This window comes from Uloborus diversus, chromosome 1, assembly GCF_026930045.1.
Source record: "Uloborus diversus isolate 005 chromosome 1, Udiv.v.3.1, whole genome shotgun sequence".
Classification (NCBI taxonomy): domain Eukaryota; kingdom Metazoa; phylum Arthropoda; class Arachnida; order Araneae; family Uloboridae; genus Uloborus; species Uloborus diversus.
Genome location: NC_072731.1, coordinates 115,616,331 through 115,688,419, shown reverse-complemented (window position 1 = coordinate 115,688,419; position 72,089 = coordinate 115,616,331). Strand labels below are relative to the sequence as shown.

General features: G+C 32.5%; 2 protein-coding genes across 2 annotated transcripts in view; one reads left to right on the top strand and one right to left on the bottom strand.

The window, feature by feature from the left end:
• Window positions 1–23,131, bottom strand: part of LOC129231632 (cysteine protease ATG4B-like) — a 62,459-nt gene extending 39,328 nt beyond the window's left edge. The window contains exons 1-4 of the mRNA XM_054865999.1: window positions 22,976–23,131; window positions 18,845–18,922; window positions 15,323–15,415; window positions 8,655–8,726 (exon numbers count right to left, since the gene is read on the bottom strand). Of these exons, the coding sequence (XP_054721974.1) occupies window positions 8,655–8,726; window positions 15,323–15,415; window positions 18,845–18,878 (199 nt within the window). The 5' untranslated portion in view covers window positions 18,879–18,922; window positions 22,976–23,131. The remainder of the gene's footprint in view (window positions 1–8,654; window positions 8,727–15,322; window positions 15,416–18,844; window positions 18,923–22,975) is intronic.
• Window positions 23,132–36,594: 13,463 nt separating this feature from the next.
• LOC129218006 (protein phosphatase 1L-like) lies at window positions 36,595–49,478 on the top strand. The gene is made up of 4 exons (XM_054852191.1): window positions 36,595–37,057; window positions 40,488–40,674; window positions 45,296–45,426; window positions 48,630–49,478. Exons 1-4 carry the CDS (start codon window positions 36,620–36,622, stop codon window positions 48,999–49,001), a joined length of 1,128 nt encoding a protein of 375 aa, XP_054708166.1. The 5' UTR covers window positions 36,595–36,619; the 3' UTR covers window positions 49,002–49,478.
• The last annotated feature ends 22,611 nt before the right edge of the window (window positions 49,479–72,089 follow it).

Here is a 72,089-nt window from a genome sequence, read left to right as displayed (position 1 = left end):
GGGGGGGGGCGATCGCCCCAATCGCCCCCCTGTGGATCAGCCACTGAGATGGCTTGTTTAAGTAAAACAATTGATTTACTAATATCTAAACAGTGAACATAAACTAAAAATTACTGCTTGTGCTAAATAATGTTTCATAAACAAATATACAAAGTAAAAGAAAAATTTATATTTTGAAAATTTCGACACATTTGCTTTTTTTATAATTTTTAGATTTGATACCTAAATTAGAAAATGAAATAAATAAGTTAACCATAAAGGAAGGGGGGAGTCGCCCCCTCCCCGAATTGCCACCACTATGTGGTTCAAGCACAATGGAGCACCAGTCCATTTCTGAACGAGACATCCGCAACTATCTGGGCATCATACAGTCAGCCCCGCTTACTCAAGTAACGGATAAACCAGAGGTTCCCAACCGGTGGTTCGCGAACCGCCCAGGGGTTCGCGAGGTGCAGGAAGGGGGTTCGCGAAAATTTCGGTGCAATGGCGGATTTTTCCTAGTTTGGTAAAAAATTATAAAATATTCAATTTGCACACATAGTTACTAATTTTTTTTTTTAATTTGAAAACGCGCCAGACTCTTGTATTAAGCTCAAAAAAAAAAAAAAATCTTTCAGCGGTTTTATAATCTTGGTTAAAAAGAAATTTTCTCATTTTTTTTTCGATAGACAACAAAAAGAGATATCCTTCCTTCTTTATTGCGAGGCGCCATGCAGAAACGTTGTATTAAGCTGTGGCGGGGATCACGATGACCTTAAAAAGGCGCCATCGCGTGGAGTCAATCAAACAATATATATAATATATATATGTCGAAAAAAATAAAGAATTCTCAAACAATGCATCATAGGGGTATTATTTCTAATCTGGTTGAAATATAACTCGGAAATTTCGGTCGAATTCAGTCATCGAATAGCAGACATGACAGCAAAAGGCTCCAAACTTAAAATTTATTACTGGATTTTACCCATCTGTTCGTTTTCAAAAATATATAACATCAGCATGCTCATAGTTCTGGGGAAATAGTTGTTAACAGACGTATTTAGAGATACTTTAGAGATGCTTGAAAACAAGTGATTTTGTTTGCAATTGGTTTTGCTACGTGAACTTGCTACTCTGTTTGTGAAGTTATAATCGTGTTGGTAATTTTTATGATTTAATAACTTTCTGCTGTTATGGATCGATGGTTGAAAACTGGTAGTTTGGTTGAGCGACAAATGGACAAGCAGTCAATCGATCAACCCTCAACATCAGCAGTAACTTTCGAATCAACACAGGATATTGAAATAGATAGCTGTAATGAACTGCCGCCTCCCCCGACTAAACAAAAAAGTGAACTAGGGGAGAAAAAAGGAAAAAAGCGAAAATATGACAGTGACTATTTAAAATGGGCTTTTATTTTACTGGAGAAGAGTCTGAACCTAGACCGCTTTGTCTTCTCTGCAACGAAGTTCTAGCTAACAGCAGTTTGAAACCGTCACTTCTGAGAAGACACCTCGAAACAAAGCATCCGACACACAAGGACAAACCTATCGAATATTTTAAAAGAAAATTGGAATTTAATAAAAAGTGTAGCGTCTCTACGTTCCTGTTAGAATCCAACGAAGATAGTAAAATGGCCCTTGAAGCTTCATATCGAGTCAGTTATAGAATTGCAAGATCTGGACAGCCACATACAATTGCAGAAAATTTATTTGGACCGTGTGCTAAAGATATTGCTAAATGTATGCTGGGAGAAAAGTCAGCAAAAAAAATTGACCTGGTTCCGCTATCAAACAACACAGTATCACGCAGAATTACTGATTTGGCAAGTAATGTGGAGAAAGAACTTGTGAATCGAATAAAAGAGAATAATTTTGCGATCCAGCTTGATGAGTCGACTGATGTAGCAAACGCTGCAATATTACTTGTCTATGTTAGGTATATTTTTAACGATACAATTAAAGAAGATGTACTATTTGCAAAACCTTTGAAAACCAACACAACTGGAAAAGCAATTTTCGAACTGGTCAACAGTTACTTTGAAGAAAATGGAATAGATTGGTCTTTGTGTGTGGGTGTGTGCACGGATGGTGCAAAATCAACGACAGGAAAATTTGTTGGCTTTGTGGTGCGAGTAAAGAAGATTAACGAGAAAATTGAATGGACTCATTGCTGCATTCATAGACAAGCATTAGCATGTAAGCGTATTCCCGCAGAATTATCCGCTACTTTGAATGATGCGGTAAAAATTGTAAATTTCATAAAATCACGTGCCACAAACTGCTGTCTATTTCACGCGCTTTGTGAGGAATTGAGAAGCCTTCATGTTACTTTACTTCTTCACACAGAAGTTAGATGGCTTTCCCGTGGCAAAATTTTGACACGCTTATTTGAATTGAAGTCAGAAGTCCAAGCATTTTTTGTTGATCATCCATTTCACTTGTCTACTTGCATATTCGATCCTCTTTGGATGCAAAGGCTTGCATATTTAGCTGACATCTTTTCAAAATTAAATGAATTAAATCTATCCTTGCAAGGTGCAGTTGTTAATATTTTCGTTGTATATGATAAAATTGAAGCTATGGTAAAAAAATTGAATTTCTGGATCCAATGCCTGGAAATGGGTGAGTTTTCTTGTTTCACTTCTCTTAGTAGTTTTTTATCAGAAAACTCAATGAAACTTGATGAAAGCGTTAAAAGAAATGTATGTGAACATCTGCAACGTCTTGAACTAACTTTTGACGAGTATTTTCCTAATAGGCGTAACGTCCCTCTCTCAAACAACTGGATACGCAATCCTTTTGAAGGAAATCCATGCTTAGAGAACACCCTGACATTACCTGAAAAGGAAATGCTCATCGAGTTATCCTGTGATAATTCATTGAAAACTACCTTTAAAGAAGTCTCGTTAATTGACTTCTGGCTCAGTGTAAGAAATGACTATACCGTTTTGTCCAAAAAAGCAATTCGAATTTTATTACCATTTTGTACAACATATCTGTGGGAGAAAGGATTTTCCTCCTATACTTATCTCAAAGATAAATACCGAAGCAGATTGAATGCAGAGCCTGATTTAAGACTCAAACTGTCAGACATTGAACCAAACTTTCAGTTTCTTTGTTCCGTCAAACAGCCACAAATATCGCATTAAGGATTTTTTCCCCAATTTAAAGTATGCTTAAAAAAATAGTTGGTTTATAAAACTTCTTGTTTATAATTTTTCTTGTAGATGTAGTTTTAACTTTTTATTAATGTTTGCACTTAATGATATTTTACAATTATATTTTTGTTTATTGCAATCAAATGCTGCAAAAAATGGAAAGCAAACATGCTGTTTTTTTTATTGTTTCTTACATGTTACTAATTTCAACATCAGGGGGTTCGCGAACTTTTTTGCCTGTTCCAAGGGGTTCGCAAAGAGAAAAAGGTTGGGAACCGCTGGGATAAACGAATACCCTGCTTATACGAATAAAACCTCCTGGAACCGAATATTTCTCTATAGGTGCAATGTTAGAAATCCCCGCTAAATCTAATAATTTCCCATGATAATCGAATAAAAGTAATCAGCTTTCGCACATATTTTTGCGGAGAAAAAATTTGAATAAGTTTAAAATAAATTAAATCAGAACAATCATCAACGTAAAAAATATAAAATAGGATTTTTCGGCAACAATGGGAGGGAAGAACAACATACACATTTCTATCAAAGCATTGCCACTATTCCACCTATAATTTCTTTTGTTTATTGTCATTAAAAAAAAACTAGATAGTGCAGAAGATAATTAAATTAAATAACAGAAATTTATATAAACGTCGCAAACAATAATAAATTTTTAAAAAATAAATGTAAAACATGGCAGGCGAGGAAAGAAAAAAAGAAAATTAGAAAAGTGTTCCCAAAAGACCTAGAGCAAGTAATCCACAATTAGGGACTCTTTCAAAAAATAATGTATACTGATGAAAGGTGCCAAAGCAGATTTTATAACTCAAGTTGTAAGTTATATTTTAACAATAATCATACGCCTTTCATATACTTATATATTATACTATTTTGTTGTCTACTATTTAGTTCATTACAAAAACTTTTTACCAAAATGTTAATTACTTCTATTATATAGTTAATTTATTCTTATTCAGTTTTTAAATACACAGTATTTCTTGGAACCGACTGTATTCGATTAAGCGGGACCGACAGTATTTCCAAACCTATTAGGATTTGTGGTACTGGTGCTTAGTTTGCTCATTTGCCAGATCTTTCATGCCTCAATTTCTTTTTGTGGCGGCAGCTGAAGGCTCTTATGTATGATACAACCGAGAGGAAACCCCGAAGAACTTGTAGCCAGACTTTTGGTCGCTGCAGGGGAATTGAGTGAAATGCCTGGTGTTTTCCTGAATGTTTGCCTCTCCTTTCTTCACCACTGTCTCGCAGTCATAACTTTTAGAGGTCACTGCTTGCCACTTGAGCAGCAGGGTTTGAAATAGAGTGCGGGATTGCGCGAAACGTGCACAAAATCGGTAAATCCCGCGCAATCCAAAGGTCTGTGCAGGATTTCCCCCCTCATAAATTCTTAAATTCGATAACGAACCCCATACCGGGAAAGCGGATAAAAAACATTTCAAAATCCATTTTCATTTTGGAAAGATGAAAAAAATTTAAAAAGCTTCCATCAATTCAAAGCAATTCAAGTTACATCGACTAATTCCGATTAGCTGGCATCAACGAATTCCGATCCGCCGACATCAACGGATTCCGATCCGCCGCCATCAACCGATTTCGATCCGCCGACATCAACCAATTCCGATCCTCCGACATCAACTGATTCCGATCCGCCGACATCAACTGATTCCGATCCGCCGGTCGAAATGCGATCCAAAAGCTACTGGAAACGACAGTCCGTTTTCGAAAGGTATAGGCAATTTTTTACTTTAACTTTTTGATCGTCAGAAAAAAAGACTTTGTGCAGTAGAAATGTTATTTTAAACAATAGGAACCGAACCCCATTCGGATAATTAGATCCAGAAAATGGTCTATTTAAAAAAATAATTGAGTGATGTGTATGTTACTTAATTGTAAAATATTTTATTAAAAATGAAATAATAAAATAAAATTGCAAAATTACTGAATAATGATTTGAAAATGGGGTTGATATATGACACTAAAAAATTCTAATTTTAAAATGAATAAATAGAAAAATGAAATAAAAATGAGTTATAAAAAATTTCTAAACAAATTTTTAGAATTTATAAAAATTCTCCCCCAAATTCAAAAAATCCCCCCTGGAATCTGAAGTAAAGGGGGACATTCTCCCCTAGAAATTGAACCCTATTTCAAACCCTGGAGCAGTTATTGGAATATTAGGTAATCAAATTTGCTTTATTAACCTAATAATTCAGTGTCTTTTTTGCCTTATAGAACAGCATCACATTCGGCATTGTCTAGTCCCTCTGCAAGTTACTTTTGACCCTTTAGATGAAAGCTATTTGTGTGGATTGAACTAAAATCTCTTAAAGTTCTGCAAAATTTTTTATGAATCAACCTGCACAGAGACAAATGATAAGATAAGCAAACATATTACACACACATATAAAGGCAGGGGTCTGTCCAGGATTTTTCACAGGGTCCGTTTTTTGTGAAAAATCAAATAATTTTGTGAAAAATGAATTAATTTTGTGAAAAATCAAATAATTTCGCAAAAAAAAAAAAAAAAAAAAAAAAAAAATTTTGTTCAAACGAAATTTTTTAGAATTTAGAGATGACACAATGGCACAAACTGCGTCAATTAAAATTAAAGTTGAGTGTTTTCATCTTCTATGTTGAGAATATCATTCTGGAGTGTTTTTTTTTTATATTTGGCAGGGGGGGGGGGGAATCGCTCTCTCAACTATCAATATTTATCTGCCATCCTACATTATGTTAAATCATACTAGAAATATTTCTGTACAGTATTTAAAATAATTGTAACAAAAAAATAAATAAATAGCATTTAACTTTTTGACCCAAGACACTCTTAAAAAGCACAGAATTTCGTTTAAAACTTATAAATTCCGTGATTTTAACAAAAATAAAAAGATATTTTAATTGTTTACCTCTTAACAAAGCGTAATAAACATCAAAAATTCGAAAAATCGGACTCCCATAGCGGATGCAAAGAGATCGCAATTCTCAAAGTGAAGGCATCAAAAGTATAAAAACGACTTGTAAAAGAAATAGTTTTGATAAAATTATTTTAAAATTGCATTTTAGAGTCCTATGATAAGACAATTTCATTAATATCTGCAGACACAGTTGAAGCAAAACAAATAAATAAAATAAACCATCTATTCAGCATTTTAATTTTTGACTCATAACAGAAAATGGAAATTTGCTTTAAAAACTTGAAATGAGAGTTCTAACAGAAATAAAGAGACTTTTCATTTCTTTGCATCCTAATAAAGCGAAGTTAGCTTGAAACAAGAATAGTGATGTAAAATACCCGGGTATTTATTTTAAAAATTTATATTAAACTAAAATACTTTTCCGTATGTATATTTATGCAAACCATATGCAAAACAATAAATTTTTACCCAAAAATTGTATTTTGACCACGTATTTAAAGAATTATTGTGTGAAACACAACTTAGCAATCTAATATGGTATTCACATTTAATGTGTTGGATATGCCTAATCAATGTTGATAGCGAAATTTCAGATATAAAAAGCCATTCTACAAAAAGTAAAAAGTTTAACTGGTTACAAAAAAAAAGCAAGCATCAATTGAGGCAGTGAGAAGCAAAGGGATGTAAGTGAACATTTTAAAGTTTTGAGTAAAACACGTTTAGAGACAACATCCTAGGTAGGCTTTCATTGAATTTTTTTTTTCTAAATCATTCCTTTAATTAAAAAAATTATAATGATAAATTAAATTTTTATATTTGTAATGTTTCTTTTTACGGTTTATGTTTTAAAAAGAAAATCATCACCTTTTTATACCACCTTTTTTTTTTTTTTTGCAAAATGCGCAAAAACAATATTTACCTTCCCATCCTACATCACTAACTTCGTGTATTAAAAATAGTTTGAATAAATTTTCATCATGAAGCACTGGGGAGCAAATACAAATGAGCAAGACAACAGAAAACAATATTTTGACTTTTTTTTTGCTTATTAATGTGAAAATTGTTTCTATATTTGCCACGTTATCACTTAAACAGCAATAAAATAAATAACATCATAGTCTTAATAACTTCTCAGTTTATTTTTCCAAACATCCTTCATGCTCCTTTTTTTTTCTTTTTTCGTTTTGGATATGAGTAACCTAGATTGTGATTTTGAAATCCTGAAGTTCATCACTGAATTGCTTATACTTCTCCAATTATGACATTTTAAAGAAAGATTCTTTGGTTCACGATATGTTTCTTTCATAATTGCATCAAGTCTTTCAATAAAAAATACTATACGCCGTATAAATACCGTAAAAACGCAAATATTGACAAGCTAGTAAAATGATGAGAATATTTTCTAATCAAGTCTTTATAAAGGTTCAACGCTAGACGCTAAGTGGTGATAATTTTGAAGTTGGTAACCCTATTTGAAGCGATCATATTTTTTCCCCACCCTTACTATCCCTTTGCAGTTCTAAGTTCATTTCACAGATTATATATTATTATTGTTCATTAAATCATGAGCAGGGAGAAAAGTGCTTACCTTTTCTCCCTACCTTTCAGAAAAGTTTACAACAACACCGCTGCTAATTAGCTGTGATAAAACAAAAAACCATTATATTTATTTGTCAGTAGCAATTATTTATCGCTTGCAGGAACATCACAAGAGTGCCTTTTTTTTCAAAATTAGCGGATTTCGTTTAAGCTGATCCCTTTAATTTGACTTCAAAAAATGTTCCAAAAATTATCGGTTTATACACAGAAATATGCGTTATTTTGCTTTCAGATTTGCTCTTTCAATAAACAATTTGTGAAAGATCCGATCTTGTTTATCAAAATTTTGTGAAGGGTCCGATTTGTTTGATTGGGATTTTGTGAAAGGTCCGTTTTGGTTGATCGGATTTTTGTGAAGGGTCCGTTAACGGACCCAAATATCCTCTGGCCAGACCCCTGAAAGGTCAGCATAAGATCAAAAAATATACTCGACTTTCCTTGCAATTTTAACTCTCAAAGAATTCATATTAATACAAACACAAAAGTGGCAATCAGCAACAGGCACTGGGTCCAGATAGTCTGAGGATAGCTGATTTTTTAATCCTGAATGAAGGCCAAGAGTCTTTTTAAAACTATTCCTCCTTTGTAAATAACAGCAGTTTCCTCTAAGCTACTCCAAATGTCTACCCCCTACTGAAGTAGTCATTTTTCCAAATTTCAAGATAAGCTTGGGATTTGAAAAGCTGAGACTAATGATTGTTGTTTCTGCTATCAGTGCAGAATTTTAGTCCACTAACATCTTTCAATTGTTTGATAATTTAACCCTGAACACAGTGGAGCCCACATGATGGAACAGCCAATTTACCACAAAAACTTACTCTAATAATAGACATCAACGGTTTGGTTGGTGCATTGAAAAATGTATTACATTAAGCGGGATATTCTTTTAATCGATTTTCGAATAAGCTGGCTTGACTGTATTATAATCATTGAGTTTACTTTCAAAGAGTGCATGAAAGTTCTATACAAAAACCACTTACCAATGGCAGGAAAACCTGATCTGTATGAAAACCATATTTTGCTGCGAATCAATTTTCTTATATCTTCTATGTCTAAATGGGGAAAAGACAACCATGAAAAACCAAAAACCTTATGTCAAAGGCAGAAAGACAGATTATGCAATATCAAAATTAATAAGATACAAGATGGAAGATATTTTATTCAAAATACAAATGCCGCATTTAAAAAGAAGGTATAGCAAAAATATGAGTTGGGAATTATTCCATGCTACTGAAACATGCCACGAGTATGGGACAGTATCCTTTGTGGCGAAATAAAATGTGAAAAGCTATTTCTAGCTTGGGCAGTTGATCAGCATTGATGTAACATATAACACATATGTAGCTGATTAGAATCAAATCTGATTCTAATCTCTATCTCTCACACCTACTAGAAAAGCTAGAAATAACTTTTCACATCTTATTTTGGCATAAAAATCCGGGCTGGAAAATTATACTGGCCGACATGCCCGGGGCATGTAAAAATTCCGATCGGGCATGAATCTTTTACCAGGGGTAGAAGTGACCAACTTGTCACATATAGGACATTTTCCACAAAAAATATAGGACAAATATAGGACACATTATATGAATATTTTTGCTATGAAAAAAGAAATAATACATATCATATATTATTCAGTTATTCTTATCAATGATTTTGTTTAAAAAAAACTTCAAACAAAATACCTTACATCTATAATGACTTTCCTGTAGTTGAAAGAATAATTTTTGAAAAAGTGTACTTTACAGACTAAATAACTAACCAAAATTTGAACAAAGATAATTTTTATTTTTTCTTCCTCACTCATGACCCAAGTACTAATTCCACTGCTCTTAGATTTTATATTGTGAAGAATTAATGTCCTCCTGGTTCAACAACTCCACACGAAATGTGGTTGAGCGATGCGATTTTGCCATTATAATTCCACTTATTACAACAAACTACGTTTTAACATCATAAGGAACTAACCATTCCACGATCCCAAAATTCCACAAAAAGAAAAGATTGCAAAAAGAAAATTAGAACATTCCGATCAGAAAATGTACCGAACACAAAAATATACCAACGAAAACCATGATGGAAAACAAAACAAACGGCTGTTGCCCCCCCCCCCCCAATGCAAAATTCTAAAACCAACTTTACCATACTATACTAAAACCAGCACTAGTTCTCGAAACTCCACCCACTATAGAGTGACGTCACATTGCTGTAGCTAATGAGAGAAGATGCCTGTTGCAGAATTTAGTCATTTGAGTTTTTTAATTTGAAATTCGTTTGGGCACGTACTTTCAGCGAAAAATCCGATGTCAGAAAGTTTATTTACAGTTCTTTTTAAAAGATATATATGGTATAAAACGGGAATATAGGAAATATAGGACATTTTTGAAAAATATAGGAAATATAGGACGATTTTGATGCTTTTTTTGAAAATATAGGATATATAGGATTACTTCGACCCCTGTTTTACCCTTACATGCTTGGTTCCTAAAACTTTATTATTTTGTATTTTATTGAAAAATTACCGTATCCTTACTTGAAGCTCAAAATTTATTTCAAGCCCTACTGCTAAGATGGTTTGCTGTTTCTGGTTTTCGTGGAAGTGATCCTTCCCACTATATAATTTAAATTTTGTTAAATTTAATGACGGCTTAATATGTACTCGATTTATTAAAATTATTTTTTTTATGATTTATATAAAAATAATTTGTCTGATTAATGCTGTATGACAAATTCAAATGCTTTTATTGATATACATTAAGGAAAACTGGGCATGTATCTTTTAGACAAATATCAGGGCATGTAAAATTCTAAAGATTTTTCTAGCCCTGATAAAAATGCAGCTGTCCAATTCCTTTCGACTCTACTCTAGATGAAACTATTAGGTGAAAGTCTGAACTCTTTTAAAGCTAAGCAGAAACAAGAACTAAAACCACATTTCCAACTGAAAGTCAGTTTTATTAATTATAATAAAGGTATTAGAATACTTTGGAATTTACAAGAGAATGTATAATTTTTGATTTAAAGTTTATTTTGGTCCCAGAACAGTTCTCCTCTCTTCACAAACACACATATGTTTGAAAGATTATCAATAATAAATTTAGCTAATAGCCCCCGTGACAGGTTGACTTAAAACTTTTATTAGCCCTTTTAACTGTTAGCATGTTGTGTATATATAATTTATCACTCCTAGAGATGAAAACAATCGGAAAAAAAAACGTAAAATTTTCGAAAAAAACAAAAAAACCTTTTTTTTTCCCAAAAGGGTTTATTCATTTCGGAAAAAATGAAAAAATGATTTTTTTTCAATTTTTCAGGGAAGTTTTGATTGAAATGTTCAGCAAAAAGTGATTAGAAATTTCTCATACTTAAATTCTAATGCAATTCCCCCACCCCCTCCTTGTATGTTAAAATAACGTCTAACTAGTGTTCCCGCTAGACCATTTTTGAAGAGCGCAGCGCCCGGCCCTTTTCCACATCAGCAGAATGCGCCCTGCTCTTTTTTTAGATCGCAAAATGCGCCCCCCCCCCTTTAAGAAAAAAGGAAATGGCACCCTATGTTTTTAAAAAGATGCCTCAAGCATTGTTTTTACTCACACGATATCTGGGCAATTTTACTTGTCCAGCCTCTGCAAAAACGATCATTTCTTATCATTATTCCCAGAATTTCACCCTGAAAACAGCCCCATAAATAAAAGGGGAAGCAAACACCAAGGCAAAGAGGGGAAGGGGATGAGATTCTAGGAATTCTAACAGGCTTATCAGTAGGAAACAAAGGCATGCTCTTCCTTCAACTGAAGGTGGGTTTTTGACAGGGTGTGGGAAGGGGTATGGTGCTTTTTGGGAAGGAAGAGATCGTTTCATTCATTCCCATCCTTGATCTTCTGAGAATCAACAATGAGAGAGAGAAAAGGACATTTTCCTAGCATTTCAGCCCTTTGTGTTGTTTTTCGTTTGCACGTGGAAATTAGGCTTAGCAATTTTAGTGCATTGCTAGTTATTGTGTAGCAATCTTTTCACATCTGTTTCTGGAAAGTTAACTTTCTGATTGTTTCCTAGGTAGAAAATAGTACAAAGCTCACAGAGCTAAAATACAAGGGTGTTTTTTAGTCCCTTGGATTTTTAACTCCCTTTCCCAGTTCAAAAAAAAAAAAAGCGTTTGAAATTGAAACATATCGCTTTTCCAAGGAAATTTTCTGCTGCAAAATAATAATTTGTTTCGTGCGAAGTATTTTTATTATCTGTGAATATGATTCGTAAAACAGATTATTTAAAAAACTTATTGACCTAATTTCCACAAAAATTGTTTGAGATAAAAATTTTGGATTGACCAGAGCTGCTTATTTTTGTTTTGCACCTTGCTACGACTGCATTTTTGAAGCACTACACAGTATTTTAATTTAATTATTCTGTTTGAAGTGTAATATATTTAAAAAGGAGAATTAACATTAATCATGATTTTGATGTCTACTAAAATACGTAATGGCACAATGCACATCACTAGGCAGTTTTTTTAGGTTGGAAGGGGAGATCAGTAATTAAATACTGTTCTTCTTAAATTGAAATTCATAGGATTTTGAAATGCCTAGAATTTATAGGATAGGTAGTCAAAATTAAGGCTTGAAAAGTGTTGAAAAACACACAAAGCCAAGTTTAAGCATTATCTAAATGTTCCTATGCAGTGTGGAAAACATTTGTTTGGGGGGGGAGGATTAATCCTTTTCTAAAGACAAATACATTTTTCGTATGAAATAATGATATTTAATACTGAAGTCAGTGATGGCGGCGATCAGGGGGAGGGGGGGGGGCTCATAGTGCAGACTACACTAGTTGAATTTTTACAAGGTGTTTTAAGATGTTATTTCTCCTGTTTATTTTTTTGGAGTAGGGGGGGGATCAGTACTTTTTGAGGGGTGCATCATTGATCTTGGCTGGGGGGACACCGCGCTGAAAAAGTGCCCTTTTGATAACAAATAGTGCCTCTTTCAAAGACCAGCACCCTGCCCTTTTTTTTCCTAGAGTGAACACTAGTTTAACTTTGATAATGCAAGTTGTTGTATGATAATATAATTTGCATATAGATCAAAAAACATTTAATACTTTTCGCAAAAAAAAAATAAATAAATAAATAAATAAACCAATATCCTTAGTGAAGAAATCAATTTCTTTCTTCATAAAACGAACAAGCATAACTTTAATCACAGAACTATGTTTCTGCTAACTGTGCGAACCAAATGCTGTGGCAAAAAAAAGGGGGGGCAAGAAATTTTCTATATATTAAAAATAAATAAATTAACAAACACAAAAAATAATAATGTGAGAAGATCTTTAGCGATTAATAAATTAATTGGCTTCAAACTAGCCGCCTTTTGAAGTAAAACAAAGGTGCAACTGATTGAAAATTTTCATTCAAGGGCTGCAAGTCCTTTAATCAATCCTATTCCCTATAAAGCTATTGATTTAGAGAGTCCAAACTTATGTGTAGTTTAGGGTAGACCTTTGACTCCAAAACAGGCCATAGAGTGTAATAAATGTGATTGAGGTCTATCGAGTAGAGCGTCCATTCTAAAGATGATATCAAGTCAAAAACAATGCGCCTTGCACCACTCTTATCTTTTTGGCCGTATGAACTGGTGTAGAGTCACACTGAAATGTCCAATCTACATTGCTATGCTGAAGTGCTCTTAGGTCCACAGAAGTACAACAGCTTCTAAAATGTCCTTCCGGTACAGCCCTCATCCACAAAAAACCAGAGATTTTTTGTCGCTTGTGCTGATTCCATTAGAGACAAAGCCTGATTTCATATTTTGTAGATGCTTAACATTCTAAGGTGCTTGGAGTGTCGGACATTGACTATAATTTCTAAGCCATTTGAACCGATATAACGCATCAAATACTGTTTGTCAAGGTACAACAAGCAAACGAATTGTCATTCTGCTTGGTTAAACAACTTTTAAATAGCAGATCTTTTCCTTAAAATTGTAAGAAAACTGATAAACAATACATAAACTAAGATATATATTGTAAATTATTTTCTAAGAAAGTGAGAGGCAAAAATAAATAAAGCCAACCATTAAAATGAAATTACTTTACTTCCATTCGATGATGCGAATGTAGCCCGAGTTTTTTATACTGCCGTGCTAAACACAAAAGGAATCTGCAGTTGAGCTCAAGCAGGGAGATTGTGTTTTAAATTTTTTGACTCTTCCATATAGTTGATTCAGATGTCTTTTTCTTTTTTTTTCCCCAGAATTTATTCAAAAATAGCTCCTGACGCAATGACCCAAAAACATTTTATTTATTAAGTAAAATATGAAATAGAGAAAAACTTGGTTACTATAACTCAGTTTTGATCAAAAGTGTAGGTATGACTTCTTTTACTACTGTGCTTAGCACGACCATATGAATGAACTGAAACTCCAGTTTTAAGTTCTGGTTCAGCTTTAGAAATCATTATGCAGTTTTGGTTTGGGGTTTCTGTTGGAAAGGAAAAGAAAAACCAATTTAGTTTTGATTTAGACTTAGCTGGATTGGAAAAAATCAAGCTTTCATTTTCAGACATCAAAGTTACAATGTAAGAAAGGGAAATAATACTTATTTTTCTTTCAAACAATATCAACCATGGATTGCACATATTTTTTAATGCTTAACCCTTTACATGTTCCAAGAAACACAGAGCTATTAAGAAACCCTATTTTCATTCATAAAAAAATCTATTTTTCCATTTTTTCCAATTTATCCCGAAAAAAAACCGTTTTTTTTTTCCACCACTTCAAAATTTCAGAAAATTTTACATCTCTAATCACTCCACATATTTTATTTTTCGTAATAGTTGTTTTCAATGTTGTGTTGCAACTCAACTCCAGCTCGAAATGATTCGATTTCAGTGTGGCATGTTCCGGAATGGCGATGGTGTTTCGTCTTGTAAATAAAATAGTTATTGTGTTTCTAAATTGTGCCTCCTCGTACAATTATTCTACCTAAAATTCATAATATAGCACTCAACAGGCGGAGTAAACTGACAAAGTAGGTAATGGCAATGGACTCGTATATCAAGTGCTGCCAGTGTGACGAAAACTTAAACGCTCTCTAACTTGCATGGAGGCTCTCACAGTTGTATTTTTTGCACAGAATTACTGTCAGAATAGGTGATGTCCTTCAATATCAGTCTGCAAGACATAAGGTGAACAAAAGTTTCATAGCGTTGAAGATAAAATTATTTTTTTGATGAAAGTAAACTTTTTTTAAGAAAAAATGTATATGTTTTAATGTTTTTAATTTTTGATTATAATTTGCAAAATAAATTTTTTTTTAACATTTTACATTAAAAACATAATTAATATGCATGAAAATTTTCCCAATATTTAACATAATTGTCAACAGTCAGTCTCAGTGAGTATAAGAGAATACAGTCATTTTCTTGTAAATGAATACAAAAGAATTTTAAACTTCTAACATGCTTTAAATCAGTGGAAGTCAGCCAGAATTTTTTCTTTTTGGATGGGAATTTGGTTTGTCTTAGTCTTTTTCTATGGTCAAAAAGGAAACATTTCCGAGATTTGGAGGGGGAATTATTCCCAAATCGCTATATATCTCACTTCATTTTTTTTACAAAACTCTTGCAGGCATAATTTTTTTTAAAATAACTTACCATGAACAACGTTATAACGCTTTCCCAACAACCAAAGATCATTTAAAGTAAATGAGAAGTCTTTCAGTTCATTCTTCGGGAGATCTGCTTTGCCTAAAGGGTGAAATATGACATCAAAAAATTGTATAATGGGGATCCATTTAAATTCAAATCCTTATAAAATTTATTTATTGTGCATTTTACACTCATTTAGCATCTTTTGAATAATCAAGAAGCATTAATTTACCAGGAATGATACGGGAGGGAGGATATTGATTCTAAGCATTCAAGACTCTAAGAACAAATAATAGCTTTTACAAGAGCATTTCTCTTGTTTTCCAAAGGGGCAATTCCATGGTGTCGGACGTAAAAAATGAAGAAAAATTTCTCGGTTTTAATTCCATTTACCAAATATAAACTGTTCCAAATTGATCAAATTTATTTAGAAGATACTTACTACATCCCACTGAATAAAAAATCATGTTAGTTTTTCAAAATAGATCTCTAAAGTATAAATTTAAAAAATTTAAAGAGTTGGTGTCGGACGTAAACACACAAATAGTAAAATTGATGGTTCACTTAAAAATTATTAAAAGTCTGTGAATTGGCTTACATTTTAATTTTAAAAACAGCATAATTCTAAAGTATACTTATGATTGAAGCATATTATACAGTTTTCAAATGATATTATAAGGAATAAAATTATTTAAAAAAATATTTTTAGCTTGGTGTCGGACGTAAATTTTCGGTGTCGGACGTAAATTGTTCATATTGGACGTAAACTATTGCTCTTTAATGTAAATACATAACAATGATTACAGTTATAAATGTGTAAATTATATAGGTTACATATACTGAAACAAAATTTAACAAGTAAATTCAAAAGTAGGGTTGATTGGGGGAAGTGGGACACTGGGGTAAGTGGGTCACACCCAAAAACTGAAATAACCTTATGGTTTTTATAATTTTTTACATTGATCATGTCATGGTTCATCACAGTGATTAGTTTTGCATATATTTGAGTTCCGTGGATTTTTTTTTCTGGGTCAGAAAACTTAGTCAAAAAAAAAAAAAAAATCTGAAAATTATTTTTTTGGCGAGTTTAAGCAGCAGTTTTCAAAAAGTGTTTCACGGTTAGCATTTATTTTTTTATGATCATGAAACATTCATGAACAGTTTAACTTCAAGTGCATAATGCAATCAGAATTTTTGAATAAAATATTATTAAAAACTTTTAGACGAGGGGCTCCACTTACCCCATAAAATTTCGCTATAACAGGTCCCCACACTATGGGGTTAGTAGTTCACCAATAACAGTGAGGATTTGAAAATCAAAAGCAACTCTGATGAAATATTTATATTAGTGAAATACAAGACAACTATGATGACTTAGTAGGTAGCTGATAGTTCAGCTACAAAAGATGGTGATTAGTTATTTGTGAAACTTACCTGAAAGAAAACCATCAAGATTTATATGGATTGAACGTTAATAATTGTTCTTCCTTAGCCAACTTTACACAGACGCAGTCATTTAGTTTTTCCAATTTTTTTCTCACTTATAGTTTTGGCAAATTTGCCAAAAGTGATATTAATCAACTGTATTACGTTCATTCAACACACCTTTTCTCAAAAGGGGTATTATTTACCCCTATCAGCCCTAAATGTATATATACAGTAAATTCACTTAGTTGTTTTTTTATGCATGTTTCACTTTAACTTTGGCAAAAAAAGGAGAAACACAGTCCAAAACATATTTTGTTTAAAGGAATGTAATAGTGTCGGACGTAAATGGTGTCGGACGTAAAAAAATTTTTACGTCCGACACATAGATTTTAGTAAATAATATTCACTTGTTACAAAATGAAAATAGGTTACATCAATGAGATTGAAAATCTTACTTTGTACCCAAAAATACATGTATGTAGCTTTAAAATTATTGGCTCAGCATAATTAACTAACTACCCATTTTGGTGTCGGACGTAAAACACTTAATGTACCCCAGAGGAATTCTTTTACAAATCAAAATGAATTATATTTTGACACATTTTTGCAACATCACCAGCAACACTCTGTATCTTTAAATGGTTATTCATCTCAATTCATAATATTAGCATGTATTTTTTGGAAAAAACAGAATTTCTTCGAGAGTCTCCAAATATGGTTTGAAAATGCTCAAGATGTTGACCTTGGTTTAACCTGCTGTAACTTATTTATAACTGAAGTGATCAAATTTTAGACAGGCATTTCAAAATATACAACTCTTTACCTTTAAAATGACACCTCATTTGTTTAAAAATTTTAATTTTGAAAATTTGATCATCTGGTTGACCTTATCATGGAATTGCCCAAAGGGTTTTAAAAACTGAAAACACAGAAGAGACGATTCTGAAGTCAGAGCCTGACTTGGCTTTTAAGAAACAATAAAAAAAAAAGGATGAAAAAATAATTACAGCAGTAAACAAAATAATAATAATAATAATAACAATAATGCTAAAAATAAGTTCAAATAGATTGCTTAGTCTAAAAGCAAAGCGAAAATCTTAGCTAAAGCATTAGAATACACTGAAGTAGAAAATGATGCCATTTTTTGAATGCGCTCTTATTTAAAAGAAGGCATCACAAGACAGCTCTGAAACCATGCCAATATGGACAGCAAGAAAAAGCAATCCCTGTCGATTAGAGTAACTTTTGTACACATTTTTTGCATGTATACTTTATTTGTTTTTAACATATATCATAAAATTTCTATATAAATTCTGAAACATCATTTCACTACTACAAGAATAAATTGGAATTTAAATTGTTTTAATACATTACTCCTTTGATATTACAGTGGAACTTGCTTTTAACGAGCCCTGATTTAAGAAGAACTTAAATTTGGGTAGGAAATTAGAGGTTTGTATTTATTAGGTTTGTATAGTATTAAATGGGAGCATCGCATGCTTTTAATGAGCAAAATCCACTTAAAGAAAGCAATATATTTTGCTCTTCATAAAATTTCTATTAACCTACAGCTCAGTTTATTCCTTCTTAGAAAATTCTCCAATATTTTTAAGTCAGCTGAAAGTTAGTAATGAATCAGAAATCCTGAAAATGTGTGGTGATTGATTCCACTAAGCATAACCAAGAATTTAACATAAGAAAGGCAGAACTACTCATGCAAAATGATCATGAGACAATATTAAACCCTATGTTATTGTAAGCCAATAACTCATTCATGCATTTCAATGAATGCTATAAAGGAGTTATTGATTTGTTATCTGCAATTCATGGAAAGTTTTTAAAATGTGTAAATGGAAATAAATATAATTTTAAGGGCTAATATCACCTTGCCTGGACTATCAAGATGTAATTAAATGCATTGCTTGTTTTACAAAGGCAAATACAAAAACGGTAATTAAATGAAGAGTTAGATAAGTCAAATGATGAAAATTGTCAATAGTAGAATGTTACATTCATTGTTAAACTTACAAGTATGCAAAACCTGAGAAAATTCGAAAGATTACATGAAATATTTTGAACAACACATCATAAAACTCTTACCATTGATACCAGCAAAAAAATTGTATAATTCCATATCATGTATACTTTCTTGAACAGCCTCATATGCAACAGATCATCCTGAAACAAAAAGAAAAAAAAAATCAAAAATTGTTAAAAACAATAGTCAGCATGCATTATCATTTAAAATTCTTCAGATAATTCAAAACTCAACCCTGTTTTGGAACAAACAAAGCTACAGTCGAGTCCCGACTTACGAGTCCCGACTTACGCGAGGGATGCGTTCCAAGACTTCTCGCGTAAGTCGAAATTTCGCGTTGTCGAAAAATATATGCATACATTTTTTTTAAGCATACCAAATTCTTTTACTTTTATAAGCATTCCCTCAAACTGCTTTAAAGCATTCCTCAATTATACACTAGTTTCTTACATAAAGAACTAAACTTTTACTGTATTTAAAAAATAAAAAACTGTTTTATTTAACATGAAATACTTTAAGATTCACAAAATGAATGATCAACGGGAGAGAATGACAAAATAAAACAACACCGTACTCACAGCATGTAGTAATAATAAAGTGCTTCACTATAATAGTACTGTACAGTAGATACAGTAACATATGAGTTAAAAAATGAAGATAATGGTGATTTATGCTCTATGACAGATCGTTATTCTTATGTAATGCATTTTAGAATACGGTTGCTTCGCCTTTTCTTTTATAACGTTTCAATTTGTGGCAACAGATCCTCTTCCTGATCTCTTAAATCCATAATACAAGAGCAGTTTCCATTTTCATAATATTTACTTTGCTAGAATGCTCTACAAGCTTAAATATTGAAAATGACATTGGAATAATCTTTTTGTTTTGACTTTTAATTGTCACATGGAAGATTCAATCATATTTATTGTTGAGCTACCGTCGACGTTTTGTAGTTGCTAAAATATCTCGAGATCTTACCAGGAAACATCACAATCAAGGAAATTCAAAAAAATTCCAAATTGGTGGCATTCGAAAGAGCATTGGAAAACATGTTTATGGCACTGAAACTACGTGCCCTCGTGACCACGTTATCGAAATATGATGTCTTAAAAATTGCCGAAATTTTTAGTAAAGTCGCCAAATTTAGCGAGTTTTGTTCAGAAATGGAAGGTACGGCGCGAATTCAACATCTGCATCTGACAAGACATTTCACTTCCATATTTGGTCACCACCAACGCGCGTGAGAAATATCGCATTAATTCTTGACTCGGGGTGACTACCATGGCGCGGGGTGTCGTGGCACAGACTGCGGCATTGAAATTTTTAGGGGCTTGTGTTCCGGGATATTAACGTGCAACTGTATAGGGGAAAACGCCACAGCCCGAAATATTTGTTTTATTTTATTGTAAAAACAATGGAATTTTTTGTTATTCTTAAGACTGTTAAAAAACTGATGTTTAAAACTTTTATGCTTCTGCGGGTGAAATATTTCCACTGAAAGAGTTTATTCGAAGATGAAACTGTTTTGAAAAAAAATATGATAACCGTAGAGAAACTGTAAACACACTTTAAAGTCTTTTTTTTTTTTTTGAAAAGTCGTAAATCTGAAGTCTTCAACAGTATCTAAATACGAAGAAAACGACATTTTTAAAGATTTCAGACCATGTTCTCAAATTTAAAAAAAAAACGATTTTTGTCAGTTATTTTCAGTGTGTTTTTCGTTATGTGTATCGTTTTCAAGTTATGTGTAAACCCTCTAACAAGTCAAAAAAAAAAAAAAAAAGTATTAATTTTTATTTTGCTCGAATTTGAATTCCCTTTAAACGTGAAACATAATTGGTAAAAGTGACTTCAGTATTTTTAAAAATAACTAAATAACATGCAATATGATGTGCATTTACGTTATAGCGACTTTCAGTTGCAGTGACAGACTTTTTCGAACTACAGAGGTTGTTGTAATGAACGTCGACTATAAAATTTTTGATAAGAATCTGTTATGAAGTAATTTCCGACATCGTAGTTTTGCTGTGCAAATTTTTGACATTTACTATCCGTTGTTTTCTTTTTTTTAATTATTATTTTTTTTCGATTTTAATCTAAACATTTTCGCTAGCAGTGGTCAGACAATAAAACTTCATGAATGATAATAACTTTTGAAAAAATAAATAAGAGCTGGGATACTACAATCCATGATCATGTTCTTTCAACATCAAAAACTATCCATTTTATTTTCAATATATAAGCTTTAATAAGCATGTTTTTTTTACTTATTCATATTAATTCTCGTACATAATTATTAATTACTTACAACACATTTCATTACAAGAGTACAAACTTAAATTAGTTAAGTAAAACACACTTGAAATACACTTAAATTCTGAAATGCATTATTATCACGATTACAAAGTTAAATCCTACGTTCAATTTCGTTATAAAGTTGTAGCTCCTCTGGATAAAGCTCTCTAGTTTCCATTTCACAGGCTTCATAGTTACTTTTTAATTTTACCCACACAAGTAAAGGGTTAATTCGAAACATCGTTTACGCGCTTTGCAGATGACCAGAAATGGAAATGAGAGTCTTGCTACACGCAGGCGATGAAATCACGTGGTATTTTCCATTTCTTGCCAAGTCTTTAAATTTGGCGAATTTTCGTAAGATTTTGACAGTCTTTGACCCCCCCATATCTCAAAAACAAAAGGACGAGGGCACACAATATTTGGGTCAAATTTTTTTCTAAAGATACTCTTTCGAATGCGACCATTTTAAACTTTTTTCATGATTACTGAACTCGTGATGTTTCCTGGTTAGCTTTCTTTTTTTTTTTTTAATCAGAAACTTTCATTTTCTTCCCATCTTTACAAAGTTTAAACGAAGATGGGAAGCCATGTCATCAAGCCAATGTCACCAAGATATTTCATCAACTTTAATATTTAGAATGAAAAATAAATAAATGAAGGATGCGGAATGGTTATTTGGTGCACTAACAACTCTATGTGTAGATTAGTTTGATGTGGGAGCTTTTTCGCTGTTAGTGATGCTTAGAGCGATATAATAACATTTACGAAAGCAATATTTAGTAGCCAATAATGATGCCGATACTTCCTTCTAAAAAATTCGTGTTGTGGACGAAAAATTAGCGTTAGCTCTAAAATTCGTAACTCGTAAAAAATTTGCGTTATAGCCATTTCGCGTAAGTCGAATCGCATTGTAGCGGGAGTCGACTGTACTAATAAAATTTTTTAACAGTAAAAGTTTCACCTATATTCTTGTCAAAAAGAAAACTGCACACCATGGATTGCGTGCAACTTTCATTATTTTTAAAGTTTTATGCTTTTTCAGAAAAAAAACATGGCTATTTAATAGATATTAATTATGTAAAATACAGTTTTTCCACTTTTTCTGGTTGAAAAAAAAATTGTTTCCGTTACTTCAAAATTTAAAAAAAATATTGTGTCTCTACTCCCTAGCAAGAGAACATATTTTTGATGTTAAAGAGTTTATAGATTTTTTTTTTAGTAAGCAACACTTACATTTCTACTATAATCTTTACCCAAGTGAAAATAAAAATAGGTATTGAAACTGTCTAAAAATAAACGTCGACTTCGGTAGCCATCACTATTGCAACTATGTTTTTCACCTAAGGACAGTTCTAAATAAAAAGGCTTATTTCAAATGTTAGAAAGGAAAACTACAACATCAAGCTAAAGGTAATGCTAAAATTATCAACAATAAACAGAATGTCTTTCAATAAAAAGACTGAATAATAAATTCATAAAAATGCTATTTGAGAAAATTACGAACAGGAAATAATTTTGTTTAAATTTTAGAGATTTATTACACGCTGCGATATTTGCTTTAGTTTACAGTTTGGTTTTCAAGTGATTGATGAAAAAGAAGGAAATATTTTTATAATTTTTCATTTTAAAAACTTTTGAAAACTTGGAAAACAAAATCTTCATTCACAACTCCTACGGTACATAATGCTTGTATACCAGCCTTAGCCTCGACTTGGGGCTGTAACTTACACTAACAACATAGAAACATAAAATCTTTTGCAACATGTAATATTACTGGGAGAGATAAGTAAACAAGCTTCATAATTTGTTCAATCAATAGACACGTAAATGCTAATTGCAACATAGGTCTGCAATGTTGACGCCCTTCCTAGGAAAGCAAGGTATATAAAACTTACACTGGATGACATTCGCATCTAACTTTAAAATGACGCTTCAAATAATTTCTTATACAAAAGTAACAAAAGCAAAATATAATTTAGGCTTTCTATAACATCAGTGTTAAAGTATTTATTCAAAACAGGGTAATAAAACTTCGGAGTGTGTGTTTGTTGTTGTACAAGAAAGATACAGTTATGGTTAAAGTTCGCATCATGGACCCAGACAACAGTTCATTTAGGGTGCGTTCGACGAACCTCACCGGTTAACCAGTAAGTAACTGGTTACTTACCGCAGCGTTCTATGATCAACCGGTTACCTCACTGGTTACCATTCTAAGCAGTTGATTGGTTGATTGGAGCACGTGATCATTAGTTGTCACGTGATTAACTAACCGGTCGCTCTCGGTCGTGCTCATCGAACGCAACCTTAGCTTGCGTTCGACGAGCTCAACCGGTAGCTACTGGTTAACCAATCACGTGACAGCTAATGATCACCTGCTTCAATCTAGAGTCCCTATATGAAAACGTAGTTTTCAGAGTTGCGACAACGCGGTATCATTTTCCTATTGGTCGAAGACCGCCTGAGGCAAGGTTTCTTCTTCTCCCGTAGGATTTAACATGGAGCGTATGACAGTGCTATGGAAAAACCCAGAATCTGAAAAATTAAAGGTGAGACCATGATTTTAATGCTCATATTACTGTTCTACAATGTTCAAATTCTACGTGTGTCGCTTTACTTGAGTGAGTCCATTCTTATTTCTTTAACTATCGCGTAATTATATCAAGAACATGTGTTCCGGTGTGCTAAAATTCCATAATGACACTTTATTTGGGTATTTTATAGTTATTTTTTCTGTTAAATCGATGATTCCAATCACAACGTTATTGAAAAACAACACTTTAAGACAAGGCAAATGTTTAAATTGTGTAAATTAAATTTTTTTAACGATAGATCTCTGTATTCGGTTTGGCGCGATCAATTTCGTGCTTGGCGACGAGTGGAAGTAAACAAAACATACACTTGTGATGTGAAGACTGACCATTAGTGACCGAAGTTTTTAATTAAACTAGTGTTTTCTTTTTCGGATGAAAATGCTGGAAATTTTGTGTTTTAAATAAAGTTTATAGATACAATAACACCAAAAAATAAATTGAACAACAGAGATCTATGTTGTTTACAACAACAACAAGATAACAACTATAAGATCATGCTATTGATCTGAAAACTTAGCATGAAATAAATGAGTTTTCCTCATGCTAAATTGTTTTTAATTTTTAGTTTTTGTTTTCTCATAAAAATTCAAAATAAGTACAAATCCTTTTTTGGTGCTCTGAATTATTTTAATTTTGTTTCATTAAAAAAATGTCTACTACCTAACTACCTTTCATTCTAGTATTGTTTTGGTATAAAAATGTTGTTGAAAATTTTAAATAATAGATAGTGTACTTTCAAGAAATAAATATAAAACAATGGAGACATCTGTTTCTTATGCATATACGAATGTTAAAAAAATATATGTCAAAATACACGCCCCCCTCCCTTAACTTCCCAATTCATTTCTGAATATTTCTATCTGCATCTAGTTTCAAATAAAAATGACCTCTGATTAATATAATTTTGTTTTCAACTAAATACAAATTAATCTATTAACTAGGTGTGCCCACTAAACCATTGAAATATTCAGAGGTTCTTAATTTTTTTTTTTTTTTTTTGGAAGGGGGGGGGGAGCGAGATAGGATCCCCGCAGTGTGGGGTGTCCCAGGTCTTAAGGGGTCCAACGGCCTATGAAATTGAAGAAAAAAAATTGAAAAAAACCTAGCACTAAGACTTATTTAATGTTACAAATACACACTGATGGCCTCTGGGGAGGGGTTATAGAGATTTTGTTGCAGGGAGGCCCAAAATATATAGATCCGGGCCTGGATAGGATACCTTGTTTTAAGCTTCTGCATATTTCTAGTATTACTCTTTCAAACTTTCCTTTGCATATACATGAGTGCCCCCCCCCCGTAGGTGGACATCCCAGGCATATATTTCTTTTCGGAATTTTTAAGCTAATGCTAAACTTTTCCATTTAAATCAGAAAATTGTATTTTTTTTCCTTTTATAAAAAAAAATAAATAAGCAATGCTTTTGATATCAATTCAAGAAATATTTCTATGTTCAAAAATCTTTATAAAACTTAATGTAGCAAAAACAAGCAATTTTTTATGTTCGTTATTTGTTGCTTATTTATTTATTTTCATTTTCTTAATCAGTTTTTATTCCTTCATTCATTTTGAATCAATTCAAACTATAATATAATTTTCGTTGTCTCAGAATCTTTTGATTAATTTAAAATTAATCGTATTAAAGAGAATAAGGTTAAGGGGGTCCGGGACACATTTTGAAATTTTTTTTATTATATACTTTAGAGTTTTGAAATTTTTTGCACTGATTCACCATTTATTTAATAAGCAAAACTATAACATAAATATGAAAAAAAGAAAATTTTTTATTTAAATTTAATTAGTTTTTTTTATAAAAAATGGGGTTGCTTTAAATTGCTATAACTCAAAATATTCTTAAACAATTTTCAATTTCTTTTCAATGAATTACGCACAAATATCTAAGCTTTAATTTTTATTCGGCGATTTTAAAAATATTGATTCAATAAAAAATAAAAAATATTTGAAGAAAAATTTCGAAAAATTCGAAGATACTTTTTTTTTAAAAAATCGTAGTTTGAAAAAGATATGCTTCAAGTTTCATTACTTTATCTTTATCGGTTCCTGACTTATAAGAGTTTGAATGCAAGAAATCGGGAAAAATTGCATCATGGAGAAAAACGCGTTTAAAGTTTTAAAGTTAAGTACACTTTAGTTAGGTGCATGAAACAAAAATAATTATATCTTTCGCTCTATTTAAGATAGAAACAAGATTCAAACCTCCTCTTAAGCAGGAAAACACGGAGTAATTTTTTACATGATAAAAAAAAAATTGCAAAATTTGACCATTTTTGTGTCCCGGACCCCCTTAAAGAAAAATCTGCTTTTAATTCTGCTAACACAGGGCCATTTTGTCTTTTTCTAATGTTTGAATCAAAATCGAGCGTTTCATTTATTGACAGCATGCATTTTCGAATCCGCGTGCTTACGTACTTCAGAACCCGTTTCAGCCACTCTTCCCGCTCCCGCTTGTGACTATTTTTTTGTAATGAAACTCAAAAGCGAACAAGGAGCCAATCTTGCAGCTCGGCGGCAACCCTATCTTTCTCCTGTAACCGGTTGCGCTTTCCGAGCGTAGCTGTTGTCGCAACTCTGAAAACTACGTTTTCATATAGGGACTCTACTTCAATCAACCAATCAACATCTTAAATCAGCACCGTTAGAGTAGAGTCCCTATTCACCAAATATCCTAAATAAACAAACAAACCACTGACGTAGACCGGAAGTAGCGAGTCTTATTTCCGGTTAAGCGCCAATCTCCATTGCTAGAGATAGGTGTTCATAGCGAAAGCGATTTTGTTGTGCTTCTTTAAAAAAGCAGAATAATGTCTTCTGCGTATTTCAATGCATTAAATGAGAAAGACAAACTTAGTTATTGTTAAAAATTATCTTTCAATGGCTGTGACCTTACCGATCCTTTAGTAGATGGATGGCGAATCTATTGCTAACAATTAATGTTTACAGTGTTCACAGACAATTTTGTTTTCTTTCAGTTCTAGGTAGAATCATGTATTTTAATGCATGAAATGAGTATAATAGGCTTTGCTATTCTCAAAAATTTTCGATCAACGGATCTGATCTTCCTGATCCTTTTAATACAGAAATAAGAAAAAGAAAAAAAAAAAAAAAACGAGTCTTCGTTTGTCGATCATTACCGCGATTTCAATGATAAGCATTTATGAATACCTCCTAAACAGAAATAAAGTTGATACAAAGTCTGCTTTCAAGAATCACAAATCTACTGGGTCGCAAGTACGTTGTGAATTTGTAATTCCTATTCTTAAGTTGAAGCTATTTTTTCAAAGATGAAAGCTTTTCTGCACTGTGTGTTCACACAGAATGGCTATGACAGGGAGTTTTGGTGTCATATTCTATCAATTCTCCTGTTGTAGCTTTTCAGTTCACACGCACTTATTGGTTTACAGTTGCTATAATTTTCAGGTTTGATATTTAATATATTTTATTACATATTTGTTCATCACATTTTTTTTGTTTACAACTTGCTTCTGTAGCAAGATTGATAGGCATAAAAAAATTGAAAGATAACAAAATTTAAATTTAATCTCCGAGTGCTTTCTCCTGCGTTAAAATTGCTTTGAATGTAATACCAATAGCTGTATTATGATACTATACTATAACTTTAATTAATGTGTTTGTTTACCGATTGTCGAATATCTAAATTTGTTTACAATTAGAGCGCCTAATATTAAAGTACCGTCAATAACTCGAAGTCCCAAGAGACGTGCTAAATGGTTCGAGTTATTGGTAGTTCGAGCTATGGGAAGTTTTTTCTCACGAGGTAATGAATAGTGGTTCTTTATTTTAATCATACAAATCAAACTGTTTGAAACCCGTCAAAACACTGGAAACTTTCAGCTTTGCAGGAAGCAAATAAAAAATTGTTCAGGTTGAGTTTTTCTAATAATCAATTTAATATAGATCAATATAGATCTTCACACATTACAGTAAAAATACAAAGCTAATGAAATTAAGGTGAATGTTTCCAGATCGTAAATACCTCGCACAAAGTGTGTTTACTACATAATATTCATTACGATTCAATCCTTTCGCTTTAAAGCATTGGCTTTGATTCGACGATCAGGACCTTTAGAAATTTGAACATCTTAATTTCTGACATCTTATTTGCTCCTGTCCTCATGCTGTACCCGAAAGCAGAACAACATCCGCTCTTTTTGCGAAAATTTTGCGCCTTTGAAATTCATGATTAATTTTAAAAATTCAATCAAATTACAGATACGTAAACAGAGCAATTCGTCGTAAGAAGCAATACAAATAAGACTTCCGCCAGAAGTTTTGAGTGACCCCGTGCAGCCCTGCCACCTAGTGTTCAAAAGAGTAAGCGTGGCTTGGAATTTGGTGAATATGAAAACGTAGTTTTCAGAGTTGCGACAACAGCTACGCTCGGAAAGCGCAACCGGTTACAGGAGAAAGATAGGGTTGCCGCCGAGCTGCAAGATTGGCTCCTTGTTCGCTTTCGAGTTTCATTACAAAAAAATAGTCACAAGCGGGAGCGGGAAGAGTGGCTGAAACGGGTTCTGAAGTAAGTAAGCACGCGGATTCGAAAATGCATGCTGTCAATAAATGAAACGCTCGATTTTGATTCAAACATTAGAAAAAGACAAAATGGCCCTGTGTTAGCAGAATTAAAAGCAGATTTTTTCTTTAACTTTATTCTCTTTAATACGATTAATTTTAAATTAATCAAAAGATTCTGAGACAACGAAAATTATATTATAGTTTGAATTGATTCAAAATGAATGAAGGAATAAAAAATGATTAAGAAAATGAAAATAAATAAATAAGCAACAAATAACGAACATAAAAAATTGCTTGTTTCTGCTACATTAATTATGTTTTATAAAGATTTTTGAACATAGAAATATTTCTTGAATTGATATCAAAAGCATTGCTTATTTATTTATTTTTTATAAAAGGAAAAAAAAATACAATTTTCTGATTTAAATGGAAAAGCTTAGCATTAGCTTAAAAATTCCGAAAGGAAATATATGTCTGGGATGTCCACCTACGGGGGGAGGGGGCACCCATGTATATGCAAAGGAAAGTTTGAAAGAGTAATACTAGAAATATGCAGAAGCTTAAAACAAGGTGTCCTATCCAGGCCCGTATCTACACATTTTGGGTCTCCCTGCAGCAAAATCTGTATGCAGCTCCCCCTCCCCCCCCCCCAAAGGCCATCAGTGTATTATTTGTAACATTAAATAAGTCTTAGTGCTAGGTTTTTTCAATTTTTTTTTCTTCAATTTCATAGGCCGTTGGACCCCTTAAGACCTGGGACACCCCACACTGCAGGGATCCTATCTCGCTCCCCCCCCACTCCAAAAAAATTAAGAACCTCTGAATATTTCAATGGTTTAGTGGGCACACCTAGTTAATAGATTAATTTGTATTTATTTGAAAACGAAATTATATTAATCAGAGGTCATTTTTATTTGAAACTAGATGCAGATAGAAATATTCAGAAATGAATTGGGAAGTTAAGGGAGGGGGGCGTGTATTTTGACATATATTTTTTTAACATTTGTATATGCATAAGAAACAGATGTCTCCATTGTTTTATAATTATTTCTTGAAAGTACACTATCTATTATTTAAAATTTTCAACAACATTTTTATACCAAAACAATACTAGAATGAAAGGTAGTTAGGTAGTAGACATTTTTTTAATGAAACAAAATTAAAACAATTCAGAGCACCAAAAAAGGACTTGTACTTATTTTGAATTTTTATGAGAAAACAAAAACTAAAACCAAAAACAATTTAGTATGAGGAAAACTCATTTATTTCATGCTAAGTTTTCAAATCAATAGCATGATCTTATAGTTGTTATATTGTTGTTGTTGTAAACAACATAGATCTCTGTTGTTCAATTTATTTTTTGGTGTTATTGTATCTATAAACTTTATTTAAAACACAAAATTTCCAGCATTTTCATTCGAAAAAGAAAACATTAGTTTAATTAAAAACTTCAGTCACTAATGGGCTAATCTTCAAAAAGTGCAACTTTGCTGTCACATGCCTTTTACAGTTAAAACTAAGGAATAGTTTATTAGTTTTTAATTTCAGCAAAAATATATCCATTTAAATCTGCCGACAGTTTTTTTTTTTTTTGTAATAATTTTTATTTATTTATTTTTGGGAGTTTGCAGCATGTGAATTCTTACCTCCATGTATTAGAATTTAATTAATTCAAAATAAATGAAGTGATAAAAAAAAGATAAGAAAATGAAATTAAATAAATGAACGACAGATAATGCACGTTAGAAATTGCTCGTTTTCGTTTCGGAAAGGCAAGCGTTATAAAGAGTTTTAAATCTAAAAATATTTCCTGTAACCATCTAAAAAGCAATATTACTAATAAAAATGGTTTGCTATTAAAAAAATTGCATGTTTAAGTTTACCCTGTACAATTTTCTGATTCAAATGTGATTAAGTTAAACATTAAATTAAAAATCTGAAAGGTAAATATGCAAAGGAATATTTGAAAGCTTAATACTAGAAATAGGTAGATGGTTAAAACGAGGTAACCCCCCCCCCAAAAAAAAAGAAAGAAAAAATACCAAGAACCTCTAAATATTTTAGTAGTTCAGTAGGTAATCATGGTTAAAATATTAATTTTAATAAAATTTAAAATTATTACTTTAATTTGATGTAGATAGAAATATTCAGAAATAAATTGAGGAGTTGAGGGGGTGTAATTTTAAACGTTACTTATTTTCAACTCATATGAATAAGAAACAAATGTATCTATTGTTATTTATTTATTTCTCATCATCATACATCTATTACTTAAATTTTGAACAATATTTTCACATCAAAACAATATTACAAAGAAAAAATCATTCACAGCACCAGTAGAGGACTTGTACTTATTTTCAATTTTTGTGGAAAAGCAATGTTTACATTTAATTTTGACAGATATTTTAAATACAACTTAGCATGAAGAAAACTCATTAATTCCATACTAAGTCTTCAGGTCATTACTACATAAAAATTACAACCAAAGTATCTAATGTTCAATTTATTTTTTGGTGTTGTTACATCTGTAAACTTCATTTCAAACACAGAATTTCCAACATTTTTACACGAGGAAAAAAAGAGGAAACAAAGACATTTTTCCCAACTAGGCAATCAAACTCCAATTGAGGGTACCGAAACAGGATTTGTAGTTTTTATAGATTTTGGGACACACTATTATTATCAATAACGGCTTAAGTAACAAAATAGGCAAAGATTAATCTTTGTGTTTTCTGAAATGCAACGTAACCTCAAAATATTTAGATGTTCAAAATGTAGTTATTATTACCAAATTTTTAAAAATTCCTTACTCCAAAGTATCATTTCCAAAAATTAATAATTATGGACAAAACATTAGTTTAATCAAAATTTTCAGTCACTTATAAACATAAAGAAAATAAATTTTGTTATAGGCTTTTTTCCCATCTACTCAATCAGGAAGTTTCGATTAGACAGGGCAAAATATACTGATGCTTGTAATTTATTTTCTCTTATACTATTCGTGAAGTGAATTTTTATGAAAAAAAACTCCCTTGATTGAAATAAATTGAATTTTTTGTTCAGAATTTTTCATATAGATTGTTATTCCATTCATTACCCCATATCATGGATGGATGAACATGACGTATGTTCTAATATCCTGAAAAATGCTTCCAGAACTCAGTCAGAAACAGAACAGGTGCACTGACAGTCAAAAGTGGACTAAGATAACAGTTGCTACCAATCCCTTCCAAAATTGGAGCTATTTGCAGTTATTCAAATTCTGTCCTGTATTTTAAGTGGGGAGAAAAATCTCTTTTAGAGAGGGGGGGAGGTTCTGGATAATTACAGGAACAGAATAAGCAGAAATGAACTGTTTATTTAATGCTGAAATAAGGTATAACAATAAACAAACCTAAATACATCTTTCATAATTTTATGTATATCTAAATTTTTTAGCCTTGCTTTAAATACCAAAAAATTTACTATAAATCTGAATTGAAAACAATATTTTTACATGACAAACAAGCATAAACCTAAAGAAAGCACTTGATTTACAAAACAAATTCAAAACTCTAAATTTAGAGAATCAAAACAGAACACCAGCTACTATTCTAAAATTTCTGTTGCAAAAGTATTGTTTGTTTAACCTCTTTACATTTCAATATTATTATACTAATGAATGACAATAAATTTGATAATAAGTGTAACAAATCAGAAATACAGCATTGTCTGTATGAAGAAGATCAAAATTTCATTTAATTACACTATTTAGCATTTAAACACAAAATTTTCGTTGGTTTGTATGTCGTTGTTGAAAATCCAAAGACCATTTCGGCAACAAATTTCCTGAAGTTTACAACATAACAAACATGAATGGCATATTATACATGGAAATTTATTATTTTTTTTTCAAACAACTTCATTAAAATTAGTTTTGATAAAGCTATCAAGCTAAGAAAACTTCGAAAATGATTTCTGGACATCCTTGTAAACTTAATACTGGAGATTATTCTATTATACAATTTTTTAAGCAAACAGTACAATATTATCATGAGTTTTCTAGAACATCTGCATCAGGGCTACAATTCAATTAGTAGTTGAGCTTTCTTTAAGTTGCAGAATATCTGGAAGAAACTTAAAAAACATTAAGGGCAAATAAATTTTAAAGCTGAAGTAAAACTCTTCAAATGTGCTAAATCATCAGTACGGCTGATGTTTTGAATTGGCAGGAATGTTTTTTAAAGTAGTTCATAAAATTATAAATGGAAAATAAATAAACACACTTTAATTGAAATAGAGCTGTATTTCAACTACTTTGTATTAAGTGTGTTGTAAAGTTTAATTTCAAATAACAGGGTGTTCTAAAAACACATGAAAAAGTAAAACACATATTACAGGGAATATTTTAATTCATCAATCTCTTTTGACTAGCATAGATTATGTTTTTCATTCATTTATGTACATAATATTATGTACATATTTTTTAGTGTGCATCATCTTTGCTCTTAAGAAGAGAAATCATCAGTTTATGATGACTAAAATAAGTAATGATTGTTCGTGATTCCAAATTTTATAGGAACCGTGAGAAAACTTGCTTGTTTTTTTTTGCATTTCACTTAGGAATATCCACAGCAAAATTGTAGGGGCAGGTGGGGTATGTTGGACAGTGGGGCACGTTGTTCAAGTCCCAATTATTTTAATAATATTAATATTTTTTATTTTATTTTCTGACCAACAAATAGCTCCTATGGTCCTACAAATCCTATCATGAAATCACATATGGCACAGTTATATTGAACAAATTTTTTTCCAGAAAGTGTTATTTCAGCAGTCCTGAGTAATTTTCAGAAAACTAAAAATTAATTTTTTTAATGGTTTTAGTCAAGATTGAGGAGAAAAAAATTAAACTCCTGTCTTAAACTTTTACGTGAACGCCACTACCTCATCAAAGAGCTTACTTGTGCTTGTGATTCAAAAAATGTGAGTGCATACTGTAGAAACTATTTATAAACTGTTCTTGTTTGGCTTTAACATATAAATTTAAGTGAAGTAAAAATATAGAGAATGCAATATAACTGATGCTTAAATTTATTCTTTAAAATAAAGCCACATTTTTCAGTAAATTCATTTATCTATACCAGATATTTCAGCTGGCCACATGAATCAGTTTTGAAAGTCATATGTTTTCAAAATTGTCCATTTTCACCATTGTCTTAGAGCATTTGAATTCACCTTTATTTCAATGTTCTATTTCCTGACAAAAGTATTGATTTTCTAAAGCCTTTAACAAATTAAGATAATCTCTGATAAATTGAATATTTTTTATTTATACATTTATTTTTATGAGTGGTTGAAATGAACTCAGATGCAAATGAATCACCTTTTGAGTGGGTGAGGCAAAATCACGAACATGTAATAAATGAATATAAATAATGAAAGAAACATTACTTTTAAAGTGGATGCATTTATAATAATAATAATATAAGAGAAATAAACAACTCTGATTTAAGGAAGCAGTTACTAAAGACTTTATTTTGCATTGATTGAAAACATCGGATAAATATAAAAATATCTAATATATATCAAAATATCGGATATTTTCGAACCCTGATTTTTACGGATAATCTCAAAAACCCATTATGACAGCCTTTATTTTAAAATGCCACACTAGTTAAAATTTAACTCCACATTAATCGAGATAGGATTATTTAAAAATCATTTTTCCACCAAATATCGAAATTTTTACGAAATTGATGTGGGGTGAGAGCTTCATGTATTTTATTTTTCTGCTGATCTAGAAGAGTAGAATTCTTCTAAAGTTTGATTCCAAGAAACGGGTTGTGTCATAATGACACACGATAGACGCAAAACATGTTAATTGTTCATCAAACACTTTTGAATATATTGTATTTCTTATTCATTTTCTTACATAAAATTACATACGTGTCCACTTATAATGATCATCTTCTTCCTTCTTAAGAAGAGAAATGATCTGTTTACGATAACTAAAGTAAGTAATTACAAATGTACATATTGATCTCCGCGCTGCCTAAACGTAGTACATGCAACCATACAAAATGAGAAAGAAAGCGAGAAGAGCGGAAGGTCTCACTTTCCTCCAATATCCGAAGGCAAGCAAGCCACTATTTTCCTTCTAACCGACATTGCTTATCCCCACCACTTTTCATCACACAAAAAGGTTGGATATAACTTCAAAGCCCTTGCATAAAAAGTTTCACTTAAAAAAATCTTTGATTCAGCATTTTATTATAAAAGTATTGATATTTCAACTCGCAAAACTTTAAATGTACCTAATTTCTGACAAACAAGAACTTTGTGGCTGGGAGAACTTTTACAATCTCAAAAACCCATGATAACAGTCCTTACCTCAAAGGTAATTCAAAACTTGTTAAAACTTAACTATGTATCAATCATGGCATAATTATTTAAAAATCATTTTCTCAATAAAAATAGAAATTTTTACGAACCTGAAGTGGGGTGATAGCATGCACTTGATTCTTCAGGTGATAAAGAAATAGCAGGTAAAGGAAATAACAAGGCAACCTAAAAATTAGTAAACCCTAATTAGAGCATAATAAAACGTACCAACACACTACTTGAATCGAACTTAGAACACCTCAGTTTTCTGTTTATGATGGAACACACAGCGACTGGCATGCTTGTTGAATAAAAAAGAGTAAATTTCCAAAATAACCAAAACTACCTACAATTCATTAAATTTTTAATAAAATAATACATTTTAAATTGGCTCGCTCAACCTAAAAAATAGATAAAAACTGTACTGTGTGTCAAGCAAGTGTTGCACTTCATATCCACCTCAAACGCTTTGGCAAATTCATGTGGTCACATTAATTTCATAATCGAACTGACATTTTTTTAAACAAATTTTAACTAATAAACATTTAGCAGAATATCATAACAAAACGTTTCCATAAATCAAAATGTTATTAAAAGATACTGCCAGTAAGCACTGAAAGTCCTATAATTTATAAACATTTTATTTCCTCTGCATCTCCTTTCAAAAAACAAAAATTTGACACTGTAAATACTTACGTTGCATAAAGAGAAGATTTAACTTGGAGTTTTATAGCTTGAAGGAACATTAAAAACGATACAGTAGTCAATTTTTGTCTAAGAAATGATCAGGAAAAATAAAAACCTTAACATTAAAACATAAGTTAAAACGGCTTTTAATATCAAGTCACATTCATTTAAAATAAAAATTTCCGCAGCATAAGGCATTTAGAATACAAATCACAAGTTAAGATCTCTTCACATCACAAGTGTATGTTTTGTTTACTTCCACTCGTCGCCAAGCACGAAATTGATCGCGCCAAACCGAATACAGAGATCTAGCGTTAAAAAAATTTAATTTACACAATTTAAACATTTGCCTTGTCTTAAAGTGTTGTTTTTCAATAACGTTGTGATTGGAATCATCGATTTAACAGAAAAAATAACTATAAAAGACCCAAATAAAGTGTCATTATGGAATTTTAGCACACCGGAACACATGTTCTTGATATAATTACGCGATAGTTAAAGAAATAGGAATGGACTCACTCAAGTAAAGCTACACACGTATAATTTGAACATTGTAGAACAGTAATATGAGCATTGAAATCCTGGACTCACCTTTAATTTTTCAGATTCTGGGTTTTTCCACAGCACTGTCATACGCTCCATGTTAATCCTACGGGAGAAGAAGAAACCTTGCCTCAGGCGGTCTTCGACCAATAGGAAAATGATACCGCGTTGTCGCAACTCTGAAAACTACGTTTTCATATAGGGACGTGATAGGGACTCTAGTCCTACGAACCTCACCGGTTGATCGGTGAATAACCGATTCCTAACCGCAGCAGTCATGAAAGCTACCGGTTAACTAGTTGCTTCTGATGTCGTGTCGTTCTATGAGCCGGTCGCATATATCTCCGGTCAACCGCAACTTAAGCTGGTTGATTGGTTGCAGAAACCACGTGACATTTTTGACCAATTATAAGTAATTTTCACCTGCGTGTTATTCGTCTGCGCCATGTCTGCGCAAGTAACCGGTGATCAACCAACAAAAGCGTTCCATAAACCATTGGCTCTTGAACAATCGGTTTGTAACCGCTGATGTCTTGGCTGTCACGTGATTAACCAACCGGTCGCTACCGATCGTGCTCGTCGAATGTAAGTTGTGAGAATTAATGCATGCATCAACAGTATATAAGCAATTTTTTCATGTTAGATAGTATTAAATCCATACAATTCTATTTTTAGGATGTAATCTAAAAATATTGCTCTGTCATGGCTTTATTGCCAATGCTTCTATTTTTAGACATTTATAGTAGGCAATAGTCCAGTGATGGACGACATTGTTGAAAAATTGTCTGCTGTAGTTTTGTTTTAATTATGGATGAAGAGTCTGAAGAATATGCAATGTATCATGCCGTCCTAAAACACTTAAAATTTGTTTCTAGCATTTTTTGGAGTTTCCCTCTGACAACATTTTCCAAATATTTTGCTGGTGATACGTCGGATTCAACATCAAAGTTGGAAATTTATTTAACATTTTTCGCTCTCTCCATCTTATTGTTTTTATTTTACCATGCAGGAGACTTGCTTCGAAGGCTTTTTCGCAGATTATTTTCACACCGAATACAGAAAAGATTAATATTTGATTCATATGATTTATTGAAAGAACGTGACACATGGGAACTCATAAAAGACGATTCTTGCGTGTATGCTATGAAAGGACGTAGAAATAGAATGGAAGATAGATTTAGTGTTATGTCTGACAAAGAAACTGGAATATTTTTATATGGGATTTTCGATGGCCATGGAGGCGAGGTAATGTTGTACTTGTAAAGTAATCAGTGTTTTTTTTTTTTTAAATACATGACACAATTATTTTACTTACCCTCTGAACTCCTGATCTGGTTGAGATGGGAATTCACCGGGCAATTTCAAAATCTCGTAAAAAAAAAAAAACATTTTTTTATTTTTTGCATGCAAAGCAACCTTAAAATTTTCCTAAATTTTTTTGATCATGCCCATCTAGTGATATGTTACTCATACTCAAAACACAAATGTTTTTTGATTCAACACAACTCTAAAAGACAAAATTTGGTTTAAAAACCAGCTTTCAAACAGCACGTAAGAATGTAAGAAGAAGAAAATAAAACTGGTTTTGTTGTGCCATAAAAGAAAATCACGAAAAGCAAAAACAAAATCTAAATTCCCTCATGTAGAGTGTGTGTCCTACATTGAGAAACATTCTAAGAGAATTGATACATTGTCCATGCATTGTCAAAACGCACGGTTACAAGGGAGGACGTTGGGGGGTGGTTACCCCTCCCTTGGGCCAAGATTGCCTTTTCTATATTTAGTTTAACGAAATAAATTTTAGATGATTTTCTACAATATTAGGGGAAGAGAAGCTCTTGCTATAATTCTTTAAAATTGAGGTTCTAAAATATTTCTCTTAATAGTCCTGCAGGGCCGGATTGAGGGGAGGGCAGACGGGGCTACTGCCCCAGGCCCCCGCAGTAAAATTTTTACAGAATATCCTAACTTTCACGGGTCGAAAATATCGGATATATACACATATATATATATATATATATATATATATATATATATATATATCAAAATATTCAGATATATATCAAAGTATCGGATATTTTCGAAAATATGATGATCTTTTCGAACCCTGATTAGGGGGCCTCCACACTTCCAAATCCGGCCCTGTGGTCCTGAACCAACAATTGGGATTTCAAAGAATCTTTTTTAGCCTGCGGTTTTTGATATTTTTAGGCAAAAACAGCATCATGGCTAGTGCATATTGGATGGGAAACGTCAGGCAAAAGAACTAAATAGAGGTTGTCCTCCTAGTATTAGGGAAAAATAACTTTTCCCCAGTATTGGGAGAAAAAGAATTTTTAATCTCTTTCCTGTTTATTGAGTAGTAGTCCTACATTCTTATTTTTCTTAAACGCTTATGCCCCTAGCTATTCAATTTCAACGTCTTTTTTATTCCAATCTTGTTCGAATCCATCAGTTCCAGATATTATTCCTGGATTACACTATACCAGTACGACTTCTCGTACCAGTGCTAATTAGATGCTCTCACCTTTGAAACAAAATAATGTAATTTTACTTTCTTTCGTAGTAACATGTAGACATAGGCTTAGCATCAAGAAGGTCCATGCCCCCCCCCCCCCCCCAACTTGCTGGACACTTAACTTCTGTCCCCAGAACTATAAGGAATAAGGAGTAGCACAAAAATCAAGAAGAGTCTATATTTTCTAATTTCTATGACCTTTAAAATGCATTTAGAGAATCTTTACTAATGTTACCATGTAACAGAAAAACATTTTAATATTCACTGCTGATGTGTTTGTTTTATAAATGTTTTTTCATGAATTATAACTTATTAATACAGTGAAGCACCGTTTATACGTTTCTCTTTTATACGTTTTAATCATTGTTTAAATTGGTCCCTACAGAGTCTAATACACATTAACCTATATGTATTATAGGTTTTTTTCATTTGTACGCATTTTTCATACAGTCCCTCCAAAAACATATAATTGGTGCTTCACTGTATTCATTTGTTTTATATACACACTTACATAAACTTCAACTAATCTTTTTTTTTTTCATTTTCACTTTAAAATGTCTTACAATCAACTGTTTATATACACATTTATGTATGCTATTGGTAGTAAAATATTACTTGAATGGAAAGAGTTTATACAGGGTGTTCCGTTTTAACCTGCAAGACTTTTATTTTCGCAACCGTTAGTATATACTTCCAATTGCAAAAATGCTCAAAAACAGATGCAGAGTTAAGATATTGAAAGTTTGAAGCAAAAATAAAAATTAGTCAAAAAATACAAAATGTAACATTTTGTATGGGCCCTAGGTCCCCTAACTAATATTTAGAGAAATAATCTCCATTGAAAACTATTACTGACACAAAAAACTAGACTTTGTGTGATCAAAACTCGAGGAGATATTCCAGTTCAAAGTTTTAAGGAACCATACAGAAGATGAGATTGGAACTTATCGCCCTTTCAGAAGAATGACAGGTCATCAAAGTAAGAAAAACAAGGTATTTATATACTATTCATTGCTATGCAAAAATAAATGCAAATCAAATGTTTTGCAGTGATACGCAAAAACACACCAGAAAACCTCGAACAGTTTGGAAAACCACACTCTATGGACGCCTATAATTTTAAACACTTGTTAACCGCTATATTTTCCCCCAAAAGGTGATATTGATGGCAAGTGAGAAGTGGTGTTAGTCACAAAACTATTTTTCATATCTCGCTGAATATTGGTCATGAATCATTCCACGTCAACCGACATAATTTTTCAAACCGTCCCCACTCGACCATCTCCGATTTGGATGAAATTTTATAGAGGTGTAGAGATGCCTTTGAAACTAATGTATGCAAATTTTCAACTTCCTAGGTCCAAATCCTGAGAATGTAGGATCTCCGAAAAATATGATCCAAAATAGTGGATCAGCTTTTTGTGCCAAATTGCCAACTTTAGTCTGAGTTTACAGAAAATTTTATCACGCTGGAAGCCTGAAATTTTAGGCGCTTAAAGTACGTTGGGCCATTAATCATTCATTCTCAGAAATTTGGGTATCCTATTGATTTCTTGACTTGGCAGCTTAAAAAGAGAAAGGTCCCACCAATGTATGATCTGCAGTGGAGATGTAATTCCCAAAAATATGTGAGCTTATGAATGCAAAGATATCTGCTAAAAGAAGCTTAGTTTTAAAATTTAGCTTTGGTCTTTTCATCCATAGGCTCACATAATTGGAATGAAAATTAGTTCCTTTGAACCGCAAAGCATATACGTGCAAGTATTTATTTCTTATGATCAAAAATGTTTTTTTTTTTTTTTTTTTGAATCCAGACAATCCACACACCCCTGTGATTAGCTTGCAGATACTTTTCAGTTGTGTGTGCAGATACTTTATACTTTTATCTGTGTGACTCTGGGTACAAGGGTCAAAAAAGTTTGGGAATCCCTTATCTACATTACAATCTAATAGAAGTAGCCTCTAGTCTAAAGTGTGTGTGGGGGGGGGGGGAGGTGAGTATTCATACTAAAGATTTGTATAATCTTCCTTCTTTGATGCATTCTTCATTCTGCTTGTTGGAAATTTTTACTTTTAGTTAAAAATGATGCTTTAATTTTGGTGTGGTTCTTCAAAATACATTTTATGAATTTGCTAATTTTTTCTCTTATTTTTTAGTTTGCTGCTGATTTTGTAGAGAAGCATCTGTTTAAAGAATTGCTGAAAAAGTTACAAACTGCAGTGAGGAGTGAAAAAACAGAGAAGAATAGCCTTGGTCCAGAATTTGTAAAGCTTTTAACTAAAGAAATTTTAGAAGTTGATTTGAAGCTCCTAATCAAGGTGAAAGCCTCAAAAGATGTTGCTGGTAAGATTTTTTTGATGTTCTATCTCTCAGATTTTTATTTTATTTAATTAATTTACTTTTTTGAGTTGTACAATTGATTTAATGTGGTCAAATCTGAACACTTAAACTATAGTTTGTTCCATGATTAGCACTTTAAATTATCAATACTTTCAGAGCTTTGGAAGTAGCACTTTTATTGGACTGGGTTTTGGAAAAATAAGTCATACGTTACTTTTATGAAAAGTTACATTAATATTTGCTGGGGGGGGGGGGGGGAGAGCTCTTTTTTACTTTCTTCGATATCTAATATATAGAAGAAAGTATTGGTTTTGTGTAATTTTCAAATTTTGAATTTTAACGGATTCAAACGTTTTGAGGTGTACTGGTTCATTTCGACCATTTTCGGAAAATGTCTGTCTGTCTATATGTGTGTGTGTGTCCGCATGTGTGTGACCAGTTTTTAGTGACCGCTCTACAGAAAAAACGACCGCATGAAATCAAACAAAAATTAGTACTCTTATGTGAACTTGTGCCCATTGGTTTTTGGCACGAATTCCTCCAAGGGGGTGGAGCAATGGAACATTTCCTAAGTTATGTGTCCCTGCTATTCCTCAAGAAGTAACTGGCAGAATCAAACAAAATTTGGTCCATATATTTCCCTTAACATTTACAGGTGCTGATTCAATTTTGGTGTCAATAGCTGGAAAAGGGGCTGAGCTATAGAACATTTTTTGAAGGTCACTTGTGACTGCTATATCTCAAGAAATAATGAATGGAATCAAACAAAAATTTATCGACAAGCAGCCCTTAGATGGTACAAGAGCTAATTTTATTTTGGCATCAAGAGCTGAAAAGGGGGTGGTGCAAGTGTTGGTTCAATTTTGGCGCCAATCACTTCAAGGTGCTGATTTGAAAAAAAAAAAAAATGCAAATAAAAATAGTCTTATTAATGCAACAATAGGAATGATAAATTGTAATAGACTGTCGTCTGCATATTTCTCATGATTTTAATTGTATCAGAAATATTATCAGAATGATTTAAAATTTTTAACTGTTTGCAGAGATCAAAGTCATCCTATATTTCCAAAAGAAATCTATATTTTTGGTACCCCAGAGGAATTCTACACCTTATGCATAATGAGTTATATGATCTTTCATTGAAAGTTATGCTCTGCTTCATCAAAAGAGAAGCTCTTAAAGGGAAAACTAGTGAAAATTTACTTGTGTTAGATCCAATAAAATATTAGAATTTTCATGTTGATAAAACGTTGCCCTGATTGCCCCAAATGTACCACAAAAACATTGATTCAAGTTATGAAAAAATAAAGTATTGTTTTCTTCATAAAACTAATATTATTCATATGTTTTTAAAAAACATAAGGTAAATTTTTAAAAATTATAAAACTGAAAAATATAAACAATAAAGTAGGTAATTAGCATTAAATAGGAGATTTTGCTCTCATGCAGTATTTAAGTCTCCAACATAGTAATAATTATGTGGTACAAAAATATGGGGTTTTTTTCATGTTTCAGTTAATTTTTTCATTTAAAAAAGTTTTTTTTTCATTTGCAAATGTTGCTTTAAATATGTGTTTGTTAATAATTTTTGAAATTGATATTTAATATAAATATGTGTATAATTTTTTTAAAAAAATAAATAGAAAAATCATTTTTTTTATAAAAGGCCTCCCACTGTGTACCTTAACAGTTTTTAATTTGGATGAATGTTTTTGTGGTGTATACAGGGCTATAGGGGCAACATTTTATCAACATAAAATTTCAAATTTCCAAAAAAAAAAAAATTCGATTCAGCCTAGTACACAAGTGCTGGTTCACAATTTTCAGGTGCAAGTTGGCAGTGGTTGTCCTTGTAAAAATTATATGAAAATTTTCACAATTGTTTTGACATAAAAGAATATATAAGAGGGTGTGCGATTTGAAAAAAAAAACGTTTTTTTTTTTGAATACACCCTTATGTGCATCAGTGACGAAGAAATTCCTAAGAATGTAGCAGATAAGCCCGTCAATAAGTATTGGAATTTCATCTTTCACCTGAAGGATGAAAAGCTGCACTACCCTAATTTGACCAAACTTGTTAAGGCTGTCCTGACTTTCTCTCATGGCTAAACTTCTGAGGAGAGAAACTAACAAAATAATTGTGACTGTTGACAAACCAAACATGAGTTTAGACACGATTGTTGCTCTTAGAGTGATAAAAACTTTGGTAAAACACTCTGAAAAATGTTGATGCAAATAAAAATGATCCAGTTGTGCAAAGCAGCACACTTGAAATATAAGGAACAGAAGGAAAAAATTTTTGGGGGAAATAAGAAAGAAAAATATAAAACCTAAATTGAAAAAATGTTCTTGAGATAAACTGAAAGGATTCAAAGAAAGCACTAATTCAGCTCAGGCAATGATAGATGAGGGAAATACGAAATTAAAAACTAAAACTCAAATGTAAATGCATGATTGACATTGAGGCTGGGCAAGCCATAATAGACACTGGTGATAAAAAAAATTTGAAAGCTGCTCAGAAAGACTCAAGCAGTTCTATGTAATTTGTTGCTGAACCATTTTGATTTTTAATTGAAATAAATTGTTATTTCCTTTAATATTATCATTGTTTTATTTATTTATTTTTTGTGTGTGGGAAATTTAATTTTTTTTATTCTGACAGTAATACAGAGTGTCCGAAAAGTCCTTGACATATTTAAAAAATTCATAGAAAACCAACAAATTGTCGTATGAATTTGCGGTTTGCCCCATAATACTTCATAGGTTCAAGAGTTTTTATGACACCGAAAAAAAAATGAAAAGGGGAAAAAAAAGAAGAAAAAAGGCATTTCGCAGCCAGGGTGTCAGTATATGCTATGCTTGTAATTCTTCGTTTAGTAATTTTCATTCCTTTTTGCGTTTTCCCATGTCAACAAAAATGATTTAAAAGTTACTTTTAAATAAAATTATGAAAGTAATTTATCTCTCTGAAAAGATGACAGAAATGCATGCATAGTGAAAGTATTGCTTTATATTTTACATTTTAATACATATTGAATTAGTTTTTACTATATTTCTTTATGTGCAAAAATATGTTAAATTTCCAAAATTACAATTTGTTAAAACTTCTTTGAAAAATCCTTATTCTTAATGGGGGGAGGGGAATCATACCGTCTTCAAATATTCCTGTTTATAACTATATTCTTTTTATATGCAAGACTTAACCCAAAATAGCTATCTGGTGATAAAATGCAGCTGCTAGTTGTTTTAAAGTAAAAATATGCCTAGTAATCTTTTTTTTAAATGTTTTTGATCAAAGATGGCTTTTGGTAGTCTTCGATTTCCACATATTATCTGATAAATCTGTATAAGTATTTATCATTATTTGGAATAGCCACCAGCCTTGTCTAGTGGTTAGAGAAGTCTGCCTGCGACAGAAAGATCTAGGTTTGAATCCTGGCTCGGGCATGGACATACTTTCTCTCTCCTGTTTCTGTCCTTTCTTTGTGTGAATGTGTTGTTGTCAGGACCGGATTTGGAAGTGTGGAGGCCCCGGGGCAACAAAGGAGTGGAAGCCCCTAATCAGGGTATGAAAAGATCATCATATTTTCAATATATCCTATACTTTGATATATATCCGAATATTTTGATATATATGCATATATGCGATATTTTCGACCCGTGAAAGTTAGGATATTTTGTAAAAATTTTATTGTGGGGGCCCCTTTGTTGTGGAGGCCCCGGGGCAGTAGCCCCACCTGCCCTCCCCTAAATCTGGTCCTGATTGTTGTGCTGTGAATGGTTGCCTACCCTGTAAACGTTCTCTTATGGCGAGTGCGTACTATAGAAGTCAGACTTAACACCAAATTGCAGTGCAGTTATAAGTTGGACAAGTGAAGCAGCGCACCCCAAAATGCTAATCTAGCTGGCCCATGACAACAACAACATTAATGAGAATACCGATTTTTTTTTTTTTTTGAATAAGAATAGGTAAAAGATAAATATTCTATACATTATTTAAAAATTCAACCTGCTTAAAATTTTGAAAAGAAACATTTTAATATTTGTTGCAAATTAAGTATTGTTATTAAATACTGCTTGGTTTATGATTTTGCAAATGCTATGAGTAATACATGAAATACACTGCCAGCTCAGTCATTTCCTGCGAGGACTGCAGTTTCATGCTTATTAGCACTCATCAGCCCGGCATAGGAAAGTGACTGAGCTGGAGATGGAAAACCTCTTAAGGAAGCCAAGAGGGCCTAACAAACTGGTAGCTAAAATAGAACCAGAGCACAACCAGACGAGTGACCGAAGCAATGGTTCAGTTCAACTCGAAAATTGTTGGCAGGGCACGGTATATTCAGTAAATTACCGCCCATTAGCCAGGGCTAAAGCAGAAATACATGAAATACACCACCAGCTCGGTCATTTCCAGCCGAGGACTGCAGTTTCATGCTTATTAAGCTCATGTTATGAGTAATGATCTTTTTTTTTTTTTTTTTAAATCATTTAAGCATGATTATGTCTTGTCATATTGGTACATTCCAAGTGATGTGATTTGTTACTATGATTCATGTAATTTTTAAATGTTCAGAGTGATAATAAGATTAATTTCTAATATTATGTTTATTTATTTAAATAGGTACAACAGCTTTAGTAGCAATCATTTATAAAAATGAATTAATAGTTGCAAATGTAGGAGATTCTAGGGGTGTAATCTGTGATTCAAAAGGAAATACTATACCTTTGTCCTTTGATCATAAGCCTGATCAGGTGAGATCTTTGAATTTTAACAAGTTACTTTATTTATTCTTGTTTTTGTAGTTTCACCTTTCATTTTATGTAATGATAAAAAAATTTATTCAGTGGTTGAGTGTAGAGGACTAAATTGGAGATGGTGGTCACACTTTTAGTTCTGGACTAACTTTGGAATTTGCAATGACTAAAATTTCAGATTTGTACCCAATTTCAGGAATGCTGCTTTGGTAGTACCTAGGCAAAGTTTAAAGGAAGAAAAAGGGAGTTTCTGCAAAAATGTGACCCATGAGGTTCTCTAGGGAAGTATAAAATGTTCTTAATTACAGTTCACTTTTCATCAGTTTAAAGTGACTGATAGTCACACTGATAAGGTTCATATATTGCAATGCTAGGCCTCATTTCAAGTGTGTAATTATATTATAAATATTATTAATTTTTGCTTAAAATTACCATAGTACAGTCAAGTCCCGACTTACGCGGGGGATGCGTTCCAAGACTCCTCGCGTAAGTCGAAATTTCGCGTTGTGGAAAAGGCTATGCGTAAAAACTTCTATAAACATGCCCAATTATTTTAGACACTTGTAAACACCCTCTCAACTGTTAAAAACCATTTCTCAACTATGCATTACTGTTTCTTATATAAAGAACTGAAAGTTTACTTATATTCTTTTAAAAGACCGTTTTATTCAACATAAAATACTGCTACGATACACAAAATCAATGATCAATGGGAAAGAAAGACAAAGTACGTACGTTGTAAAAAAAGCAAATTCACTGTAGTTGTACTCTACAGTGATCCAGTAATGATATTTGTAGCTTAAAAAAGTGAAGATGATAATGATTTTTGCTAGGTGATCAATCCGTTATTCTAATAAATTTTAAAATGCAGTTGCTTTACTAGTTTTTTATAACGTTTCCATCGATGGCATTGGCAACACTCTTCTTCCTGGTTTCTTTAATTCATAATATAAGATCAGCTTCCATTTTCATAAATTTTTGCATTTTACTAAGGTATTACTCGGTGAACTTTTACGATTTCCTTTTCTTGACTTTTAATTGTATGTATGGAAGATTCACTCATACCTAATTGTCGTGCTATCTTCGACGCATTTTTTAGTCGAGATTCAACTTTTCAAGATGCTTTTGCATCAAAATGCTTTAGCTTTTTTTTAATTGTCAAAAACTTTCTCTTCTTCCTTCTATCTTCATAAACTTCGGATGAAACAGCGCTCTTAGGTGCAATTATATTTCATCAACTTTCTCATTTGGAATGAAAAAAATAATAAATAGAAAATAAGGAGTAACCATTTGTATATGCGATGTTTAGATTGACTAGTACAGTGTGAGAATTTCCGCTCTCAGTGATGCGAAAGGGAGAAAGGTCTATTCACGAAAAAAAGTTATAGTAGACAATAATAGAGCCAATACTTACACACCACGATTCCTCTCCGAAATGTTTCGCGTTGCGGGTGAGGAATTTGCGTTAGACCTAAAATTCTTTACTGGTGAAAAAATCGCATTATAGCCATTTCGCGTAAGTCGGATCACGTTATAGCAGGAGTCGACTGTACTTGAAACTTTAACCCATATGTTACTTTCCCTACTATGCACTATTTAACATTATGATTATGGGATTACGTAGAAATTAAGAAATATCGCCAAGTTGGCATCATTTTTGATGACTTTTTTTAGGTGCCAAATAAAATACTAGAATTAGATAAATTGAACCATTCCCATGCCTGTTTAAACAAGGGAGCAATATTCTGAATAAGAGGGTATCAAAATAAAATTAATTACATTTGCAAAAACTTGACCACTGTACCAATTTCTGGATTATCAAAATTACATAGCAAAAGCAAAGAGTGAAAATTGAAAATTATTTTGGAAATTCTTTTGGTGTTGCTTGCTTTTATCTTACTTCTGCATTTTGTCAATCTGTTTAGCATGGAAAAAAATACACTAACCCTATTCCTTTTCGTTTTCTGTCCCACTTACAATTGAAGAGAAGTTGTTGTCATGAGAAATCTATAGATTTTTTTCTTTAAATTTTAAAATAGCTGTTTCTTACGAAGTACAAAGTTTTAACAGCAGTGTAAAATTTACAACCAAGTACTAAAATATCAGAGACTGGAAACTACAAATGAAGTGAGTTAAATAATTTTAATTGTTCTAGAGTCCTTGAAAATAATTAGATAAGTCTTTGAAAATCCGAAGCAAAGTTGGGCTCCAATTTTATTTCTTATCAAGTGTATAAATTATCAATTGTTCAAATGGGCAGTATGTTACTGTCTTGTAACATATATTCTAAATCTGCACATGTGCACCATTTCTTTTAAAGCATTTTTCACAATTGATCATTTCATATTTAATTCATTGTTGTCTTTGTCGGTGGGTTGGAAGGGTGATTAAGAACTAATTGCACCGAAAGCCAATGTGAGCAAGTAGCAATGCGTTGTCTTTTCTCTTCCTATGCTCTTTCTCTCTGTCAACTGCTGTCAATGATTTGTGAAATCAAAAACAATTTTTACTGTGCATTATCTTAATTTGCAAAAGAGTCTATGACTTTAAAAATGTTTTGTTTTCCTATTTTTGTCTTGATATTTTTGTAGTTCCAACTACATCTTATAAGGCTTTTCAAAATGCAGAATTTTATACCTATTTTTCAAACTTTCCTCCAGAGGAGAAAACCCCAGACCCCCTAGAATTGGAGATATTCTATACTTCACTTAATGGGGAGTCCTGCGTCACTCTCTTAATACCATTCTCCCTCTTAACGCCAATCCGAAAAGGACACCAGGGAAAAAATGATCAAAAAAGTAAAAGTATTGCTGTATGTATCAGAGGAAGGAGACAAACATAGTAAAGGGGGGAAAAGTAAAAAATTGCCTCTTACTCCATCGAGAGAAACGTTCAAACTACAAAAGTTGACCCCATACCTGAAACAGCTTAGGGCCCTGTTAAGGCTAAATCCGGCCGTGGTGATTCCTCAGGAGTTTATCTAGTCATTTTTGGCACTAGGTTCCAATATTTATTCTAATATGAGGCTAATGCTTAAATGATCAAAAATAAGCACTCAAATAGGGTCTTACTTTGAAAATTCAGACCATTATGCTGCATCCATTTAATTATTATTATAATCAAATGGATGTAGCGTAGTGGCCCTTCTATTTTTCTAGTGTTAACTTGTGTGTAAACTTTTCAATTTTTTCTTCTTACAGCTGAAAGAGAGGCGTCGCATACGAGAAGCTGGAGGGTTCATCTCTTTCAATGGTGTTTGGAGGGTTGCCGGAATTCTTGCGACATCCAGAGCCCTGGGTGACTTTCCCCTCAAGGATAGGAATCTGGTGATCGCAAATCCTGACATCTTGACTTTTGATTTGACTACATTGAATCCCCAGTTCATGATCCTTGCAACAGATGGTCTCTGGGATACCTGTAGCAATGAAGATGCCATTGCTTTTGTCAAAGATAATATCAAAAATGACAGGTATAAAGGTGCTAAAAATTTAGCTTTAAAAGCTCACAAAAGTGGCTCCATGGACAATATAACAGTAGTAGTAGTAGATTTTTCTAACAGAGAAATATCTTGACGTTGAGCGTAATATATTTTTCTTCTCATTTACATACTAAGCTTTAACACAAATGTTAATGTGGCATTTATGCAACTGGTCCAGAGGTTGAGGAATCTAGTACTTTTTTCAAGAATAAGCCCCCCCCCCCAAAAAAAAATAACAATAAATAATTAAATAAATAGAATAAAAAAGTTTAAAAAAAAAAAACATTTTTTCAAAGAAAATATTTGGAAATCATCCCAGAACAAAACAAGATTTTAGAATGCATTTTAATTTTGACTCTATGAACTATGGAAATAAAGAGTTTCAAAAGTTTTTTTTTTTTTGTCATGCCTAAGAGTGGTCTCTCAAAGCTAGGACATATTAAATACCTACCCAACAGCATATTAAAGTATGTTTTGGTTCAGTAACACTCATCTTTTGTGCTTAAACAAACTTAAAATTACTTCTTTATCTCATTTTATTTTGGTGAAGCCGAAATAATTTCTGCTTTATGAAAACGTGTACTTTTATCTACTTTTTCATTCTATTATCTACAAAATTGAACAGTCATTTTTGTTCAGTAACTTTTGCTAAATTGAATAACATATTTATTTGTATGTTTGGGAGAGAGGAGGCTTATTCTTTAAAAAAAAATGTAGCAGATTTCTCAAATCTGCAATACTTTTTTCCAGAAGTGTATTTCTTCAGTTAGTTGTTTGGATAATTTGGTTAATACAGTTGACTCCCTCAAATCCATTTGTTTATTTGTAATCAAGGAATTAGCTGGAAAATTCATTTATTTCCTGAGCTCAAACAACCCTTAAAATTCAATAAGAAGTTTTCATTTGTGTTTAAAATTTATGTATTTGCTTCTTCAACTTTTTTATTGCTTGTGATATTATTTAAAAAGTTCTGTTCAACATGAAATGAGTATCAAACTAACATTTTCTTTTATGAAGATAAAAATCATAACCATTTGGAAAAATAAATTTTACGTAGATCCTAGTAGCAATAGGCTATAATATATTCATGAGAAAAAATGGGCAAAGTCCAATAAATTTTATCAACATGCTATGAATAGTTTTAATCACTTTACAAATCCTATTTTTGGGAAACAAAGCTAACAGCTCAATTTGTCTAAGCAGCAAAAAAAAAAGGTATTTATCTTTTTTAAAGATAATACGAATACAAATACAAAAGTGACGACCAGCAACAGACTCTGGGTCCAGTTAGACTGGTCCTAGTCAATTTACAATCCCCAGTGAAGATCAATGGCCCTCTTAAAACTATCTACTCCCTTGCTCATTACCACCTCTTCCGGAAAGCTGTTCCAAAGTTCCACTACCCTGCTATAATAATAATTTTTCCTAATATCCATGTTAGCCTGAGATTTAAATAGCTTAAAACAATGACTCCTTGTCCTGGGGTCTATGTATAATGCAATATTAGTTCAATCAAATGATGCTAAAGCAGTCCATATATAATGCTTTAGCATCATTTGATTGAACAAATATTGAGTGAATTATAACCTATTCTCTCTTAGTATAAAATTACATTTTCTATAAATGTAGGTTAGGTATAAACATCAGAGTGAAAATAATGAATGGAGCCATCATCTTATTTTAAAAAGCTGAATAAAAACTGCTATTATGGAGTTTGGGAATAACAATTTGTTAAAATGAGTTTATATTTATTTTTTGGAGTATTCTGACCCTCATATTTTTAGTCTTGTCATGTTAGTATGAACTTTTGAGAGACTTAGACCATGTTTAAATAAGAATTAATAAACTGGTTTAAATGAACTACCAATTGCCCACAAACACCAAAGATGATTTTTGAACATATAAAAGAATTCCAATTTTTAACTCTATATCAGGGGTTCCAAACCTGGTTGCCGCGGCACCTTGTGGTGCCGCAAAGTGTCCTTGGTAATATTAATATGAAAGAAGTAGACTAGGGTGCTATGAGAAAATTCTGATAGCTGAGAAAATTCTGTGCCGCAAATCTGAAAAGTTGAAAACCCCCTGCTCTATATATATTATCAATTTAAGTAATTTTAACTATTTGGGCACAAAATGCAATGTTTTTCCACAAACCATTGTTGGTTGGTTATGTTCCAATGTTGTTGTTGTTGTTTTTTTTGCCATCAAATCATGAATTGATATTTATTGACTCATACAATTTTATCAATGATCTTTCTGATTGTTTGACTGTTCTTCTGTCACATACATTGAACATATTCTTCATATTAAATGGGATGTTTCTCTTTTTTTACCTTCTGAGTTCTCTAGATGTGTTATATATGTTTAACCACTTTGCTAATGTTTCCAGACAATAGTGAATTTCAAAAACTAATTACGCTGAACTAAATTTTTGAAATAAAGGTGGGACAAAGCTTACAGATGTGATCATAATAGTTATTGAAATCAAAAAAATTTTGATATTAGAAAGTCAGAGGGTGCTTGAACTAAAATTGAAAATTGATGGAAATCATATCACTTTTGGTTAATTCACCGGAATTAAACTCTGAAATGTCTGTGTTTAAGGGTTTTTTCAGCTTCCACCAAGAAAAGGACAAAACTAATATTACATTAAAAAGTGTTTGAAAACCCCAATCATATAAATCATAGCTAAGAACAGTGGAGTTGACGTTTTTCGCCTAAAGGCCGCATCTTGTATTAAAATGAACTTCACAGGCCAAAGCACATAAAGAATTTAAGTGTATGCTTATAACTTTTTCTAGATAAAAGGGTAAGGGGAGAAAATAAAATTAAAAATTATGTATTGTTACCGTCAAGGGCAGATCCAGCATTAAGTTTTGGAGGAAGTCAATTATTGCAAAGGTATCGTAAGTATAATTTTTTCAGGCACAAATAGGAGCAGGAGTGATTGTGTTCCAGTTACGCACTTGATTTCTGGTATTTTCTGTTATGCTTACATCTCCCTACATCATTTTTTTTTTCCATTACTCCAAGTTTTCAGAGATATGTTGGTAACTATTAAAATATCAATTGTGTAATCCTGTTAAAATTAAATTCTAAGATTATTTTTAAACAGTGTTTTTTTTTTTTTTTTTTTTTGCCATTTTCATACTTTTGAAAAATGTGATCTCTTTGCATCCAAAACAATATTGAAATTTTTCTCATTTTTGATGCTTACTGCACTTTGTTTCGAGGCAAATAAATGAAATTTCGTTTTATTTTTATTAAAACCATTAATCTAAAGTTTTCAAGGGAAATTCTGTGTTTCTTATGAGTGTCAAATGTCACAAAGTTAAATGCTGAATTGCTTGTTTAACTTAATTTTTGATTTAGTTGTTTTGATTGTTATATCAATACTGTTTATTATGGACCTTTAAAATATAGTTCTATTTAAATTTTATTTTAAATTATTTTACTTGGCATTTTTATACTTAATAATGCCTCTTTTTGAAGATGCATACACTATTTTGCGATGGAAATAGAGTTTTTCTCATTTTTGATGTTCCTTATGCTTTGTTAAAATGCAAAAGTTAAATGCTGAATCGCTGTCTTGATTTTATTCTTATCAGCCAGTTTCACTGGCTCCATATGACCTGTGGGCTGTAGATTTGGCAAAACTGGCTAAGATGGTCTCAATCAAGTCACCTTTCAAACAAAACAAAAAAATCAAAATAAATATGTTTAGGAGTTGTGATGCAACTACAGGTACACACACAAATCAAACTTATAACCCCCTTCCTTTTTGTCTTTGGGGTTTATGATATAAATCTTCGAATAATGGTCCATACGTCATTAATGTTCACAATGAATTAAAATTATCTTTTTTGACGTCATGTACTGTGGTTGCAACTGCTGACCTCAAGTTATTTTCTTCTTGGAAAGAGAAAAGAAGGTCGTTAAAAATCCAAATCATAATTGAAAGCAAGAAATAGAAATTTCAGACACATAGTGCAGGTCACAATGAGCCCTTGTTTTTTCAACGCAAAAGATGTGAGCTTATGGATGAAAAAACATACAAATTTACTATTTATACATCTAAAACAGCAGGCGTCATTTGTTCTAAGTAGGACTCTGCTACCTAAAACAGCTTTGTACTTATTTTTATTATTATTATTATTAGTTTTTTTTTTTTTTTTTTTGATGGAGGTAAAGTTCCAACACAAGACATATACATAATTAGGTAGTGCAGATAAGAATAACTAATTGGCAGCAACTCAGTGATCACCAAATTTGAAGTCACTGCAAATGTGAATGTTTTATAATTTCTGTGAAATTTTTTCAGTACAACTTATTATCAATATGCATTTCAGAAACATGTTAACTATGTACCATTAAAATTATTCTAAATTCATTGATCTTTTTTTTCCACTTAAATTATTTCAAAAGTGTTGTGTATGTGTAATTATGTCTTAATATATATCACAATAAAATTTTTAATATAATTTTGATATATTTGTTACAAAAATGTCTCTAAAATGAAAATTATTATATATTTTTATTAATTGTTGTCAAGGTTTGCATTTTTAATTTAAAACTTTTAACGTACTTAAAAAAAAGTAGACAACAGGAAAAATTTGGACTATCCTGGGTTCTATAGAGCTCCAAGTCCTAACCATTGTCGAAAATTTCTATCAACATTCTTTAAGCTTGTCTGCTTCTGGAATACAATTCTGGACTACTACAAGAATCACATTCCGGCGTTTTTTTTTTTTCTACGTGACTCTGAAGTTTTTATAATAATGAAAGCTTTCATAAGTTAGAATGATTTAATAAAGTTTGACACATTTTGAGAATCACAGCATTTTGTGGTCAAAATCTATTAATGGGTTAGCACCAATTATTTGTTAAATTGTATGAAACTATACAATATTCAATTTTATTTAAATTTCAAATAGCATTCAAATAGCAGCCCCCGAAGAGTTCCTATTTTTCCTACTTTTTCCTACTTTTTCGAGCTCTCCTTATTTTCCTACTTTTTCCTTTTTTTTCCTACTTTTTCTTTCTTTAGTATGGCACTTCTAATTGTGCATTTTTTCTTATCTTTACAATGCCGCACCAATAATTTTCTGCATGTTTCAATTTTAAAAAGCAAAAGAAACAAGCGAATCCTAAGTTTTTAATTCACTGACTACAGTAATTTCTGGAATAAATACTGCGGCGTCTGAGTGTTTAAAATTAAATATTCGTGAGTGACTTTTATGCCGTTGCGGCGTTTATGATCGACCTTTCTTTTTATTGCCCCGACTTCAGTTCTACTGTTTTTACGAAACAAAGAAACAGATACTGGCCAATTCTGGTGCAATTATATATTATTTACCCCTCAATTAGAAGCTTTAATTAAAGTAAACGGCCGATTGTCCAAAAGTGCGGGAAAAGCCGAATTTCCTATTTGCCAAATTTTTGTATAGTTGATTACAAGTGAAATGGAGCTCTATTTAAACAGAAAGGCAACGAAAAACAATAAAAGGAACGTAAGGAAGCAAAAAATGAAAAATCTGTACACTGTACATATTTTATTGATGTTAGTACAAAATAAAAGGCTCAGATAACAAAAATTCGCAGAAACGGATCACTTCAAAAATAATAGTGGAAACTAACTTTTTTCATACATAAATATGATTATTGTTCATTCTAAATCGTAAACATGATATAAAATTTCATTTTCTTTCCTTGCAAAGAGTGTATTTGCAAAAAAAAAAAAAAAAACTAGATGGGCAAAACGTTCTCGATTTTTAGAGAAAAACCGGAAATCAATTTAAATGCGAGATCCCGTTATTATTTCTTTTTTTTTTTTTTTAAGTTGCGGAACAGAGCCACAAGCAAATATATACTGTTTTTTTTTTCTTTTTAATGGGTATTTTCTACTCAGATATATCATCAATATCGAGGAGTTGCTCATAATTTTTATGTGCTGCATTTATGGCAATGTGGCCTTTCGGAACATATAACTTTTTTTTGACAGACCCTTACTCTTTTCGGGGTGCGGCAATTATATCGATGCTGCACATCAACTGTAAGTTATTGTGCTCAGGGCACCTGATCAAAGGGGGGGGGGAGTGGAAGAGATATATTTGATACCAGTTGCTCTCCCTTCACTCTCAATTTCGTGAACTATTTCCGAATGAATATTTTTGTCGTATGTGGTAGATCGAACGAAACTACATGTCTTTGCTTTTTATGCACAGAGAAAGAAGCATTAGTAACTGATCTTTGGCTTTGATAAAAATTTTATATTTACCATGCATGCATTTTTCCTTTTTTTTTTCAGTGACAAATTTTGGAACAAGAAAGAGGTAAAAAACCATCAAACCAATAAAACAATATTCGTTTTTATTGCTTGATTCAAATTAAAACTGGCCCCTCATTCTGATTTTCCCCCGGGGGTGACTAGCAAAGGATGCATACTGAATGCAAATAAATATTAATTTGCCAAAGCCAGTGAGGGGAGAAATTGACCCCACTAACCCCTCATAAATGACTTGCCTGAAACAAAAATTTATGTTGAATGCTAAAAGTACACAACATAATACAAACCGTATAATTTACGTACTTCGTTATTTATTTAGTTTAATTATTTTATTATAAATTTTATGTCGCATATTTAAGAACAAATTTATTTTAGTTCTGCATTTTCAGTCTTTTTCCTTTTTCTTCAAATTCAAACATCTGCCCCTGTTTATGCAAGAATGCATGTCAGCTGCTGATTATTTTAACTAAAACTAATTTAATATTTGCTTTGCTTTTTGTATCATAGTTTATGACAACAGGAGCTGAAAGTTTTAGTATTTTCAAATGATAAATAGATGCTCTCGAAAGAATGCTTTCGTTTTTGACAAAAAAAATCTTTGACAAAAATGGTTTTGTTGCACAAAAATATTTTTTTTTTTTTTTTTTGTAATCGCTATATTGCATTAAATCCCTTTAATACTTCAAAAGTACTGTTAGTTTATTTTTGGGACAGTTTTAAATCAAAAATACTGGTAGTTTTTACATTAGAAATAAAATTTACTCTAAATTTGTTTCCTCTTGACATGTGTGTAGTCCCATCTCTTCCTATTTTTTCCTACTTTTTTAAGTGATTTTTTTCCTACTTTTCCTACTTTTTCAATTTTTGATTCCTTATTTCCTACTTTTTCCCCTCAAAAAACCACTTCAGGGTCTGAAATAGCAACCATCACCAAACTAACTTAAGAAATTAGCTAGCAATGCCACATAAACCCAGTGTGAGCAGATAGCCCACTTTGAGGCTGTCCATAAATGTCACACTATTTTTCATTATATATGTGCCCCCCCCCCCCCTTTGTCACAAAGTGTCATGCTTCACCTTATCCCCTCACCTTGTAACATGTCACACTTTTTATTGCTTAAACGTATTACATTAAAAAATGTTATGTCACATGTCTTGCTACCTCCTCTCTCTCCCTTGCCACAAATCCTGCACCCCCCCCCCCCCCAATTACAACCAGGGCTGAGAAAAAGCCGGCCTTTTCTAAAAAAGGCCAGGCCGGGCGATTTTTATTAATCATGTACTATATTCTTAATAATAATGGTCTCTATACATTTTAATCAGCTAACAAATGCCAATTTAAGTAAAAGACAATACGTTTGCTGAAAGTAAAATAATAAAAGGAATATATTCACAAAAACTGCAAATCATTTCTGACGAAACCCTGACACTTTTGTTTTATGATCCTACAACTAAGCTGTTGTCTTTAACACTGAAAATAGCATCCTTGTAACCTTGAAACACTTGTATCAGTAAATTCATTTTGCCCTGTTTCATGCCTTATTAATTGTTTTTTTTTAAATCAATCTTGATGTGTATTGGTAAAACAGAACTAAATTCTGCATTCATTAAACATCATATTTTATATTTCTCCTGCTATAGATTAACACCTTAATGTGAAAACAAAAACTGAATGTCATAATAAGTGGTTTAAACCAAACAAATCAGTCTTTCTTTTTTTTTCCTCCAATTTAAAATCAAACAGACCTGTTCCAAGTACTTTCTTCTTCCCGTAAACAAGTACTTCCAAAACCCCAGAAAATGTTAAACTAACTACACAGTTCCCGCTATGTTACTGCCCGAAGTAAAAAATTTTTTAAAGACTTATTGCAGTGATCAGTTGGCTCAGTTTTTAGCACAGAGGCAACTATTTAATGTAATGTACCTATTAACAATTGTAAATCTATATCATTCAGGCAGAATTTAGATTCATTCACCAATATGGTCTTGTTGTGTTTTTATATATTCTTTATTCTTATATAGGAAACTATTTTTCCTAAAAATGTTTTTCACTTTTCTTTAGAAAATAAGAAACAGTTTAGGTGATTAAAAGAAAAGGTATGTGAATGACTGGTATGATAGCAGCATTGTCATGTGATATTTTTTTTGAACTTAACTAAAATTTATTTATTATCATTTAAATTATATTGAACTGGACTAATTTCTTTAATATATAGATCAAGTTCTTTTTTTTTTCCTGAACAACATTATTGAACAACCACCAAATTTTTATTCTTGTTTCATGGAATTTGATTTTACACAGTAGTAATTGCATAGGGAAACAAAGATAATTTTCATTTTGATTAAATTACAATGAATATAACCAAAAAAATTACTTTTCTTTAAAAACCCGCTTTTTTTAAGCAGTTTAAACAAAAAAAAACAAAACAAAAAAAAAAAAAAAAAGCCAGCCGGCCTATTTTGGCCCAGCTAAAATCAAACAGCCCTGATCAAAACATGACATCATTTGTGGACCACCCTTTTTCATTTTTTGCCAAATGTTATGCATGAGTATGCATTTTCAAAAATTGTTTCAGGTTATTACATTTAGTGTGTGAAGTTATTCAATAAAGAGAGAGATTCAGAACTTAAAATTGGTTGAAACTTTATTGTCTGAGTGAATTCCAAATGATCCCCTGTTTTTTAAAAACTAATTGCTCAATGCATATTTAAGGTAGAAAATATTATTGTCGAGTATTTCTGTTTGCCATAAATATATTTATATCAATATTTTTGATAATCGTTTTGAAAATTTTTTTGGCATAAAATGCTTGAACAGCAAGGTTGTTACTGTGACTAAATTTACAAAGTTTCGACTGTATTTTTAAAAATATATTGAACAAATTTAATGAATCTGATACATTTACATGCTTATCTTCTAATCTACTTAGTCAAGACTCTTTGTTATTGAAAATGCTATTGAAATGGACATATTTTTGATTAGATTTTATATAGAATTTCTATGATGCCAATTATTTATTTAAAAAAAGTCTATTTATTTGTTTTTGTTGACTGTATCTTGTTATTGAGCAATGATATATGAAAATACTGTTCCTTTTATTTTAGACGTTGTACTAATAAATAGTTTGATTGTTGAAACATGTCGTTTATTTCCATTGCGTAGCATGCAAAATTTTTAAAATTTCAGTATTTGATTGAACCGAATTTTCAGCAGTAATTTTTTCTGCATCTTGAAAACCTGGCTATTCCACAATTTTTTGAGCCCCGAGCCTTTAATTTTAAATTCGAAGTGCAATTTAACATTGTTAGCGCCTAGATGCCCAACCCTTGGTGGGTAGCTGTGCGTCGAAATTATCTACCAGTCAGCCTTTATGATGGCCCATAAAAGACGAGGTGCCATATTGGGTGATTTCACTTTCATCAAAATACCAAGGCAGGCATAGGCGGCTCGTACGGGGAGGCGAGGGGGACAACTGCTTCACTTCCAGAAATAAACTTTACCGGTTGGGGTGATTTTTTTCATGAAAGAAAAACCTAAAGTTCCAAATAAATGAACTTTTAACTAGAAGGGGAAAGTTGGCGGTGACCATCATCCCGATTTGTGATGCCATATTCCACATTTTTAGAAGTTATTTTACCAGTAACATTAAAAGCCGTTTATAGCCAAATTTTACAAAAAGAAAAAAAAAATCAGCTTCAATGGAAACTCTTCCTAACCCTTATGCTTCTTTTGACCCCAACCCCAATTGTTTGGTTCACCAGCCACCTTTGATAGCAGCTGCAGCTCAATGGGAAAGGAAAGAAGAAAGGACTCTATTATTTTTCTCCAGTTTAAGCAAGTTGTGGTATTCTATCCTATTGGACACCTTGTTCAGTGAATTGAATGTTTTTCTTCGCTTTTGATCATTGTGCACTCCCGTTTAAAACGAGTGAAACGAGTTGTTCAACTACTGAATATTGCAAGAGTTCCTGCTGGTTGTTCCACACTCTGGCTAGCACATCGTTATATATTAGGTAACATCTACGGCCTGGTACAAGGAACCCTGTTAGTTGAGTGGTTTTTAGCTGTTTCTTTTCATCAGTGCCATCCGATAAGCTGACAGCGCCCGGGGCAAAAGTTTCCTGGCGCCGCCTCTCCCCCCCATATACACAACAAAATCAAGTTAGTGTATAATACGTGTGAACGCGTCATACTTGAGGTTTTTGTTTTTACATATTAATGAACACAACAATCAGAGTGCTATGCAATGCATAATACAAATTAAAACACAAGCAATTATTCTGTTTCTAATATTTGAAACAGTAATACTCCAATAACTTTTCGAAAAATGGAAAGGTTAAAAATCCAAATATTTATCTAGGCAAATGTTATCCCACTAGATAAAAAAACAAAGAATTAAAACTGAATTAGTTACTCATTATTGATCAAACTAGGAACACTAATAAATAATTTGCTGATCACGGGACGCGGGAGCGTCCCGGCCGCCAAGGAAACCAAACGTCAGAAGCCAACAAAAGCAAATTCACCTCCAAGAAAGACGAAAGAAAAAACGCGACTAAGGAACAGATTACACGACAGAACGAATTGGGGTTTTCTGGGTTTTTCACCCCTCTCTATCTCAGCCCCATGAAGACCCCTGGAGTTTATTTTTGGTATACTCAATCTCTAGTGGCCCCTGACGACATAAACCGAAGTACAATCCCCAGGACCATCAGGGGGAGGAGGGGTTCAAGATAGAAAATCGATGTTCAAAAACGTTTTCGCTTTCTTTGACAGGGCTACAGCCCAGACGAAAAGACGAATCAAGCTGAAATTTCGCACACACATTCTTTGTGCCCGACTGATGTGCCTTTTGTGCCATTTGACGCCCCTCCGCCTCCCCCCTCGTTTTTACCCCCCAAATTGTACCTTCCCCGGGTTCTGTCACAGCCCCCAGGGGGGCTATTGTAATGATTTTTGGTATACATATTCTTATGGGGCCATTGAGTACATATACGAAAATTCAACCCCCAGAGACATCATGGGCCGGAGTAATTAAAGTTTCAAAATCACTAATTTCCCCTAAATTTTTATGTACTTACTCTCAGCTCATAGGGTTTGTTCATCTCTGACTGCAATTGCAAGGTTAGAACAGATCTAACAGTTATTCAAAAGTTGTCTTAGGAAATGAAATTCAATCAAGACTAAAACAGATCCAACAGTTGCAACTAGACGTTAAATCGTTGATGTCTCAAATTTGCCACAGCGGCTGCGCATGCGCGCGAACTTAGCATTGGACTTTCTGTTTTAAGATTCCATGTTGTTTGTTTATATTTAAGCAGAGAAACAAATTAATGAATGAGATTAGAATGCTGTCTCCCCCCTCCCCCCCCCCCCCAGTTTTGCCGATACGAAATTTCCTTCCTTCCTGTTTTTCAGTTTTTAGGGTTTCAGGATGAAGAAAATTTAAATGTCAGTGAAACTGAGGTTAAACATTAGACTATTTTGCGTTGCGGTGACATATCATATGAAACTGTACACATATGAATATGATACAGCTTAACTTTATAATTGAAAGCGAAAAAGATCACTTATTTATTGGTTTGCTTATTTTCTAAATTAATGCCTTTTTCACAAATATAACACATTATGAATTGAAAATGTATCAAATATGTGTGTTGATGTCCGTGTTTTGCAGTAATTTGTTAACAGACAAAATTTTTGCAATTAATTTAAGCAAGATTTTTGAAATGAGCTAAGTTTGAGTTAATGCGCAGTCGCTGTGGTAAATTTGTGATATCCGCGATGTGGCAAATTTTTGATATCTACGATTTGACGTCGAGTACAGTTGCATACATACCCCTTTCCCCCTGTAACAGCCCCCGGTAGGCTGTGATAATGATTTTTTGTATACATATTCTTGGGGGTCCCTTGAGGACATCTACTGAATTTCAACCCCCAGAAACATCGTGGACCGAAGTAAATAAAGGTTTAAAGTCACTAATTTCCCCTAGCGCTGAAGCGTAAGCGAATCAAGTGTGGCCATGCATAGATCGGTGTTTTCCCATCTGGTTCAAAAATTTCTCCACGGGAGGCTTCCGCCCCACTGACCGGAAACAAGATTGACCAATCTGGTGTCTTCCAACTCTACGTAAGGTCTGAAGGGAGGGGCTTAGGTGCTCGGACATTCAAGGCTGTTTTCAAGAGTAAATTTCTAAGCTTAACAATCTGGCGCCCTAGCTTGGCGCAATTTTTAGCACCATTCGGGGTTCAAGGCAGGGGTTGGCATTGAAAAGTTCAACGTGGTAGAGAAATGAGCAACTGAGCCGCTATTCGGGATTCCCGGGGGGGGGGGGGGTCCTTCTGAGAATTTCCACGTGATGAAACTGGTTGCACGTGCCTATGCAAAATAGGGGCAAGTTCATTGAGAACAACCGTCAAGGTAGTAGACTGGAAATAATATTCGGCTCAGGCATCCAGTTCCAGGAAAACCGTCGTCTATGACTTGATTAATTATTCGTTTAAACTAAAAAATCAAATGCTAATTTAAAAAACAATCTACTTTATCAAAACTAATGAATAATATTTTATCACAAAAGAGCAAATAATTGCTTTTGTAAAATAGCTACTTTTAGCATTCATTGAATGATTGATCAGGAACTTGGGAGCTATTTTTTCTAAATTTTATTGAATAACAGTTGTAATAATTGATAATTATGCACATAATCAGATGTGCATTTAAACAAAATTCAGCCGGGGGGGGGGTTGAAGGGTTCGTATTTGACGACTTTGCCAACTAACTTTAAAATATATTATCATCTCGAAAACCACGTTTCTGGGTCTCATATGCTTCTAAATTCTCAATAAAATTCAGTATTATTAGACGATTGGATCAAAATATTCACTTTTGAATGTAGCAGAGAATACATGTGCATTTAGAGATGGACACACCTGCAAAAGTCCCTCACTTGTGTTTGACTTTTTTGAAAATTTCAATAAAAAGAAAAAAATGATCTTAAAAAAAAATTGTATTGTACTTTTTGTAGAACGTGCAAACAGAAGTTTACAGCTCGTATTAATTCATAAACACAAGCGTTTAGTAAGCCGCACTTACATTGTATGTACCTCAATAATTTTATTTATATTTTAGCGCAAGGGCAAAAATTGGTGGAATGCATGGGTTCACAAATGCCATTCTTTTTTTTTTTTTTCAAACATATAGTAACTTTTTTCTTTAACTCTCTCTCCCACACACCATAACAGTTCCAGCTTCCACTTTCAGAGAGGTCATTATTAGCTTATAATAGACAAAATAAAAATGAAAAAATCAGGAGAATTGCGTTACATTAAATGACTAACTGTGGACATGGTTTAGGGTTTTTTTTTTAATTTAGATTGTTTTTGAACTGTGATGTTGCAGTTCTGGTTCTTGGGAAAAACTGATTCTCAGAGTGTTAGAGCTTAGAAATTGCAGTCGTATAGCTGTGAAATTTTCATTAATTTTCAACAACGGTTCATACATTTTTCTGACATAAATTGAAATGCACTGGTTTGAGCAGTTATGGTCACTTTAGTTTAGTAATGGCTGAGGCATACACAGAAATTTTGAAACCCGTCTAGAGATGTAAAATTTCCGGAAATTTTGAAGTGGTTTAAAAAAAACCGTTTTTTTTTCGGGAAAAATTGGAAAAAATGGCCCCTCTCCATGCACGCCCCTGAATTATGGGCCAGGGCCATACTAAAAACTAAAACTGGTCATGCTAGCTGAGTTCAATTATTTTCATGAAATACACAAAACAGTATGTTAACTTTTATTTTTCTTGCAATATCATCAAATTTCAAGTAACCAATTCCAGCGTATTTAAATTAAAAATTGGATAAAATTTATTCATTGTCATTGCTTTTTTTGGGGTTTTTATCCTCATCTATGCCAATAATCGATAACGAGGTTAAGTAAAAATGACATATTAAGATCTTTATCATAAAACTTGTATGTTGTGAACCATTCTTTTGCTTCTCAGCAACTAGACCACTTGGAAACTTCGAAATTTCATTAATGATTTGTTTAATTGTAAGGTACAACTTAAAGCTAAATAAAGACTTTGTTTAAAAACGAAAATCTTCAAAATAACAGAATTTTTTAAAGAATAATAAGCACTTCACACAGTGTACTCAAAAGGAAAACAAGACTGTTTTGGTTCAGGAAGGACAATTATATCAAAAAGGAAAAAGTATTCCCATAGTTTTCAATTATTCCAAGAAAAAGACTTCACTAAAGAAAAAAGTGCGTTCAAGTCATTTCAAACCAAACTTTCCCATTAAGAAAAATATGCATGTTTCAACACTCAAATTTATCATTAAAAGCTAAATAATGATAAAACATTCTCTACGTGAGCCGTACTTATCTTCGTTTGTGAAGCCTTTTTCTTGGAATGAAAACTACACGGATACTTAAATTGTCCTTTCTGACCCAGAATAGTTATTTTGTCCTTTTGAGTGCACTATGAAAAGTGCTTAGTATTTAAAAAAAAAATGCTGTTATTAATCGCATTTTGCAAAAGCGATTTTTGACAATCGGACGGAAAATGGCCAACACCGACTCCAAGATTTTTTTTATCCATTTAATTATTTATTTTCATTCCCCTCCCCCTAATGGGAAGGGGTTAAACCTCAAAACATAGATTGAAATACTAATTCATTTTTATGAAAATTTAGCGTTGTACCTAAGATGCATACAGCGTTAGAAATTAAACTTGAATATCAAATTTTCCAATAGTTAGGATTTTAGAAGTAAGATTACTTTGAAATCCCTTGTTTTAAAATAATTGAAAAGGATTAATTTGCTCTCACTATCAGCGCATAACCAGCGGCGTAGCGTACCTTTCTGCCGCCCGGGGCAGGCACCAAATTTGCCGCCCCTCTTACTCTCCTGCTAAATGCACCCCCCCCCCTAAAAACGACGTTTTTAGTATTTTACAGAACGAAAACAGGATTTTATTATTCAAAACAAGTTTTACATTTTAATATAATCTTACATCAACAGGATATATTGTTGATCGAAATATTTTTCAAAAATTATTAAATTACTAGCTGCGTCGCCCGGCTTTGCACGGTCCACCTCGAAAATAAAAGTTATGTCAAGTGACGCGAGTTCAACACTCAGGCTTGAACCAAAAAAAAAAAAAGTCAGTGTAGTTTTGCGGCAGATTGCGGAAAACCCCCCAAAAAAGTAAACAATTTAAATCCCCTGATTACAGGAAAAGCCTCAAAACAAAAACAAGAATTTTACCTGAGCATATTCGAGAAAAAAAATGGCAACAGATCTTTCATCTCAATGATTTTCTTCACGCTCACATACATTTTAATAAAAGCATTGTTGCGGAAAGTTGAGATGAAGCACTGAATAATAATTTGAATGGAGGAAAACCTTCGAAAAATAGGGATTTGATTTTGAAATCTAAGAGTCATAATTAATAGTTTTTAATTGATATCTCCGCTAATTATTATCGGAGGATTATGTTAAATAGCTAAACATGAAGACGGGAGGATTACGAATCCATCGATACCTGGTTCGATGGTCAGTTCACTGTCGTTCGGGAGAAGAAGCTTGGACATAGATAGATAGATAGATACTCAGATTTTATATGTATAAGACTAGCTGCGTGCCCGGCGTTGCACGGGCTACCTAAAAAATGTAAGAGCAGTCCAGTTGATGCTTTTGTAGTACACTGACACTAGTTTCTAACGCGTTAAGGAATAAATAAATGCGCGTAAAGCAAGGTTTGCAAAACACCAGTAAAACATATTTTTGCCAAAACACCTCATCAACGTTAATAATCGTTATCAATGATACAAGTTATGAGTACATTTTCAGTCAGCACAAAAGGGGAAAATATATGCATTATCAACTATAATCTTTACTCACGTTAAACTGAATTACATCTGATAGACTATATCGGAAATATTTATGCACAATAACAATCCGCTTTTTACATAAAATAGTCTACTACCCGGCGTTGCCCGGGTGTTTATTAATGCAACATACCACTCAGATAAATATTTGGATGGATTCTATCCACATGGTCGTACAAGAATTGCATCAATCCGTTTTCCAGGTACAAACCCTCAAAGAACTCAAATAACTTGTAAATCACTCATTTACTTTACGACGTGCACGGTCCTCCTCGAAAATGAAAGTTATGTCATGTGACGCGTATTTAACAATCAGGCTTGAACAAAAAAAAAAAAAAAAACAGCAAAATTTTGCTGCAGATTACGGCAAAATAATCGAAAAGTAAACAACTTAAACACCCTGATTTAAGGCTGCCTGATTAAGGCCCCTAGCTGCGTTGCCCGGCTTTGCACGGTGCACCTCGAAAATAATAGTTATGTCTAGTGACGCGTGTTCAACAATGAGGCTTGAACCAAAAAAAATCAGTAAAATTTTGCGGCAGATTGCGGGAAAATAACCAAAAAGTAAACATTTTAAAACCCCCGATTGCAGGAAAAGCCTCAAAACAAAAACCAAAAATTTTTTTTGTTTATATTCGAGAAAAAAAATGGCAACTAATCTTTCATTTAACGAATTTCTTCACATCATAGACTAATAATAAGAGTAGACCGAGCTTTCTCATTCTTGCTGATGAAGAAAATTGGTTCATAGATGTATCATGTGACTAGTGGAAGGGCTTGGCGAAGACTTTGGCAGCATGGTTGCTAGATGGCAGCATTATCTATAGTTTGGCACTCGACATGTATTTTAAGACAATGTGTTTTCATTAAAAAAAACTTCCAGGTGCAGAGATTGAACTGTTTTTCTTTTAGTTATGCATTATTTTGACATTAGTAATAGTTTTTGATCAGTTTTCGGCAACTTTTATTTCATTTGAGCTGTCAGCGTTGGCGTAAACGAAATGGCGTAAACGTTTTGCGTTAACGCAAAAATGTACTAATCGGTATCTTAAATTGAAACTGTAGGTAAAAATCTTACCGTTTGCTGATTCTTCTTGGTCGCTTGCATCTTTTATTGCTTAGAAAGTTATTGAAATTGACTAAAGAAAATGCACAATACTATCTAAACGAAAAACTCACTATATTAACAAAATATTTACAGCTTAGAATAACAGATTTACAAATCGGACTCCATAAAAGATCATTCTTCCGTGTTCCATCAATTCTATTTATTTTATTTCGCGCTGGCGTTGATCGTCTGCTACGATCAACGCCCGCTGTTGCTAGGATATCCACCAGTCACATGGTTTGGTTTATGAGCAGCAAAAGGGTTGCCATAGCTCGGTCTACTCTTATTATTAGTCTATGCTTCACATACATCTACAAATTTTAATAGAAGCATTATTACGGAAAGTTGAGATGAACCACTGAATAATAATTTGAATGGAGGAAAGCCTTCGAAAAATAGGGATTTTATTTTGAAATCTAAGGGTCATAATTAATAGTTTTTAATTGATATCTCCGCTAATTATTATCGGAGGATTATGTTAAATAGCCAAACATGAAGACGGGAAGATGACGAATCCATCGATACCTGGTTCGATGGTCAGTTCACTGTCGTTCGGGAGAAGAAGCTTGGACATAGATAGATAGATAGATAGATAGATACTCAGATTTTATATGTATTCGCAACTCCAACGAACTATAGGGGGCACTGCAGTCACTGTCTAATGGCGGAATTGAAAACTAAAACAAACGCATGTGGTAACGAAGAAAATGGTAAAAGTGTTGTGATTTTTGTTCGTATGTATGATTTTTTCGCTTCATTCGTTTGAAAAGATTTTTCAAAGTCTTTTGGTTATTCTGACCCATATAGAAAGAGATTAGAAACCAAAAAGTATTACGAAAGTAAACAATTAATGCAGAACACACAGTAAGTTGTTCTGAAGCAGCCATTTTCACGATGTTGAATTCGGAATTCATAAATTTTTGGTTCGCTTCGAACGGCATTTTCATTTTGTACCGTTTTTTTCTATACATTAGTACATATTAAGTTCAGTTTCGTGACATTTCCAGCATTTGTTGACATTTTTGTCACATAGTGCACATACGTGGCAGACTATCAAGAGTAACGTTTAACACTAGATAATTTATTTCTATGATTATATGATTGGATATTTAAAGAAATCATGCATTTAATTCATTCGTCATGGAAATGATTTACCCGATATGCGAAATCTTGTCAAGATACATTATTCTTTCACATAATTTTAAAACCATACCCCTATAAACAGATTTTTGGCGAACTTTTATTTTTTATTGTTCAAATTCTTAACGTTCTTTCTGGATTTTTCAATCTGTTCTGCGATAAATATTTTCAAGAAAATTTATTTGCATACTGTCTATTTCAGTAGGATACTGAAGTAACAAAGGTTATTTAAATCATTTATGTAGAATTAGGTTAAGTAAAAGTGTCCAGTCAATGTTGTTAAGTTCGTTTTTTTTTCATCGAATTGAAAAACTGATATTTATTCAAATTCACTCAGAACAAAATAAATAAAATGTGTACTCATAGTTTATATATGGTGGTAGTTTTCTTTTCAGTTGATTGACCATTATTTCTTTTTACTTATCGAATTCTGTAATCTTACTTCATTTTATTCCACTCATGATAAAAATTAAAAATGGTTTAACTAAAAACGCGAAAACTCGCCAAGGCTACTTTGCTTGCACAATACTAAAACTACTATAACCCTAAACAAATTTGGCGAAACCTTTCAGCTGAGAATAAAAGGAATAAAGTAAATTCTTTCTCGGTTAAACATTTTTCATTTTGTTCTACGATAATAAATTCAAGAAAATATTTTGCATACTGTCCATTCCAACTAAATGCTGCTGTAAAATATGATTAGTTTAATTAATTTAAGATTAAAAAAAACTCATATTCTTACAAATTCATACAAAACAATAAAAAATTTTACCTGGTATAACGTTATCCAATTTTGTTAATCCAGAGTTTTCTTTTTTATGCTTCCACCATTTAATACTTTTTTGAAAGAAATCAGGAAAACTAACATTATTTTGAGAAGCTCGAGAATACTACTAAGGGACGAATTAATTTCTGTAGCTGAAAGCAAACTAAGACACATCGATTGCGTTAATAAATACTCAGAACAAACTGACCGCGTTTACGTCAACAGACACACGTGATGCGCAACGTGGCAATGTTTTAGGTGCAGACGCAGTTTTATAAATCACCGCAAGGTAGCGCATTCGAGCGCTGGAGTTCCGAATAAGATGAGAGATAATATTTTTCTTAAATCAAAACTTTTAAACGTGATCAAAAACTGCATATACTGGTAGTAATTCTTAAACCTTTTACTGGAAAGAAGAAGAAACAAAAATACGATTACAAATTAACTGATAGATACATATATATATACTTGAAAATATTTTTTCTTCTTAACCTAAACTATTAATTTTCTACTTTTCATCAACGAAAAATCTTTAACAACACTATCAATGTCGATTGTATCAGTCTGTTCTGTAAAATGTTGTATAAAATGTCATCATATAAAATGACCCCCTGAATCCAAATATGACCACCGTTTCCCTCTACCCATCCCATTTTAGAATGCTGGAGATAGTGCCACTTCCTCCCCCTTCAAATTGTTTCTGTTTTTGGCTGTTTTTAAGTCGTTATTTTTATTTGGAGCGGGAGAGGGCATTATGTTTACCGTTAACATTCTTCTGAGGAACTAAAGAAAATAAAAGTTAAAAACATGAACATTTGTCCCAAGGAGGGACCTTAAGGTGGTACCTAAAATACCCAAATATATTTTAAAAAATCATCAAAACGATCGTTTTTTTCTTTTTTCTTCCACAATTTGCTTTCGATTGTACTTCTCGATGAAAAATCAAAATATCGGCTTCATTTCCATGAGTTCCATGTCCGAAAAAATGTGCACGTTGAAAAAAAAACATGCAAATAAATAAATAAATAAAATAAATACAAATTTAAAATATATATATATATACATCTTGAAGCACATACATCTTGCATATGAGCCGACTCCACAGACCTTTAGTTGCAAATCTTCCTAAATCATTTATATTTATTGAAGTTACGATCACACATATAGTGTCTGTTTATCACGAGAAGGCACATCGCCACGTCTCCTCGAATGCAGAGTTCCATTTTACGCGGGATGATCGGTAAGCAATCTACGCGCTTCTGAAGGAGACAACCAGACAGCCTTAACCTGAGCGTGCATTTTAATGTGCAAAAAAGTCTTAGCGTCCTTTACATCACTTGATTCACTAGTCTGTTGTCATTTTAGTTATTCTTACATTTTATAAATTGCTGCTTTTGCAACAAAATGCTTCTGATCCGGCCAAAAACAGCTAAATAGACTCATCGGATACCACGTGACGAAGAAGGAGTCGAGTACCTTCTCGTGGAAATGGACAAAAAAAAAAAAAAAAAAAAAAAAAAAAAAAAAAAAAACTTCATATTAAAATGTACGGGGTAAACTTCGAAAATACCGGTCTGATTTCGTTAAATTTTTCAGTTTGCCTAGGTTAGTGTTGGGAAGGTTTAATAGACCTTTTTGAAAAAAAGACGATTTAATAATTCTTTTTTTATTCGAAATTGACGGTTTGGACCCAAAAACGAATCTTTCTACCAGGGGCGGACTAGGTCCCCTAAGAGTGAGCCAACCTTGACTCCAAAACCCGAAGAGCGTAAAAAAAAAAGTGCATAGAGTTGAGGGCGCAAAAAGAAACAAGCGCACAGGTTCGGGGGGGGGGGGCAAACAGGGGCGGCATTTCAGCATTTCGTTTGGGGGGTCGAGTTTCTTGTACATGAATTTCCTCAGAACGGTATAAAATACATATTGGTTAACAAGAACTGATAATTAAATGGTTTTAATGTTAAGAATAATTAGGTTTGTAAAGAACAATTAAAATTTTTTCGACCGAAGCTTTAAATTTATTCTGTTATAAGTTATCTCACAAAATATCTCGGTACTAGTTTTTATTTTTTAGTAAGTTTTAATCTGCTATTTTTGGAATCAGGAAGAACAGAAAATTTTGTAACTATAGTTAATCAATATCCAATAACTTAATTTATTGCCAGTATAACTAAAGAGGAAGTTCTTGCTTTGCCTCATTGCGCTTCGAAGGCAATTCTCTAACCTCCTGAGACACGAAAGTCAAAATTGGTTGACGTTCAGTTCCCCTACAACTTTCTGGTTGTGTGCGTAGTTTTTTACACCAATGAAGAGGCTCCATTATTGTAGCCTTGAAATAGCTATATGCTGTATTTTCGTGTAAATTTGTGCTTTATTTACGTCGGTTTTTCAATTTAATCACGAAAGCCATCTTTCAAATGACTGGCCTGATTGAAACAGTCAAAAAACAATGGAAGCAAGAAAGTTATGTCAAAAAAAGCACATTTCCTTTAGATTCCTCACTTTAAAATAACCAAGAAACGTTTTTAAATAGGCTAGTATTTATTATGTGTCATTAAAAAGTATAGTCACAATTCACAAAACAAATCCTCTTCCCTCATGCTATTACTTATAAGTGTAATATTTTCTTTTTCGCTTTCTATAACCGACTTACATAATATTGAAGTTAAGACCAATAATAAATATATCTCATTAAATCCTGTCTCAATTTCTTGAGAAACTGAATTGATCAGTTTATTCAAAATATTGATTTAATATTTTGACTAAAACTTCATCTGGGTTTTGTCACCTCTTCCACATTGGCATACATTAAAAACTGTTACGAAAAGTTCTGTCACAAAGTTCCACACCTGGTTCAAGTATGCATTAATGCGAAAATTACTAAGAGTTTCAATTGTCAATCCAAGAATTAAGATTAGCGAATTAAAATTTTTATGATAGAGTGTAGCATTTATCAAAAAAACGCTCCGCAGTATAAATAAAGTAAACGAAAAATTCAGACAAAGGCATACATATTAAAATGACATCAAATTTTTTATCAATGAAAAGGTCGCTTTCCAGTAATTCTTCCAAGGGGCTTTTATAACTCTTGAAGACCATCTTGTGTCACTCAGAGATTGTCAAGTAAAGAGCCTCAAGATACATTTGTTGATGTGAAAGTATTTTTTGATGTGAGATGTTTTTCAAAAATAGCATATCTTTACAAAAAGTTTCCATGAAAGCATATGATACACCGAGTTGCTAAAATGTGTTTCTAGTACATGGCATCAATGAACACTTACTAGATGAACATTAAGTTATATTATGAGCATAAAAATTTATGTAAAATGACGTGGAATTTACGCGTAAAAATTGCACAGCACTGTACGGGTATCTCATACAAGACGCACCATCATAACATAGATTACTCAATTTTGAAATATTTAACCCATATGAAGAGATTACTTCTTTAGTTAAGGCAAACACTTATCCTCCATCAGTTTTTTCTGTTCTGAAAATTCAGGTAAATGATTTTCTAAGTTATCTAAATTGAATTTTACCATTTTATATTATTCTTAGTGAAAAATTTGGGGGTGCAACCGCCCCCTCTCGCACCCCCTATTTGCCGCCCCTGGGGGCAAATAAAAAAAGGAGAGGGAAACGGGGACGGTCAGGTTTGAGAGCACACACATAAAAAAAAAAGATACTTATGATCAAGGGCGCTAAAAAAAACCACAGGCGCATAAGGCTTTTGGGAACACGTGGAGACACACTCACGGAGTTAGTTAAGGCAATGACCAGGGGTGTTCCCATCCCATAGGATATTGTACTCCATATACGCCGTATACTCTCATTTTTTTGACATATAACGTATACCCTCAAGCTTCAAAAATTGTCATATTATGACATATTGCATATATGATCGCACACAGATATTGTACGTAATGGATTACTGGGAGTAAACCCTCAGAAAAATTGGCGAGAACATCACTGGCAATAACTGCTTTCAGGGCA

Coding starts and splice junctions, on each gene's coding strand:
- LOC129218006 (XM_054852191.1), top strand. CDS start 36,620: ATGGATGAAGAGTCTGAAGAATATGCAATGTATCATGCCGTCCTAAAA. Junction 37,058..40,487: donor TCGATGGCCATGGAGGCGAG/GTAATGTTGTAC, acceptor CTTATTTTTTAG/TTTGCTGCTGATTTTGTAGA. Junction 40,675..45,295: donor AGCCTCAAAAGATGTTGCTG/GTAAGATTTTTT, acceptor TTATTTAAATAG/GTACAACAGCTTTAGTAGCA.